The sequence below is a fragment of the Muntiacus reevesi genome, chromosome 1 (assembly GCF_963930625.1).
Source record: "Muntiacus reevesi chromosome 1, mMunRee1.1, whole genome shotgun sequence".
Classification (NCBI taxonomy): domain Eukaryota; kingdom Metazoa; phylum Chordata; class Mammalia; order Artiodactyla; family Cervidae; genus Muntiacus; species Muntiacus reevesi.
Genome location: NC_089249.1, coordinates 129,841,363 through 129,913,451, shown reverse-complemented (window position 1 = coordinate 129,913,451; position 72,089 = coordinate 129,841,363). Strand labels below are relative to the sequence as shown.

Below are 72,089 nucleotides of genomic sequence, written 5' to 3'. Positions count from 1 at the left end.
ATTAAAAACAATATTTTGACTATTTAAGTGTAAACGAATCAGAAACACATGGATTAAATTTCCCTTAAATTGCACATGCTCTGAACTGCAGAGAATGCGCATGAGTGAAAGCTGTTTTGGATTTCGGTGAGCTCCAAACACTCAAAAACTCATCTGAGATGTTCAGGGAACTCAAGAGCACAGCTGGATTCACCCATTCCTAATTCATCCCTATCCCATGCTTCTGGTCTTAATATAAGGAAGGGTGTAAGCACACAAATAACTTACAGGTAAAATGTCTAGACCTAAATTTAGAGGTGATTGAAAAAAAAGGGAGAGAGAGGAATAAATTTTTAAAATCTGTGTTTAAACAGAAAGTCTTTCAGGTTTAAAGAAAATCTGAAAGATTCTTTAGACTATATAATTTCCTTTTAAGTTTCTTTCTAATTAAAGATTAATTCATACAACTCCAGGATGGAGATTAAAGTAAACTAATGTTTTTTTTCTGAGCTTCCACAATGTGCCAGGCACTGTGCCTGATACTTTTACATGCATTATTTCTTTATTCGGTCCCACCAAAAACCAGCTTATGATCCCCCTATGCACAAAAGACACAAGGCATTCATATTTCACTCAATTTTACTCTCGCCTTGAGCTATCAGCCTCTTTAGAATAAACGGCCTGAGACAAATATGTCAACTGAAAAAAAAGTTACATTTTCCTCATCCAGTTAAGCTGATAATACTAAGTATTGAAGTCCTTAGCTACTAATAGTACTACAAGGAATGGGAGGACAGAATAAAAAATTATTCAGAGCATATGTTTGGGGATAGCAAACTAGTTAGGTCTTTTTCTCTGTCTTTTGTACGTCCTCTATGTAACTGGGGAAATAATACTCGACCAAGTCATTGTTGAGTACAGAGTGAAAAGTTGTATGTAATGTGCCTGGAGTAAATGCTCAATAAGTGATAACTATTACATAAGAAATAAGTATATTCATATGCTCAATACTTATTTTCTCCAACAAACCAGTCAGAGCCAGACTGTGTCACCATCTATAACCCTTCCCAAAAGGAGTCCTTCTGATCTCTCTCCAGATTATGTGATAAATGCTTCCCCAAGCACACGGTAGAGATAATAAATGGTCCTCACACACCTGGCAGAGGTTACCTGGAACCACTTCCACCACAAGTTACAACTCTCCACCTCATGGTATGTGCCTTGTGCAATGTCATGCTGGTTACTTGATGATTGGAGCTATTCTAGCACATGTCAAGTTAGAAGGTGCCTGTGTCTAACAGCAGGGAATGCCATGACTCAGCTCTTGCTAACTGAGGTTTAGCAACACTTTACAGGAGCCTCCCTTTTCCCATCAAAATCCAGTTGGCTCCTCTCCCACCAGTGTAGGGAGTTTTCAGCCTTCCAAAAAGTCATAGCTCTTTCTCAGGTACCTCTCAGCTCTAGCACCTCACTCATCCATGCTGCCATGGCTGGAGGCAGCACAGCCCATAGAGCAGACATTCAGAACAGCTATTCAGGATAGCTCCAACACTCAGATCCATCATCTCTGAGAAAGGAGAAAGGACATCGACAGCCCCTTCCCACCAACCACTCATGCTCTCTCATCTGGGGGGCATGCCTCTGCCTCTCTATGATCTCCAGCTTTTGTATAAGGAGGGAGATGGAAAAGGGTGGTGGGAGAGTTCCCAGAAACATATCACAATTCCATACAGAAAAGTGATCAACTTTCTCTAAGTTTTCTTTTCTCAAGTTTTCCCTTTTTGCCCCTCCCACCTCAAATACCTCCTCACATGCCCGTTTTCTTGGGAAAGGCCTGATGCTCCAGCATTTCAGCCCATGTGGTTTTCATAAAATTCCTGTGCAGGTTTAAACTTCTGAGTTATAGCAAACCTTGTCAAATTTGCTGGTTAGTCAACAACCTGTCAGCAGTGCAAACCCGACTAGGAGAGGTGTTCTGGCCAGCAGGGATCTGTGAGTCACTCATCTCCATGAGGTTTTAATGAGCCGCATTAACTCAAGCACTCTGACAAACCCATACATGAGGTAATTGGTTATAAATGCCTAGTGAGAGGCAACACACAGAGCGAAGGTGTTGAATGTTGTGTACTCACCACAGGTAAGAGTTTTAAGAGGCAACCTAATTGCTTGAGGACTTTCTAATTCTCATTAGGTCTCTCTTTGGTTGGTTGCTCTTTGTTTTAAGTTTGCAGGACCAGAACCAGCTTCAGACCATAGCTAAGATGAAAGTGACTGATATTTTACAGGGGGCCCACCCTCCAACCTATGTGCTCTCTGGAAGAAATAATGCAAAAGTATGCCCTCCCTGCAGCTCCACTGATATTCAACTTTAGTCCGCCCGTCAAAGGCAGATGTGCTGGCAAAATAGAATTTTGGGTGCTGTTTAAGCTTCCATACTGCATTATCCACAGTGTTACCACAGGCCAGTTTGGCACAAGGCTGCAGGCTCACCTGCAGGATTGCATCACCATGGAAAAAGAAAAAAAGTCATTATTGGAGTTGCTGGCCTTGTAACAGAAGGTCTACTGTTAGTACCAGGGGCACATGTATAAGACTCAGCACTGCAGAGGGAGATCTAGGCAGGAATTGACACTCATGCCTGGTATATTATCACTGTGATCCAATGAATTTTGTCCACATCTGAGAGGTCTCCAGCCAATGGAACTGGTGACTGTGGGGTTATCTCTAAGGACACAGTTCTAGCTTTCAAGGAGATAAATTAGATTATTAGGACCTTACCATAGCCCAGGTTCAGGTGAGGGCTAGATGCCTAGGAGACCTGACTGGAGTACTAAGAAGAGTAACCAAACAGGCTACCATGTAGAAACTGAAGCCCCCCAAACTCCTGTCTTTCCCCTATTTCACCCTCTTGTCACTAATCCCCAAATTCCACTCAAGTGCCCAAGTTAGAAACCGAGGCACCATATATGATGCCTCCCTCTCTCACCCCCTTATATTCAAATCAAACACCAATGCTTTTGTTCTATATCCTTAATGTCTTTTGAATTTGTCACTTCTTTCCATCCTCACTGTCATTACCTTAGTTCAGGACATCATTACCCTAACTAATCTGCATTTCTTACCACTACATCCACTGTAGTCTGTGTTCTAGCGCTCCTCCAATTACTTGTACTCCCTCAATTATAGCTCCCTATATGAGCCATGGTCCCTCGTGCTTCTGGGGTCAGAACATCTTTACCTGGCTAAACACTACTGCTTCACTTCCTCAAAGCGGGCTTCCCAACTCCCTAAGACTGGGCTTGGTACCCCACTCCTATACTACTGCAGACACTATAATAAGAGCAACAAATACCTACTGCAGCTTCCTCTTTGCTTGTTTTGGTCTTTTTGATGAATTCTGTACTTCCAGCTCTGAGCATACTGCCTAGAAGAGAGAATGCAAGCAACGAATATTTAACTGCTGGGCTGGATTGTGTGACTTGGGGACTACACACCTGACAAATTCTGGACAGATTATGCTTTTCTGATTAGACAAAAATTTAAAATGGAACTCTCATTTGATCCAGCGATCAAGCTTCTAGGTATATAACTGAAAGAAACGAAATCAATACATTGAAGAGATATTTGCACCTCCTCATTCATTGCAGCATTATTCACAACAGCCAAGGCATGGAAACAACCTAGGTGACCATCACAGATGAGCAGGTAAAGAAAATATAGTGCACACCCACTTGAATATGATTCAGTCATAAGAAAAGGAAAATCTGTCATTTGTGACACCCACATGGACAGACCCCGAGGACACGGTTGTCATGGGGTGGTAGTAAGGGGAAATGGGGAGTTGTTGATCAAAGGGTACAGATTTCCAGTAACAAGATAAATTCTGCCAGTCTAATGTATGGTATCAGTGAACCAGCAGTAAACAACTGAAGGAGGCAAAGAAAAAAATACAAAAACAAAATACCAGGTAGAGGTAATAATAACTCTTCATCTGAAGAGAACATCTTCAAATTTCTATGGTGACAAGAAACAGTAAAGATATTTGAAACTGAGCATTACATACTATAATCTGTTAGATACTCCTTTTGGAGATTTCTATTTTTCACAAACTCCTCCAGCCACTTATCCTAATACTGAGTCAACATAAATATTTGCTCCAAGTTGACCATAAATTCAACTTGTCCTCCCACTCCCACACATAAATTCTCCTTGTCTTCCCATCTACCCCAAATTAAGACTGTCCAGGCATAAGAAAAACCAAAACCTAGCTTTATAACAAGTATTAAGATATTAGTTTGTAAAAATGAAATTAAAACTTTCTTGCATACCCCTTATATAAAGAAACCTGAATAAGTTGAAATAAAACAAGAACAATTTGAAATAAAATATCAGTTTTACATAGTAATAGGAGGAAAAAAGCAATGCTCACCAGGACAGTAATGTTGCATCTAAAATTGGTAAATACTAAAGAAAATAAAGAATCTGTAAAGAATCTGCCTGCAATGCAGGAGACCCAGGCTTGATCCCTAGGTTGGGAAGATCCTCTGGAGAAGGGAATGGCAACTTACTCCAGTCTTCTTGCCTGGAGAATTCCATGGACAGAGGGGCTTAGCGGGCTACAGTTCATGAGGTTGCAAAGAGTCGAACACAACTGAGCCACTAACACTTTCACTTCAAAGAAAATAAAGATTCCAAAAATAGGTCTGTTTTCATTAATGTAACTAATCAAAACACTTTCTGTTGATAAGCTTGGTACTCCTTCATGCACTGAGATTTGTCAAAATTCGTGTCCTGTCTCTAAATGCCAGGCAGTTATCCTATATGATTCTGCAGGTTGCCCACTACACAAAGATGCCCACCCAAGCTGACTGTGGGCTGAAATCCAGCCTGAACTCTGCTCAACAAGCTTTGTGCCCTAGCATGGGGCTTGCCTCACTCAGTAGTTCAGACACATTTTTCTAATCCACACAAAGGTTTCTTAGCCATAGTAAATATCCTGCTTGAAAGGATTAAGACTCAGACACTATCACGGCTCTCAAGTAAGTCAAGAAAATTAAACCTCTGAATTATATATTCCAGAGATCCCAGAGGCCCTAATCAATCTGAGAATATACCATTTTGCTCTCTAATCATCATGACTTTGAGCCTGAATAAATCCATAAACTACTGAATGAATCCACTCAACCTCTGCCCATCAGAAACTTTGCTTATAGTGGAAATTGCCAGAACTTTAAACCATACAGAATGAAAAACAAAGGCTATAAAAGTCAGTTTGAGGCTTTCTTCTGTCTTCAAGTCAGTGAAGGTAGATCAAGCCCTTCTCACATTATCATTCTAACTTTTGTTCCATCCTCATATCTCCTTCTTTAACTCTTTGCTGCCTCCTCTTCCACTCCGGAGATTCTGATGATTACACTAAACTCATGCAAAAAACACAACATAATCTCACTAATCAGGGTCAGCTGATTAGCAACCTTAATTTCCCTTTGCATTATAACATAACATTTCACAGGTTTGGGGAAATAGTTCACAGACACTTTGAGGGAGCCATTATACTGTCTTCCACAGCCATTCTAGTTTCTGGACTTATAGTCATCTGGTACAATAAATTTCCCTATAGTTAAAGCCTACATAATTTGAATTTGGGTCTGATTTACTCATCATATCCTCCCTCTCACCACTCAGCACAGTGCCACTAACATAGCTTTTGAATGATAAATATTATTGAAAATATATTTATTGATAATCTAGTACCCAGATTGGAGAAGGAAATGGCAACCCACTCCAGTATTCTTCCCTAGAGAATTCCATGGACAGAGGAGTCTGGCAGGCTACAGTCCATAGGGTCGCAAAGAGTTGGACACGACTGAGCAACTATCACTTTTTAGTACCCAAATAATTTAGGTCAGTGGTTTTCAAATTAGATCTCAAAGAATCCTAAAGTGCCACTGCTGTGCCAGAGGGACCATCTGAGGTGGGGAGGGGAGACTAATGAAAATTATTTTGTAATTCCACATAAAAATTTATTCATAAGAAGAAATTCTACTGCTACAGGAAGTTTAAACAACACTGGAATTAGGTCATTGACAACATAGCACAATTCAAAATGCTTGCTTCATGAAGATGTTGATTTCATAACATAAACTGAACCAGCTGTCTAGGTGAGTTACCTTTGTAACAAAACGGACGTGTTTCATGCAGTGCCCAGCTAAAGCTGGGTTGAGTAGAACTGTAGCATGAGACAGTCTCTTTGGAACTCAGCATTCATTCTAAATATAGTTTCCTACTCAATCTCCCATATATTCTCTTCTAATTAAGCAAATTCCCTTGGCCCTGTAAATTTCAAAGCTCTCTGGAATTCAATTAGAAATGAAGAATTGCCTTTTCCAAGCTACTGAGAAAGAAAAACAATGGTGAGCATTATTAAGTGCTTATTTACTCTGGGCCATGGACTGTGCTAAGTAATTGACACATATTATCCCTTGTGTGTATACAATTTTTGCCATAAACCTGCAAAGTATACCTTTTATCTCCATTTTACTAAAGAGAAAAACTGGGACTAATTAATACTAAATATTCTGCCCAAGACCACAAAACTTAAGATATCCTTTAATATTCCCCCACACATTGGCCTTAAAGACACCACTAACAATAGATGACCGTTTGTCTTGCTGTCCTAAAACAACCCTTTCATTTACATGATGTCCAGAAGCACTCACAGAGATTTCAAATTTATAGTTATGTTTAAGTGGAAAGTAAACTTTATAAAGTGGGAAATCTTCATAAAGACCATGCCTCACTAAATATAAAATTCCTGGTTTAGAATAATCAATTTTGCTGAAATTTCCACAGAGAATCTAATATTTGTCCTGAGTAAACCATAGTAAGTAACTGATCAGAAGCATTTTAGAAGAGATTAGCAACCTACTCTGAGGGTAGTCAAACCTGGGCTTAGGCTTGAACCTTGACTGTGTGACTGTGGGGAAATTCTTAACTCTGCTAAACTGGTTTTCATTTGTTAAATGGAGATGATTATAGTGGCACTAAGAGGAATAAACAAGAAAATGACAACTGGAATGTTTGAAAGAGTCTCAGTCATACAGCAAACAACAAATATCTGTTATCAGTATAATTGAGACATCTATAGAGCTTTTGAGTATGAATTTTAAATATCAGTTCCCATTGTACAGTAGCAATAATAATTAGTAGCAATAATGATAAATCAGTAAAATAGTAATAACTGCTCCCTCTCTTTCCTGATCGTCTATTACTCCCTCTACAGAAGTGATACCATAAACATCAAGTCTGTTCTATACATTTCATTTATAAAAATAACTCTCCTGTGAATTACATTTACCACTTAACTATCACTCAATCTTTATGCTCCCCATTAGAACAAAAATCTTCAAAATCCTGTTTAGAGGGACTTCCCTGGTGGTCCAGTGATTAAGAATTCACCTTCCAATGCAGGGAATGTGAGTTCAATCCCTGGGCAGGGAACTGAGATCCCACCACCGGGCAACTAAACCTTTGCACTACAACTAGAGAGCCCGTGTGATGCAAGAAGAGAAGTCTGCACCACAATGAAAATCCAATGCAAATCTTCCCCCCAAAAGAAAATCCTGTTTTACCCATTGTCCATACTTTCTCTCCCCCCATTCTCTCCTGAAGCCACACTACTGAGCTGGTTTGCTTCCAGGCCCTGTTTGAAAGTCACTTCTGTCAAGATCACCAAGGACCTCCTTGCCATCAAATCCAATGCTCATCTTACTTGTCCTTTAAGCAGCATTTGACACCGTTGACCATTTTTTCCTTTTTGAATCATTTTCTCACTTGGCGACCACAACAGCACTCTCTCAGTTTTCCTTCTACTCTTAATTCTTTCAGCTCTCTTTTTCGATCTTGTCTACTGGTTCTGATTAATCTTCCAGAACTTTAGGAGTGCCCTAGGGCTCAGATCTCTCTGTCTTTTAGCTAACCCCCTTCTCTAGTGATACTTTAAGTAATATGTACAGACTAACAGTTCTTAAATGTATTATCTTGAACGCCAACCTCTTCCTTGAATTTCAGATTTGTATAACCCATTGAACACCTCTGTTTGACTGCCTAAGAGGCATCTCACAAATAACAGTTCCCAACCTGAATTCCTATTTTCTTATTTCTACCCTCTGCCTCCACCCTTCCATTAACTCTGTAAGTAGCAACTCCATTTTTTCAGCTGTTCAGATCAAAAACTTTGACATTCTCTCACACCACTCTTGGCCACATCTAATCCATAAGCAAGTCTTATTATCACTTTCAATCTGCCTTCAATTTAATAATTTACTCTACAATCCAATAAGCAGTCTTTCTTTAAAATTTACACCAGACAGTATCACTCCTTTGCTTAAAATTCCTATAATTGCTTTCCATTTCATTCAGAATCAAGTCCAAGGTTCTTACTATAGTCTACAAAGCCTTTCATAATATTGCCTCTATTTCTGACTTCATCTCCTAGTGTGTTTCTTCTAGCTCACTCCACTCTAGCCAGACAGAACTCTGCAGTGTTTCTTGACTACTTCAAGGCTTTATACTAGCTTTACTCTCTGCTTGAAACATTCTTCCCAGTTAATTTTATATATCTCACTCCCTCATTTTATTCAAGTGTCTGTTCAAATGTCACCTTAGCAGAGAAATTGTGAAATAATCATCCCATCTTCATCACTCTCCATTTCTTACCTTCTCTCACTTTTCTTCATAAGAGTCATCACTACCAGGAATATTATTTTTTTATTATCTGTTTTCCTCATAGTAATGTAAGTTTCATAAGTCCATGGACTTTGTCTTCATAATTAATTGCTATAACCTAAACGCATAGAATAGTACATGACAAAAAATAGAAGCATTCATAAACCTCTGTTGAATTAATAAATCATTTGTTAATCCCTATTATGTAGCCATTATCTTAGTATATCATTACAACCATTTGGGGTTAAATGCTTGGGCACTGGAATCAGAATGTCGTGAGTCTGATACTATTAATAACTCTTCTACTAGTTATATCAAATTGGATAAGGTATTTTACCTCTCTAAACCTTGATTTCTTCATCTGTATAATAGGGAATAATTTCTCTTTCATGGTATTACTGTCAAGATTAAAACGAATAATGTATGAAGAACTTTACACAATGACTAGAGATCAAACCAGTCAATCCTAAAGGAAATCAACCCTGAATATTCATTGGAAGGACTGATGCTCAAGCTGAATCTCCAATACTCTGGCCACCTGAAGTGAAGAACCAGCTCATTGAAAAAGACCCTGATGCTGGGAAAGATTGAGGGCAAAAGAAGAACAGGGTTACAGAGAACGAAATGTCTGGATGGCATCACTGACTCAAAGGACATGAGTTTGAGCAAACTCCAGGAGACACTGAAGGACAGGGAAGCCTGGTGTGCTGCAGTCCATGGGGCCAAAAAGAGTTGGACATGACTGAGTGACTGAACAACAAATAACAACAAACATTGCATTGCATTAATCTAGGTAAGAATCTAAGAATCAGAAAGTTAAAAACCCAAAGTCAAACAGACAGGTTATAAAATAGAAGGAGAGCAGGCTAGAATACAGAATCTAGAGCCTGATGTTTGACAATTTGTTTATTTGTGTTATACTGGTTGTTCTTGAAACTAACTCTAGACAAGCAGTTTTCCTCCTTCGTTTGTTCCTACATCTAAAAAAGCAAAATGAAACTTCTCTTTAGAGCTTTATGAGATCCTACTAAGGTGTCCTATTTTCTGGAATGGATACTATCAACTTTCTATTTTCATTTATTCACACTACAAACAAATGACTAGTAATTTATCATCTCTTTGAAATATAAACTATGTGTTTCGATGATAAGAAAACCAGGGGAACTGAGAGAGTGCTAAGGAAATTCAGAGACAAGAGTCATCCCTTTGCCTCCTGGTAGATGAGAACACTCTCCTAGTCCTTCCCTCATTCCCAGTCCATGTGGTAGTTTCTTTGTAAAGCCCTCACTATGGAAACACAAACACATGAGAATGACTGACTACAAACTTGCTTTTCTCCTAAGTGTTAAGGATTCTTGTTTAAGTTCATAACACCAATTTCTCAAAACAAAAATGCATAGAAAATCTTTTGGTGAATAAATCAGAATGCTTACTATTCATCTCATCTGGTTTGCACACTCTTAAGTGGTGCCTCTGGGTACACTATGAAAAGAGCTTTAATTAAGAGCAAACACACTTGGGTTTTGCTTATCTTGGGTATAATAATCAGACCAAAGATTTCATGAAGGGGGAAGAAAACAGATACTTTTATCCCAAAGCTTTTTGTCTATTTATGCAGTTACTAAAAAAAGAAAGAGAAGGGGAAAAGTCACATATATTGTATAATGTTATTTACAATCTCTGGAGAGAATGAACATGCAGTGTTAGTGTACATGGATACTGTCGTGTGTTAAAAGAAACACTCCTGTAGTGGGCCTGTAACTATATAATTTTGAGGTTGGATTTCAGGGTTTATTGGGATAAGATAGTGATTCAAAGAGATGGTGATATTTTAGCATTTTCTATTCAACATGGGAATTCAGAGATTTATCCTCGGAGGAATGAAGGGGAAAGCTATATGTCTCAACTTCTATTTTTAATGAGGGTGAATTTGCAGGGATGTCAAGAACTGGGCAGTTCATTTGCCAAATCTCTGTTTTACATATGCATGCATTCTTTTTGTTTTTTTGCCACCTTATTCTTCTGAAAAAGGTGTTGTTGAGAAAGAACTGGCTTAAGAGGCACATGTGCTATATTAGTGTTGGAGGCATTCCTATGTGGAAGCCTCTATACTTCACACTGAATAAAACTACACGATATTTACTACCACTTAATCCAAAGACCCCTTCCTCCTTCTATTTATGGTAACTGAACTGTGTTTAGTGTGTGTTTTTCTTTAACTACATCTGGACTGCAAATATGTTTTTTTTTAAATACATTAGTTAAAAGTATGATAGTTCTTGTCATTCTTCTTTCACTTGAAAGCCTGACATTCTTGCTTATGATCCTATCTCCGAAAGTGAAACCTTTAGGCAAATCTCTCTAAGCCTCAGAATTCACATTGGAAAATTAGGAAGTATAATATCTACCGCGCACTCAAAAAATGTTACCAAGATTAAAGGCTATAACTTTCATATACCATTTAGCATATACACAATAAATGTTATTTGGGAATATAAACAATAAATGCTACTTGGAAGGTAAATAGAGTACAGAGGTTTGTAAGCAAATAGACCTGATTTCTTTCTACTACTTATAAACTGTGCAACCTTGACCAGTTTAATATCTCTGAGATTCAATTTCTTTTACTTTAAATTGAAATGACATATTACCTAACTCATAATATGTGATACTTAAATGTGATAATATATCTAAAGTGCTTACCACAGTGACTAACACATTGTAAATGCTCTATATATTAACCATTATTATTAATTTATTACTTTTTGAATGCTTGTATAGACAGAATATTTTAGTGCACTTTCAGGAAAATCTGTGAAAAGATTCATTTATTTTCTTATAAGAAGGAAGATTGACATGAGACCCTCTATGTATTATATAAATTGAGAATTATAGAGTACTAAAAACTGGTAAATTACAGAGCATCTCTGAACTGATTAGATCATTTGAGATCTCTCAGTCTGGATACATCTATCCTGGCATGGATGTGTATAGGCATTCTTGGTCTAAGTTTGATTAAGAATCACATAAGCTCTTTGAGCTTCCAGCTGTGTCTCTCCTGAAACAAGCTAGACATCTAAGGAAGTGGTTCTTACCTCGCCCTCTCTGAGCTCTCAGGCCCAGCTAGGCCAAGCTTGTGTTCCTTTAATTTCTTGCTCAACAGCTCTCTGCAACCCAACTTTTACTAATCCATGTCTCCTTCCATTGGAGCTATACTTCTGATCTCTAGTTCTTCTGGAATCCAGAGTCATTAATTTTGTATAACATGCTTGTTTTCCCACTTCTAGTTAACCCCGAATAAAAACTATAGACACACAAAAACCATCATTCAAGGCAAATATACAATGACACACCCACCAAAGAGACCCAAGACATGTAGTCAGAGTGACTGTGCAGAAGTCATTGAAAATGCAGTTAGAATCACAATCTTCCAGCACCAAAAGGGTTTTATGGTAGTTACTATGGTTGGTGAAGTATAACACATTCTGAACTGGAAAAAAAAAAAAATCTGCCTTGGGAAAAAAAATGCTGTTTTGTGGACTGCCATGTGGAAATCATTCAGAAATATTTGTTTTTCAAAAGGCATTTGATTCATTCATTCTGTTTTTCAACAAATGTGTGGAAAAAGTAAGAATAATTGCTAACATTTATTGAGCATTTTCTATGTGTCAGATACTGTTCTAAGCACTGAAAAATGATGACATAATAAGAAGTGGATAATGCATAAGATCTCCACCTAAGTGGACTTCCCAGGTGGCTCAGTGGTAAAGAATCCACCTGCCAAGCAGGAGATATGAGTTCAATCCCTGTGTTGGAAAGATCCCCTGGAGGAGGAAACAGCAACCCACTCCAGAATTCTTTCATGGGAAATCCCACGGACAGAAGAGCCTGGTGGGTTAAAGTTTATGGGGTCGCAAAAAAGTCGGACACGACTTAGCAACTAAACCACCACCACTTCCACCTCCACCTAAGTAAACTGAAGCACAAAGGGGTTAAATTATTTGCCCAAAGTTACAAGGTAAGTGATGAAACCAGCTACTTACCAGGTGCAAGGCATTTTTGCCAGAGACTGAGGATACAAAAGTAATAGTATCTAATCCTGTCTTTACAATTATATTCAAATGAAAAAGTCAGTCAAAAAGAGTAAACAAATACAATAATTTCAAATAAGCCCACAAAAGGAATAAAAATGGGGGAAGTACTTTTGATAAGGTGGTTGTTATGGGCTAAACTGTGTCTTCCTCAAAATTCGTATGTTGTAATTCTAATCCCCAATACTTCCAAATGTGACTGGATTTGGACACAGGGCCTTTAAAGAGGCCACTAAGGTAAAATTAGGTCATATGAGTGGGGAACTAATCCAGTATGATTGGTGTCCTTGTAAGAAGAAAGATTAGAACACAATCAGTCAAAGAGAGATGAGGTTGTGAAGATATCTGAAGAAGATAGCCTTCTGTAAGCCAAGGAAAGAGGACTCCAAAGAAACCAACTCTGCTCATCCCATGATCTCAGACTTCCAGCTATTAGAACTATGAGACAATAAATTTCTATTAAGTCATCCAACCTGGGGTACTTTGTTTTAGCAGTCCTAGATAAGTAAGTAAGTAAGTGTTAATTGCTCAGTCATGTCTGACTCTTTGTGACCCCATGGACCATAGCCTGTCAGGCTCCTCTGGAGTGCCAATGTTCTTTGTAGCACTATTTAAAAAGCTAGGACATGGAAGCAACCCAGATGTCCATCAATAGATGAATGGATAAAGATATATGTATAATATATATACATATATTCCATGTATATACAATGGAATACTACTCAGCCATAAAAAGGAATGCATTTGAGTCAGTTCTAATGAGGTGGATAAACTAGAGCCTATTATAAAGAGTAAGGCCAGAAAAAGAAAAACAAACATTGCATATTTACACATATATATGGAATCTAGAAAGATGCTACTAATGAGCCTATTTGCAGGGCAGCAATGGAGATGCAGACATAGAGAACAGATTAATGGATGCACTGTGGGGAGGAAGGAGAAGGTGAGATGAATGGAGAGAGTAGCATAGAAGCATATACACTACCATACGTAAAATAGGTAGCCAATGGAAATTTGCTGCAAGATTCAGGGAACTCAAACTGGGGCCCTATAACAACCTAGATGGGTGGCAAAGGGTGGGAGGGAGGCTCAAGAGGGAGGGGCCATATGTACACCTATGGCTAATTCATATTGATGTATGGCAAAAATCAAAGCAATATTGTACAGCAATTATCTTTCAATTAAAAAAAAAAATTACAAAAAAAAAAGAAAAAAAGATGGCTGGAGTGGGTAGCCATTCCTTTCTCCAGGGGATCTTCCTGACTCAGGGATCAAACCTGGGTCTCCTGTATAACAGGCAGATTCTTTACTATCTGAGCCACCAGGGAAGCCTGTAGCAGTCCTAGAAAACTAATTAAAAAAGAAAGAAAGAAAACTAACACAGTGATCAAAGAAAGCCTCTCTTTGAAATGAGTATATTTAAAGTAAGGGCTTGCAGAATGACAAAAATATAAGAGAGCTCCAAATAAAGGAACTCTTTATTGACTTTTGCAGTCAATAAGAAATTTACTTGTTTTAAAAAAAATTCCAAATGCTGGCATTTTTCAGAAAAATTTAACAGGTGTAATTGTTATAAGGTTGAACTGCTGAAACTTATTCACTAAAGCATCTTGACTTTCATTAATCTTTATGTCTCTGAATTTATATTAAAAATTCACACACAAATGAAAATGGAAAAACTACCAATACCTTATTTTTGTCCCATATTTTTCCACTTGTAATCAAATACTTAGGTACTTTCAAACCCATGGGAAAAAAATTCTCACCTTCAGGTGAGAACTAAAAGCTTCAAACATTGTTCTGGTTTCAGGAGTAAGTCAACATAGCTCCTTCATTGAGTGATTATTCACAAAACACTGTATAATTTGGAAGCTTTTATCATATTACAATATTATTCTCAAGCCTCATCACAATTACAGGAAGCAGGTACTAACAGCTTCACCTTACAGACAGAAACTAAGGCACCAGAGATGTGAAGTGAGATCACACAGTAATACCGGAGCCAGAACTTGCACCTAGTTTCTCTGATGCCAAAGCCAACATTGTTTGCACTATACCAAAGTCTCATCCTAACCTCAAACACACCAATTTTGTAAAAGGGCTCTGGGACCCAAGGCCAGATATACCCAGGGAAAGGGAGATTAAGAGCTGAGAAACAAGAGTAGAGAGTTCTTCTGGAAGAGCGTTTTTTTTGTTTGTTTGTTTTTGTTGTTTTTTTTTTATCTCTTCAGGTTTCACGTCCCCGCCTCCACACCCTCCTCTTCTTGTCTTTAATAGTGATAGTGCTATATTACAGGTTGTATTGGTTGTTAAAATTTGTTTTCATGAATAAGATATGTTACTTGTTTTGATTTCCCCTTTACTTTGGGTAGATCCAAATTTTGAATTCTCTACAAAATGGCTTTGAGTTTAACTATGACTTTTGCAAAAAGGAACCTCAACAACTACACTGCTTGCCAGCAAGGCATGGGGAAGTAGGACAGGCAAGGGAGATTTCCATATAACACATGTGTTCTAAGTCCAAAATTACAATAATTAGAGATGGCAAAGACTGAGGATTCTATCTCCAGGAAGGTCAATGAAAGATTATGAAAATGTTTAGTCTAGGCCTGTTCCCATTCTCCTAATACCACATAAAGTGAACAAACCATATATGCTTTTGCTATCAGGCTACTGCATAATCTAATCAAATATAGTTTTAGCATACTTGTGCAATGTCATGACCCATGACTCTATCATATTTCACAATCAGCTCTTCCCACTGAAGCATCTGGGAATCTGAATGTACAAACAAAGCATACTGATGATCTATCAAAAGTTATTCAAAAAATATTTTGAGGGTCTGTTATGGAGAAGGCCCTCTATTATCACTGTGAATGTTATAAAAAACAGTTAAAAATAAGACTAACCCTCATGATGAATGTAAAATTCTAGCAGAAAAATGTCATCTTTACCTATAATTCAAGGTATATAATTCAAGACAGAATTTGTAAATTGTGGGAAAAGGGTTGAGAATGAAAAGAGGAGTTGACATATAAATGTGAGCATTAGGGAGCCTTTTGTGGAAGAGAATGTACTTATCCTGGGTTAGGATTTTAACTGGTATAAATTATAAGGGGCCAACTTTCAAATGAAAAAATATATAAGCAAAAGTTTAAAAAAGTGGAGTATTTTCAGCAGATACTTTGATAAGAGTTTACATGTCAGGCTGAGAAGCACTAGCTCTATTTCTTAATTAATACAGAGCCATAGCAGTGTTTAAACAAGGGGAAAGTCCAACAAAGAATGCCTTCCATAAATCAGGTGCCAAGTTTGGCCCATTTCATATGAGTGTATACTTTCATCACCACAATCCAGAGACTCATAACACACTCAGATGAGATAACTAAAGCTTAGGCAGGTTAAATACAGAATTAGCAATGGGAATGACATAATCATAACTACACTCTAGGAGAAGAGTCTCAAAAAAAGGAGGAAGAACTCTCATTATCAGAAATAAGAAAGTGAGGAAAAGATGATTTAGGATCAGGATAAAGATGTGCTGAGTTTGAATTGAGTAAAATACAGCAAAGTGAAGACTTCCAAATAGCAATTTTAAAGATAAGGATGGAATTGGCTTGAGAGATCAGAGCTGGATGTAGATTTGAAAGTCTTGGCTTTGGAGATGATAGTTTAAGTCATGGGACACACAGGATCACAAAAGAGCAAGTCAGGAGGAAACAATGGAACTTATGACAAACCAACAGCCAACAAGGGGGGAGGGACAAATTAGGGTATAGGATTAACAGATGCAAATTACTACATATAAAGTAGGTAAGTAACAAGTAAAAGAGAGAGAGAGAGGACAATGGAAGACAGAGCCTTGGGAAATGTCACTTTTCAGAAGAGAAGAGGAAGAAGGTAAGCCAGTGACTAGTGACATAGAGTTAAAAAATGGAAAAGTGAAAGATTAAGCTGAAGAATAGCAAAGCTCGAATTTCCAGTATGTGCTGTTGTTTAGCTGGTCAGTTGTGTATGACTCTTTGTGACCCCATGGACTGTAGCATGCCAGGTCCTTCACTATCTCCTGGAGTGTGCTCAATGTTCATTGATTCAGTGATGCGATCCAATCATCTCATCCTCTGTCATCCCATTATATAATAATTGCAAATCTAAATCAACGAAATTGAAGATAAAGGGATGAAGGAAAATGAAAGTGGAATAATGAAGATAGAAAAAGTACAAAAAATTTGCAATAGGTGTTGTAGGGAATGCAATGAGGAATCAATGTGACAGGAATGAAAGTATCATCAAAAGCATCAATGAGATCCAGCAAGGATTATTTTGATTTTCTCTGAGAATGCTGATAGCCTATGAACTTAACAAAACAGGTAGTGACATAATAAGTGGAAGTGAAAGGAGAATAGAGGATGTGGAATCTATTGTGGAGCAGAGACTGAGAAGAGAAGCAAGTGGATCCTGCTTTCCCCTTGGTCTCCAACAACCCCAACTATGGCTAAATCGATTTTTTTCTTAAATGCAAAGATCAGTAGTACCCAAACTTTAAAAATACAAAATAAGCATCCAAGCCAACCCTGTTTACTTAGGGAAAACAGGTACATCAGCCATACAGAAAGACAAAAGAAATATGTACGTTGTTCAACAATGTGAAATTTGACCAGATTATCCTCTCCAAGCTGTGAACCAAATTCTGTTCTACCGGCCTTCTCCTTACTCTGCATGGAAGGCAGCTTGATCAAGCAGAAAGGACTCACATTTGGAGTCAGAGAGGTTCAAAGTAGAATCTTTGCTTTATCATTTATTAGCAGCATGACATTTATGTTTTGACTTTGAGCTCATTTTCATAGAGATGGGGTTATATTATGTAGGTTTAGTGAGATAGCGTATATAAGACAGTGAATATTTATTCCAAAGATTTTTATTACTAAGTGCCTTTAATATGTGAGGGTTTGTGTGAGAAATAGTGAATAAAAGATGAGTAAGACACTGAAACACAGTTCTATATCAAAGGAAGTAACAATCTGTAGCAATAACAGGCATAAGTGATAATGTGATAATAATAGAAGCAAGCAGAAGATGCAGATGAAACAAAAAGGTGGGAATGAATATCCATTTTAAAAGGTGTGCAGGAGGGTGGGTATTTAGGAAAAACTTCCTGGTGAAAGTGACATCTAACATTTACAAGTGCTCAATAGATGTTCCCTCCTCCTTACACATATAAGACCTTGAAAAACTAAAGATCACTACTTCCAAAATGGATATTTCAGGGGAGGGGTTTTGAAGAGTTGCTCAAAGGCCAATTATAGTCCCTATGTGTTTTTCTCTTCTTTTCTATTTTCTGGAACCCTAGAATTTTAAAGCTGGAAAAGGCTTTAGACTTCCAATCTTAATCTCAAAATTTTATAGATAAAAAAATCAAAGTCTAGAGAGCTCCAATGATATATTGTCTATGACCACACAGCTGGCAGAGCTGACTGAAACTCTTTAATTCCAATTTTATAAACCCAGAAACAAGCAACAAAAACAAAAGCTCCTCTAGAAAAGTTTTTGGCACAGAATGATAATTATCTTCAGAGCAGCAACAGCACTGCTCCTCTTCCTCATTTGGTTTGTTAGACCTTTAACAACGATCTTGTTACAGTCCACTCACAATGACAACTCTTTCCTCTGTCACTTATCACTAGGTTTTCCGAGCATTTAGGTTAAATAATACTGGTAAGAAATGATCATCAATCTTTATTAATGCTGATGACAACTACTGTCTTCAGGTTATTTTACATTTTGTATAGATCCTGAACATGTTTCTTCCAATGAATATTCAGGGTTGAGCTCCTTTAGGATTCATTGGAAGGACTGACGCTAAAGCTAAAGCTCCAATACTTTGGCCACCTGATGCAAACAGCCAACACATTGGAAAAGACCATGATGCTGGGAAAGATAAAAGGCAGAAGGAGAAAGAGATGACAGAGGATAAGATGTTTGGATAGCATCACCGACTCAACGGACATGAGTTTGAGCAAACTACAGGAGATACCGAAGGACAGGGAAGTCTGGTGTGCTTCAGCCCATGAGGTCACAAAGAGTTAGACACAACTTAGCGAGTGAACAACAATAAGCATGTTCCAGATGGTATAATTAAAGGTACAAATAACGCCTTGACTTAAAATTGACATGACACAATGGGCAGTAAAAGCAGTTTTCAAGCAATGCTTGTACCTTTTTAAAAGTACAGAAAAGTACAGGAGCCATTGGACTTTGAAGGCTGATACATAAGGAAAAGAGTGTGCTTCTGTCAATCATTTGATCTCTGAGATACCTATCTTATTAAACCCAGACTACAATGGTTTTACTAACTGACTGAATGAAAACATAACCACGCTATTCCTACAAAATTATTATGAGCCAATAATGTTTTTTATTTTGTCTTTAAACTTTCCTTTCTGAATATGCAAAATATTTTTCTTAAAATCTTTCTTTCATCATCATTTTTAACCAAAGCCTTTAATATAAACAGGAAGAGGCTTACTTTGATCCCACAAAGGTTACTAAGGAAATCAGGTAAAAGTACTCCAGAATTTTAAGTTAGTTAAGGCTAAATCAGGTATGTACTCTTTTGCTTATTTAAATAGCTAAGTGCTTTTAGTTTTGTTTCTGACCTTGGCCTACAATGATTTTGGTTGTCTGCAAAGCCCAAATTTACTAGATAATTGTTAACTCTATAATCCACCCTATGAAAAATATTTAGCTAAACACACACAGATAAGTCTTCTGATTTTGTATGATATGAGCAGTATAAATTCATAATTAAAAAAAAAGAAAGGAAAAACTTGTGCTGAAACTGGTCAACAACTCTTTCTCCATCTTTTTCGATAACGTAGGCCTGAACATTCAAATACCTGTGCTTTACTTATCTTTAGGAGTTATTTTAGAATAAGTATTTACAAGTTCCCTTATACAAGGAATATGAAAATCAGTATAATTCCAAAAGGGCTGCAAAGAGCTCAAAAAAATTTTCCTTTTCCTCTTGCATGTTTATAAATATGCTTTCATAATTGCATATGTCAAACAGAATTCAAGCTTAAAATAAGGTGCTCATTATCTATTTTATAGGGAACGATAGCTGCTTACCATATCTCAGTGGTCTCCAAACATCCTACCAATTTGGTAATAATCCGTCTATAAAAAGGAATTGAGGGGGGAAATCTGGTATTTAATTACTTAAAATATAGGTCACATTATTCAGAATGATGAAAGATGGCTTAGCGAAAGTAAGGTACACAAACATCCTCTCTTAGCACAGAAGAATAAGAATGCATATTTCCTCAAAATAAGGGGGCTACTCAGCTATACCCAGTAACATCTAATTGAGGGCTATCTTAAGTTTTGGTTCCTTTCCTACTGCCATCCCACTTCTGGAAAAGGATCTATTCATAGTGAAGGATAAAGGTTACTGAATAAGACTATTACAGAAAGTATATAATTTAGAGTCATTATATCCTACATCTATATAATTTCTATAACTGTTTAGTATAAATAATAGAAAACACTTCAGTATGTTGGTTCTGTGTGTTTCCCCATTATACCATTTGTAAGTTACAGTCATTCATTTTTAGCCTAAACTTTTCTTTGTACATGGTATTAAAAGCCACAGTCAAGTTAGATTAACTTGGGATATACTTTATGCAAGGGTCATCTAGAAGCTTAAGTACACAAAAACAACCAACCCTCAGAAACTAACTCATGTAATTGTTAGTTTTCTAACAATTCCATAACTTGTTACTAGAATTTTTTTTTTTTTTAATCTTAAAATGCTCACTGAACAATGCTTGTTTGGGGATAAGAAAATCTAACAGATGTTTTGCATTTTGCATTGTATTGTTCACATTCCCCTTTCTCAAAGACAGATCTATAGCCAATAAAGCTTAAGTATATTGTAAAAAACCTAGCAACGTGGAATGTGATTTGTCACTATTATATTCCACATGGCAGGCAAATTAACTCCATTGTGAATTTTGCATCAGCCAAGCAAAAGACTGATTAAGTGAATTATTATTATCTAGGCATTACAAGATAAGAATCTGTGGTTGCATACATACTACAGACAATTCAATAATTTGCCCAATTTGAGGTTTGAGGTATAAAATCATATGGATAACTGCAAACCTTTTCTCTTCCAAGACCAGTCTATACAGCACAAAACAGTGTAGAGCATTTGTACGTGGAAATCTCTAGATGGCCACACTCAAACCAGGCTAGAAAATCTCACTGTCAGTTAACAACTTCTTTAAAAGTCTGATGTTTTCTGACCATTGCTTCAAGTTTTCTGATCATAGTTTAAGAAACTCAACCATCATTGCTGGGACTTCCCAAGTGACTCAGTGGTAAAGAATCCACCTGCCAATGCAGGAGATGCAGGAGAGGCGGGTTCAATCCCTGAGTCAGAAAGATCCCATGGAGGAGGAAATGGCAATCCACTCCAGTATTCTAACCTAGATAATCCCATGGACAGGAGAGCCTGGCCAGCAACAGTGCATGGAGTCACAAAGAGTTGGACACGTCTAAGCACTTTTGCACAGCCATCATTATTCCAGTAAATCTCCCCTGGTTCATTCATTACTGAAAACTTGGCTGTTGCATTAGTCCTTTTGAGGTACTATAACAAAATAGCACAGATTGGGTAGCTTACAAACAACAGAAATCTCTTACAATTCTGGAGGATTGATGTCTAAGATCAAGGTGCCTGTGTGGTCACGTTCTGGTGAAAGCCCTCTTCTGGGTTACAAACTACTGTATTCTCTCTGTGCCCTCATCTAATAGAAGGGACCAGAGAGCTTGTGGGTTCTCTTTTTTAAGCACACTAACCCAATTCATAACCTCTTGAGGTTGTGGTTAGCAGATGTAAGCTTTTATAAACAGAATGGATAAACAACAAGGTCCTACTGTATAGCAGAGGGAACTATATTCAGTATTGTATGATAAATCATAATGGAAAAGAATATTTTCAAAAAGAATGTATGTATGTATATATGTATAACTGAGTCACTGTGCTACAAAGCAGTAAGTAACACAACATTGTAAATCAACTATACTTCAGTTTAAAGAAAGACTCCACATCCTAATATCACAATGGGCATTAGGATTTCAATGTATAAATTTGGTAGGGGGGACATAAACATTTAAGCCATAGCACTTCCAACTAAACTGTAGTTATAACAAAATGAAAAAACTGAAAGTCAGCATTTATAAAAGTTGAGCACTTTCTCAGAAAAGAGGCAAATCTGAAGATATTGTTCCTTCTTCTTTCTAGTGTCACACACTAACCATTTTTTTAAAAAATTCATTGTCTGGTCATATTCCATTATCCAATCCATTATTGGATAATGGATTATCCAATAATTATTCCATTATTTCATTATTCAGCTATGCCTTTAGAAATATGAGAGGAGGGAAAATTAATAAATTGTAACTATCCAGAATATCACATTAGAAACAGGAAATATTTTGATATCCTAGAAGGTACTCTAGTGCTCTTCCATAAAGAATAAGCCATAGTGATAGACCCATATTTTAGATATTATAAGATGAATGGCAGACCTCCAGTGGAAGTTTTATATATAACTATAACTCCAAGAGAAGTATAATGCCTTAAGTTCAGTGTAATATCAAAGCACTGCTCCAAATTTCAAGACCAAGAGAATGCTAAGAAGTAAGCTAACTGACTTTTCACACAAAGCTAAAAAGAGACTAAAATCTCTTCTAGTACAAGTCATCTTCTGCTTCTTTTGTGTGTCTACTAACACCTAAGCTAGAGATACATTACAAATTTACCAAACAGTTGTGGCCATGATCTGAATGTTTATTTCCCCCTAAAATTCACATGGTAGAATCCTAATGCCCAGTGTGGATGGTGTTAGGAGATGAACCTTTGGGAAGTGATTAGGTATTGAGGATGGAGCCCACATAAACAGAGTTAGTGCTCTTACAAAACAGACCTCACAGAGCTCTCAAGCCCCTTTCACCACGTGAGAATATAAGATGTCTGTGATGCAGAAGGACCCTCACTTGATCATGCTGCCACCCGTATCTCAGACTTTCAGCCTCCAGAACTCTAAGAGACACATTTCTGGTATTTATGAGCTACCCTGACTATGATATTTTGTTATAACAGTCCAAATGGACTAGGATAGTTATTGCTTGAACAAATGATACAATAAACAAAATTTCAAAACTGGAATTTATTTATATTAGAATTAATGTCATCAGGAATGAAGCATTCTGATTAATCATCAGGTTTGATAAAATGTTATGTGTTATCCCAAACAGTATTGTTTCTCAAGTCACTAGAACATGTTAGAACTTTCCAGAACAAAGTGGATTTTCATTTGCCAGATAATATGTTAAACTCTTTCTCTGTATCAACTAGCTAAAACCTTTTTACAACCTATGAAAAAGATATTATCCCACTTTACAAAAGAGAAAACTGGGCATAGAGCTTGAAGGTGCTGAAGCCAAGATTCAAATTCAGTCTGGTCTAACTCCACAGCAGATACTCCTGACTATTACACAAAACCTCCCCGTGTATGGACCCATGTCCCTGAATACCAATTGTTATGGCTTGAAACACAGAGCAGAAAAACACCTGCAATTGACAGGCTGCAGAAGAAGTAAGCTATATTGTTCCAAAGTCCATATCCCCAGAGTTTAACAGCCTGTATAACACCCAAAAGAAAAAAAATCTCTGGTTAAATCTGGCTAAATGAAGCAAAGTTTGAAGCACCTGGCAAGGCTGCAAGCCAGGAAATGTTGATCCAATAACCTGCCTGTCTCTAACAGCTAATCTTGCGGGATTAGCTAACTGCGGTTCCGATGGGAGGCAGCGGTGCAAGGTTGCTTCCTGGTAGCCAGATTTCTACTATCTCCCTTTTATGGAGGGACACACTACACTGCCGCCATGCTCTGAGGTCAGCAGCAGGTCTCACAGGCCTTTCCAGCCACTTCCAGGCCAAATGGCTGGGGACACACGACAAGGAGAGCAACTAAGCAACTTGAACCTAAGCTTACGAGCTGGAATGTATTGCTTACAAAAATGCACACCCACCAGACTTCCAAACGGATGTAGCAACACACAGTCAGACGCTAAGGATTGCTTTCCTCTGCTCTGCACAGTATGCCAACCACAAACCAGCTACCACAGGTGGAATGTCCAGTGACTCTAATCTGAAAAAATATATCAGAACATTTCTTTCACTCTTTGGTCCTTTTCCATTAGCTATTGAGAAGCTTATTAAACAAATGAAAACAGATGCCTTAAAGAAAATATTATTAATATCTTCATCTCTGGAAAACTGAAACTCTCTATAAAATGAATGTGATTTTTCCTTCAAGTGAAAAGAAAAATAAGAACATCAATAGGAAAAAAATTTCAATTCAGAATTCCACTCTTTGAAACATTAAATACCAATATATGGTATCAATACACCTGTTAATAAAGAAAATATATTTGTTGGTATGTTTAAATATATATAATTCATATTATATAGTTATAAATGAAATTTGCATGATTGCCTTTTACTTTCTTGAGCTTGGACAATAGATTTCAATTTATGTCTTCTCAGCTACATAAATTAGCTTTATTTAGTTGAAATGAATGAAAAGAATATCATTTGTACAAAATTTTTATATGGTTCCCACAATGCAGCATTTTTCCTCAAAAATTTAAATACAGTTGCATTTAGCACTGTAACTCCAAGCTGAGAAATGTATGTGTAAGCATCACTAAGAAAATAATAAATTTCTTAGAGAAAAATAAACTGCCTTTTTATGAACATTATGTCACAAAATCAAGAAAATATAATTACCTTGATTTTTTAATTAAATATTTAAAATATTCTCTATAAAATCCCTATAAAACATTCCTCACTCATTTATTAGCATATTATCCATTATGTAAAAGGTATATACTTGGCATTTTAATTCTCTTTATCCAAAAGTCACTGTTACTATTCTATCCAATAGAAATATTCTAAGTCTACAAATTCCTCACCCTTCCATCTTTACATTTAAATCTCTAAAATAACTTCATGTGATAATTTAGTCCATATGCCCAGAATGTCTATGTTTCTCTCTATAACTGGTCAGATTAATTAACAAAGCAGCTCCAAAAATTTCTCACAGCAGTACTGAGGAAAGATCTGCAAAAGTGAAAAAGAATATAGATTTACAGGGCCCCAAAGTCTCTGTCAAATGTCTACCTTCACATTCCAGACCCTCCTATTTCTTCACACTTCTTTGAGGTAAAGAAAGTGAAAGTGTTAGTCGCTTAGCCGTATTTGACTCTTTGTGACCCCATGGACTGTAGTCCACCAGGTTCCTCTGTCCATGAGATTTCCCAGGTAAGAATACTGGAGTGAGTTACCATTTCCTTCTCCAAGGGATCTTCCTGACCCAGGATCAAACCCAGGTCTCTGCATTGCAAGAAGATTCTTTACTGTCTGAGCCACCAGGGAAGCCCTCTTTGAGGTAAAAGTCAGCACAATGCAGTCACTGCATATGATCTCTACAATGAGACTTCCTGAGTTTGAGGACCAGCTTTATTACTTACTACCTCGATAACCTTAGAAAAGTTGCTTGACCTTTTCAACTTCAGTTTCCTCTGCTGTAAACTGGCCAAAAGAAACTACTGACCATAAAAAGTTATTGTGAACATCAAATAAGATAATGCAAGTAAAGCAGTTACTTAATAAAACTGCTGATAAGTAATAATCCATCTAGTTAAAGCTATGTTTCTTCTAACAGTCTGGTATGGATGTGAGAGTTGGACTATAAAGAAAGCTGAGCACTGAAAAATTGATGCTTTTGAAATGTGGTGTTGGAGAAAACTCTTGAGAGTTCCTTGGACTGCAAGGAGATCAAACCAGTCATTCCTAAAGGAAATTAGTCCTGAATATTCATTGGAAGGAATGATGTTGAAGCTGAAACTCCAATAGTTTGACTACCTGATGCAAAGAACTGACTCATTAGAAAAGACCCTGATGCTGAGAAAGATCGAAGGCAGGAGGAAAAGGATACGACAGAGGATGAGATGGTTGGATGGTATCACCAACTTGATGGACATGAGTGTGAGCAAGCTCTGGGAGTTGGTGATGGACAGGGAAGCCTGGCATGCTGCAGTCCATGGGGTCGCAAAGACTGAGTCAGACACGACTGAATTACTGAACTGAATAGTAACTACATTTAGATTCTATTATTACCTTTGTAAGATGACCTAGGGGGCTTCCAAGGTGGCACTGGTGGTAAAGAACCTGTCTGCCAATGCAGGAGACATAAGAGACACAGGTTCAATCCCTGGGTCAGGAAGATCTTCTGGAGGAGAGCATGGCAACCCACTCTAGTATTCTAGCCTGAAGAATCCCATGGACAGAGAAGCCTGGTGGGCTACAGTCCATAGGGTCACACGGAGCTAGACATGACTAATGCAACTTAGTATGCACACACAAGATGACCCAGGAGACTTGAGGAGACATATTTATATTAGTGAGAAGAACAGATGAGAGGAATAAAATTTAGTCACTGGGTCTGATGTTGCTTTTAATGATATACAGTTAGTACCCTTGAAGAATGTCATACAAAAATGAATTAAAAATAAAATTCTCTGTTTATAAGAAGACAATCTGATGGTCAGCTACACAGATTTCAAGAGCATTGCTGAAAAAATGACGTGAGACAAGTAGAGCTAGGCATCCTCATGGGGCTACATTTTCCCATCAGCTTCGGTAAAAGTGAAAAAGGAATAATGCAAAGGGAGCATTTCTGGAATTATGAAGTAAAGACCTTCAATAATCTACTCTTCTATGAAAATCATGCAAACACTGAAAATACCTGCCAAAATCAACTTTTTCAGAACTCTGAAAATTAACCAAAGGCTTGCAACAATTCAGGGAGACTTTATTTAAAAAACAAACAAAAAACCACAGTGACTTCCATTGACCACTAAGCCAGGTCAACAGAAACTTGAGTGGCAACATATAATAAGAAATACAAATTTTAGGGAATTCATCCCCAAAAGTCAGTTAACAAAGAAACAACAACTAATAACAACAACAACAAATCCTAGAGAGAAGAGGATCCAATTTCAAGAGTTATCACATTATTTTAAAAGTCTAGTTTTGAACAAAATGAGAGTCATGCAAGAAACAGGAAAACATGGACCATACATAGGGGTAGAAAAGCAATAAACAGTAATTATACCTGAAGAAGTTCAGAAGTTGGACTTACTAAACAAAGTTCAGAAGTTGGACTTACTATAAATAAGCTACCAAATTTGCTCAAAGAACTAAAGAAATTATGTCTAAAGAACTAAAGAAATTAAAATTATGGGAATAATCTTTCACCAAAAAGAAAATATCAATAAAGATATAGGAATTATTTAAAAGAAGCTAATAGAAATTCTGGAGTTGAAAATTATAACTGAAATAAAAAATCTACTGAAAGGTCTCAATACAAAACTGGGAAGACTAGTAAAAGGAAGAATCAACAAATTTGAAGACAGGTCAATCGAATTATCCAATCTGAAGAGCCAGGAAAACAAATATGAGAAAAAAAATTAACAAAGCCTCAGAGGCCTACAGGACATTATCAAGCAAACCAAGATGTGTACAATGGGAGGATAAAGAGAAAACAACAAAAAAATGTTTGAAGAAAAAAATGCCTAAAAGTTTCTAATTTTATGAAAAACATTAATCTATACATCCAAGAAGCTCAATGAACTCCAATAAGATAAATTCAAAGAGATCTATCCTTACGTACATCATAGTCAAAATGCTGAAACCAAAGACACAACAGCAAGAGAAAGACACTCATCACATTCAAAGAATCTTCAATAAAATTAACAGCTGACTTTTTATCAGCAACTATGGAACCTAGCAGGCAGAAGGAGTACACATCCAAAATGCTGAAAGAAAACGAATGCCAACCAAAAACTCTATAAACACCTAACTATTGTTCAAAAATACAGGAGAAATTAAAACACTCTAGATTTTTTTAAAACCACAGATATTTTGTTACTAGTCCTATAAGAAATATTAAAAGGAGTCCTTCGGGCAAAAATAAATGGATACCAAAGAGTAATATAGATCCACATAAAGAAATAAGTGTTTCAGTAAAAGTAACTACATATGCAAGCATAAAAGACCATTAAGTGTATTTTTGTTTGTAACTATTTCTCTCTATTATTTAAAAGACAACTACATGAAGTAGTTATGTGTTGAAGAGCTTATAATGTATAAACATGCAATGTGTTTGATAATAACACAAAGGAGCAGGAGGGAATGAAGCATTATTAGAGCAGTTTCTATATAACATCAAAATTAAGTTGGTATTAATCTGTACTATATTGCTTTAATACAAAATGAGAAATGTGATGCCCACGGCAACAATTTTTTAAATATATATATAGTAAAAGAAACAGGTTATTTAAATTGGCATAGAAATATTTAGGCATAGAAAATATCTGTTTAACACAAAATAAGGCACAAATAGAAAAATAAAGGAATAAAAAAGTCACAAAACATAGAACACAAATAGAAAAATGTCACACAGAAATCATATCTCATTATCAGTTCAGTTCAGTTCAGTTCAGTCACTCACGTGTTCGACTTTTTGCAACCCCATGAATCGCAGCATGCCAGGCCTCCCTGTCCATCACAAACACCCGGAGTTTACTCAAACTCATGTCCATCGAGTCGGTGGTGCCATCCAACCATCTCATCCTCTGTCATCCCCTTCTCCTCCTGCCCCCAATCCTTCCCAGCATCAGGTCTTTTCCAATGAGTTAACTCTGCATGAGGTGGCCAAAGTATTGGAGTTTCAGCTTCAACATCAGTCCTTCCAATGAACACCCAGGACTGATCTCCTTTAGGATGGACTGGTTGGATCTTCTTGCAGTCCAAGGGACTCTCAAGAGTCTTCTCCAACACCACAGTTCAAAAGCATCAATTCTTCGGCGCTCAGCTTTCTTCACAGTTCAACTCTCACATCCATACATGACCACTGGAAAAACCATAGCTTTGATTAGATGGACCTTTGTTGGCAAAGTAATGTCTCTGCTTTTTAATATGCTATCTAAGTTGGTCATAATTTTCCTTCCAAGGAGTAAGTGTCTTTTAATTTCACGGCTGCAATCACCATCTGCAGTGATTTTGGAGCCCAAAAAAGTAAAGTCTGACACTGCTTCCACTGTTTCTCCATCTATTTGCCATGAAGTGATGGGACCAGATGCCATGATCTTAGTTTTCTGAATGTTGAGCTTTAACCCAACTTTTTCACTCTCCTCTTTCACTTTCATCAAGAGGCTTTTTAGTTCACCTTCACTTTCTGCCACAAGGGTGGTGTCATCTGCATATCTGAGGTTATTGATATTTCTCCCGGCAATCTTGATTCCAGCTTGTGCTTCTTCTAGCCCAGCATTTCTCATGATGTAGTCTGCATATAAGTTAAATAAGCAGGGTGACAATATACAGCCTTGACATACTCCTTTTCCTATATCTCATTACAAATTACATTAAATATAATTGGATTAAGCACTCTATCAAAAGGTAGACATTGGCATAATAGTTTAAAATAATCCAAATATCCGCTGTTTAGAAAGGACTTTCATAATTTACAGATACAAAAAAGTTGCATCTAAAAGAACTGAATATACTATGCAAACAATAACCAAAAGAGAGCTGGAGTGACTAAGCTAATATCAGACAAAGCAGAGTTTAAGATAAAATGTCTGCTAATTCAAAGAAGTAGATTTTATGTGGTAAATGGGTCAGTCCACCAGGAAGACATAATTACTACAAACCCATATGTACTTAGCAGCAGAACCTCAAAATATATGAAGTAAAAACACAGGATCGATGGGAAAAACAGACATAGCAACAATAACAGACTTCAGTATTTCACTTTCAATAACAAATAGGATCAATAGAAGATCAGCAAGGAAATGGAAGACCTGAACAATACTATAAACCAACTAGACCTAAAAGATATCTATAGAAAAAGAGAACATGCTACTCAACAGCACAATATATATTTTTATTAGGTGCATATGGAAAATTCTCCACATTAGACCATATTCTTCAACCACAAGAAGATGAAATAAAAAATCAATAACCAAAGGAAATTTGGGGAAATTTACAAATAAGTGGAACTTAAACACACATTCTTAAATATCCATTGGGTCAAAGAGGAAATCAGAAGGGTAAATTTAATTTTGAAATGAATGAAAACAAAACCCCAATATGCCAAAACTTATGTGGTGCAACTAAAGCATCACATAAAGCAACTAAACCAGAGGAAGATTTAAAACTGTAAATGCCAGTATTTTTTTTTAAGATGAAAGATCTAAAATCAATAACCTAAACTTCATCTTTAAGAAACGAGAAAAAGAAGAGAAAATTCAACCCAAAGCAAGGAGACAGAAGGAAATAATAAAGATTAGAGCAAAACAAATGAAACGGAGAGTAGAAAAACAATGAAAAGATCAACATGACCAAAATTTGGTTTTATTAAAGATCAAAAAATGGACAAAACTTTAGCTAGAATAATCAAATAAAAAAGAAGGTTCAGATTATAAAAGTTATAGATGAAAGAGGGGTTGTTATACTAACTTTAGAGAAATAAAAAGAATTAAAGGGAAAAAAAGAATAAAAATAATTATATAGGAAAAATAACAGTATACCTCAAAATTAGATAACTTAGAGAAAATGGAAGATTTCCTAGAAAGACACCGAGTAAATATACAGCAAATAAAAGACTGAATTTATAATTTTTAAATTTCCCATAAAAGAAACCCCAGGTCCAGATGATTTTACTGGTAAATTCTATAAATGTTTCCAAAAAATTAATATCAATCCTCCAAAAATTATTCAAACAAAGAATCAGAGGGAATATTTTCCAAGTTACTTTATGAAATCAGCATTACTCTGATACCAAAATCAGACAAAAGACATCACAAGTAAAAATATATATAGGCCAGTACCCTTTATGAATAAAGAGGTAAAACACTTCAACAAAATACTAGCAAACTAAATCCAGCCACATATAAAAAGGACTATACACCATGATCAAGTCAGATTTACTTCAGAAATACATACTGCTTTAACATCGAAAAAGTAACCAAAGTTTTAGTTGCTCAGTCGTGTCCAACTCTGCAACACCATGGACTGAAGCCCACTAAGTTCCTCTGCCCATGGAATTCTCTCGGTGAGAATACTAGAATGGGTAGCCATTCCCTTTTCCAGGGGATCCTCCCACATTCTTTACCATCTGAACCACCAGGGAAGCCCCAAAATCAATCAAGGTAATTATCAAATTTAACACTTTTTGTGTGTGTGTGTAAAAATACTCAGCAAACAAGGAGTAGATGAGAAATTCCTCAATGTAACAAAGGTATAAACTTCCCATTAAAAATAAATAAATCATGAAGATATTATGTACAGCATGGTTACTATAGCTAATTATGCTGTATTGCATATTTGAAAGTTGCTAAGAAGTACCTTAAGAGTTCTCATCATAAGGAAGTAGCATTTTTATAACTCAGTATGGGGAGAGATGTTAACTAGATTTATTGTTGTGATCATTTCATAATATGTACAAATATTGAATCATTATGTTATACTCCTGAAACTAATATAAGGTCCTATGTCAATTATATTTCATTCCTTTTTTAAAAAAATTTATTTTACTTTACAATATTGTATTGGTTTTACCATACATCTACTTGAATCTGCCAAGGGTGTACATGTGTTCCCCAATCTGAAACCCCTCCCACCTCCTTCCCCAACCTATCCTTCTGGGTCATCCCAGTGCACCAGCCTCGAGCACTTTGTATCATGCATTGAACCTGGACTGGCGATTCGTTTCACAGATGATAATTTACATGTTTCAATGCCATTCTCCCATATCATACTGCCCTCGCCCTCTCCCACAGAGTCCAAAAGACTGTTCAATACACCTGTGTCTCTTTTGCTGTCTTGCATATAGGGTTATTGTTACCATCTTTCTAAATTCCATATATATGCATTAGTATACTGTACCAGTGTTTTTCTTTCTGGCTTACTTCACTCTGTATAATAGGCTCCAGTTTCATCCACCTCATTAAAACTGATTCAAATGTATTCTTTTTAATGGCTGAGTAATATTCCATGTATATATAACCACAGCTTTCTTATCCATTCATCTGCTGATGGACATCTAGGTAGCTTCCATGTCCTGGCTATTATAAACAGTGCCAAAATAAACATTGGGTTACATGTGTCTCCTTCAATTCTGGCTTCCTCAGTGTGTATGCCCAGCAGTGGGATTGCTAGGTCATATGGCAGTTCTATTTCCAGTTTTTTAAGGAATCTCCACACTGTTCTCCATAGTGGCTGTACTACTTTGCATTATCACCAAAAGTGTAGGAGGGTTCCCTTTTCTCCACACCGTCTCCAGCATTTATTGCTTGTAGACTTTTGGATAGCAGTCATTCTGACCAGCGTGAAGTGGTACCTCATTGTGGTTTTGATTTGCATTTCTCTGATAATCAGTGATGTTAAGCATCTTTTTCATGTGTTTGTTAGCCATCTGTATGTCTTCTTTGGAGAAATGTCTTGTTTAGTTCTTTGGCCCACTTTTTGATTGGGTCCTTTATTTTCCTGAAACTGAGCTGCAGGAGTTGCCGAAGAGGAAAACTTGGAAGAAATGGAAAAATTCTTAGAAAAGTACAACTTTCCAAAATTGAACCAGGAAGAAATAGAAAATCTTAACAGACCCATCACAAGCACAGAAATTGAAACTGTAATCAGAAATCTTCCAGCAAACAAAAGTCCAGGACCAGACGGCTTCACAGCTGAATTCTACCAAAAATTTAGAGAACTAACACCTATCCTACTCAAACTCTTCCAGAAAATTGCAGAGGAAGGTAAACTTCCAAACTCATTCTATGAGGCCACCAACATACTAATACCAAAACCTGACAAAGATGCCACAAAAAAAGAAAACTACAGACCAACATCACTGATGAACATAGATGCAAAAATCCTTAACAAAATTCTAGCAAACAGAATCCAACAACATACTAAAAAGATCATACATCATGACCAAGTGGGCTTTATACCAGGGATGCAAGAATTATTCAATATCTGCAAATCAATCAATGTAATACACCACATTAACAAATTGAAAAATAAAAACCAAATGATTATCTCAATAGATGCAGAGAAAGCCTTTGACACAATTCAACATCCATTCATGATAAAAACCCTCCAGAAAGCAGGAATAGAAGGAACATACCTCAACATAATAAAAGCTATATATGACAAACCCACAGCAAGCATCACCCTCAATGGTGAAAAATTGAAAGCATTTCCCTAAAGTCAGGAACAAGACAAGGGTGCCCATTCTCATCACTACTATTCAACATAGTTTTGGAAGTTTTGACCACAGCAGTCAGAGCAGAAAAAGAAATAAAAGGAATCCATATTGGAAAAGAAGTAAAACTCTCACTGTTTGCAGATGACATGATCCTCTACATTGAAAACCCTAAAGACTCCACCAGAAAATTACTAAAGCTAATCAATGAGCATAGTAAAGTTGCAGGATATAAAATTAACACACAGAAATCCCTTGCATTCCTATACACTAACAATGAGAAAATAGAAAGAGAAATTAAGGAAACAATACCATTCACCATTGCAACAAAAAGAATAAAATACTTAGGAATATATCTACCTAAAGAAACAAAAAACCTATATATAGAAAACTATAAAACACTGGTGAAAGAAATCAAAGAGGACACAAATAGATGAAGAAATATACCATGCTCATGGATTGGAAGAAGCAATATAGTGAAAATGAGTATACTATCCAAAGCAATCTATAGATTCAATGCAATCCCCGTCAAGCTACCAATGGTATTTTTCAGAGAACTAGAACAAATAATTTCACAATTTGTACAGAAATACAAAAATCCTCGAATAGCCAAAGCAACCTTGAGAAAGAAGAATGGAACTAGAGGAATCAACCTGCCTGACTTCAGGCTCTAATACAAAGACACAGTCATCAAGACAGTATGGTACCAGCACAAAGACAGAAATATAGATCAATGGAACAAAATAGAAAGCCCAGAGATAAATGCACACACCTATGGACACCTTATCTTTGACAAAGGAGGCAAGAATATACAACGGAGAAAAGACAACCTCTTTAACAAGTGGTGCTGGGAAAACTGGCCAACCACTAGTAAAAGAATGAAACTAGAACACTTTCTAACACCATATACAAAAATAAACTCAAAATGGATTAAAGATCTAAATGTAAGACCAGAAACTATTAAACTCCTAGAGGAAAACATAGGCAAAACACTCTCTGACATAAACCACAGTAGGATCCTCTATGACCCACCTCCCAGAATATTAGAAATAAAAGCAAAAATAAACAAATGGGACCTAATTAAAATTAAAAGCTTCTGCACAACAAAGGAAACTATAAGCAAGGTGAAAAGACAGCCTTCAGAATCGGAGAAAATAATAGCAAATGAAGCAGCGGGCAAAGAATTTATCTCAATCCTTTTTAAAAGTAAAAAGGGTGTGGTTTACTTTTGAAAGTGTGAATAGATGCCATGTGTTTGCTTCCACACTTGACCTTCTTTAACAATAGTCAGACTTATGTTAGTTAGGCCCTAACTCGACAAAAACAAGCAGAGGGAGGGAAAATAAGAAGGTTGCACTTGAATAAACTGCCAAAAGTGTCTCCAGCCAAGATCCCAATCATAGGTAGCTCTTGACAGATTCAGAAATCACATCCTCTGAGTCCTGAAGTTAATTCATAATTTTCAAAAACTAGCTCTAGGCAGATTTTACCAGAGGAATCTCCAAAGATGAAACAAGTTTGACATCTGGATCTGGAATCTGTCTAAATTTTTTCCTTTTTCTTTCATTTATCTAATTTTAAAGTTAGTCACCTAAAACCCTTCTGTCTTTTTAAAAATATTTCTATTAAACTTTACATAAAAGTGGTTAATGATTCATGGCAGGTAAACAGATCTAGCATAAATATAATGAGATGCATACAGACTTTTTTTTTTTTTTAATTGGGGTATAGTTGCTTTACATTTTTTAAATTTTTGCAGTACAACCAAGTGAATCAGCTATAAGAATATGTATATCCCCTCCCTTCTGTCTTTTTAAAGAATTGCACATGTGATACATGTGATGCATGAGACACGTCCCTGTGAATAGCTTCCCTCAGTGCCCTCTAAGATGACATCTGTAGTACTCAGCTCCTGAAGGGCATGAGGCTCGCACTCCCTGAAGCCAGCAGCATCTGGTACCACCCACAAATGGTAAGGTGATCAAACCAGTCAATCTTAAAGAAAATCAATCCTGAATATTCACTCGAAGGACTGATGCTGAAGCTGAAGCTCCAATATTTTGGCCACCTAAAGACAGAGTTGACTCACTGGAAAAGACCATGATGGCTGGGAAAGATTGAAGGAGGAGAAGGGGATGCAGAGGATGAGATGGTTGGATGGCATCACTGACTCGATGGACATGAGTGAGCAAATTCTAGAAGATGGTGAAGGATAGGGAAGCCTGGTGTGGTGCAGTCAATGCAGTTGCAAAGAGTCGGATATGACTGAGCAACTGAGCAATATGTGAGACAAACACCACACCCACCTGTCTTTTTGAAACAGCCCTTTCTCTAATGTGAGCTGAGGCTCAGAGTGTCAGGGGAGAGCACTCTTAAGATTCTTAGAGCTCTTTTGTCTAGCTGTGAAGGTCTCTGAGGCATCATTTTTATTCTTTCTCAGGTTTAAACAAGTGTCCTGTAGCTACACTCCTGATCTGGTTTTTACCCTGAAATTTACTGGTAGTTGCCTGAATCTGACCTGTGTCCTAAGATCATTTCTTTTCTTTTCTTTTTTATGGTAAAGATTGCTTTATTGGTGGCAGTTAGTACAAGTCAATAAATACTGATCCCCAAGAACCTAGCTATTTATCAGTCCACAGAGAGCTGAATGAAGCTGAACCAACTGATTGCTGGAAGGATAAACTGAAGCCAACCCTGCTTCTTGAGAAATGAAGCCACAACCAGCTGATACATGGCATTTGCCATTCCACTAACTGTAGGAATCATGGTGGCTCTATACAGGAGGGCGTCAGCTATCCCACCCTTCAGATGCGCTGGAATTCCATTATCCTCCTGAAACATCTTTTGTTTCTCTGGAACCTTATCTTCAAACTTCCTAAGTGAAGCACTAATTATGGCCCTCTGGATAATCTGATGAAGAGCCAGCAGATTCCACAGCATCTTTGCTCAGTTACTGCACTAACAGCAAAAATTCACTTACTTTCAGAGCTTTTAGTCAGGAGAGATTAAGTGAGAAATACGTTCATCTGCAAATTCAAAAACTCCTGGCTCTTATATATTTATTTCCTCTAAATTGTGCTTAAAAATAACTAAAATAGTCAGGAGTGAGAAATGTATATCCAATATCACCATACCATTTTCAGTTCAGTTCAGTTCAGTCGCTCAGTCATGTCCGACTCTTTGCGACCCCATGAACCACAGCACACCAGGCCCCCCTGTCCATCACCAACTCCTGGAGTCCACCCAAACAAATGTCCGTTGAGTCGGTGATGCCATCCAACCATCTCATCCTGTCGTCCCCTTCTCCTTCTGCCTTCAATCTTTCCCAGCATCAGGGTATCTCCAAATGAGTCAGCTCTTCGCATCAGATGGACAAAGTATTGGAGTTCCAGCTTCAACATCAATCCTACCAATGAACACCCAGGACTGATCTCCTTTAGGATGGAGCATTTTAACATCTGCATTATAGACTGTAACTTGTGCAATGTGGTAAGGAAAAGAGACTAGAGGCAAAAAGAATTAGTATGGAATAAACAAAAAATGTCATTATTGCAGATAATATGATTTATACCCAAAGAACACATGAGAAATTATAAAACCTAGTAAGAGTGTGCAGGAGAAATGTTGGCATAAGATGAACATAGAAAAATCAATAGCAACAAAAACATTAAAATGCCTAGAAATAAAAGATGTGTGGGCCCTTAATGGGAAATCAAAATGTTGTTTGTGTACATCAAAAACGTTCTTAGAAAGGACTAGATGTTTTCCCATTAAGATCAAGAACTAGGCAAGGATGTCTCTCCCTACTACTCTTATTTTACATTTACTGGACAGCCTAACTAATGAAATAAGGCAAGATAAGGAAATAAAAGGTATACAAATTAGAAAGGAAGAAATAACATTCTCATTGTTCACAGATGACACAACTATCTACATAGAAAATCTTTTTAAAAAATTTAAAAAACAACTTTTGAAACTAAAATGCAATTATAGCAAAATTGTAGGATATAAGGTTAATATACTTGTGTAAATGATAAGTTGCTTTAGTAGTGTCCAACTCTTTGCGACCCTATGGACTATAGCCCCCAGGCTCCTCTGTCCATGCAATTTTCCAGGCAAGAATACCAGAGTGGCTTAGCTAGAACATGGTAGCAACCTAGATGTCCATCGACAGATGAGTGGATAAGGAAGTTTTGCTACATATACACAATGGAATATTACTCAGCCATAAACGGAATGCATTTGAGTCAGTTCTGATGAGGTGGATAAACCTAGAACCTATTATACTGAGTGAAGTGAGTCAGAAAGAGAAAGATAAATATCATATTCTAAAGCACATATACGGAATCTAGAAAAATGATTCCGAAGAATTTATTTACAGGGCAGCAATGGAGAAACAGACATAGAGAATAGACTTATGGAGATGGGGAGAGGAGAGGAGAGGGTGAGATGTATGGAAAGAGTAACATGGAGACTTACATTACCTTATGCAAAATAGATAGCCAACAGGAATTTGCTGTATGGCTCAGGAAACTCAAACAGGGGCTCTGCATCAACCGAGAGGGGTGGGATGGGGAGCGAGATGGGAGGGAGGTTCTAAAGGGAGGGGACATATGTATACCTATGGCCAATTCATGTTGAGGTTTGACAGAAAACAACAAAATTCTGTAAAGTGATTATCCTTCAGTAAATAAAAATTTTTTAAAGTCAATTGCATTCTTAAATACCAGCAAGGAACAATTGGATCTTGATATTAAAAACAATACCATTAACTTTAGTGCCAAAAAAAGAAGAAATATTTAGATGTAAATCTGAAAAAATTATATAAAAGATCTATATGAGGAAAACTACAAAATTCTCATGAAAGAAACCACACATCTGAATAAATGGAGACCTTCCATGTACAAGGATAGAAAGACATAATACTGTCAAGATGTCAGTTTTTCTCAATGTGATCTATAAACTCAACACAATCCCAATAAAAATTATAGCAAGTTATTTTGTAAATACTGACAACTAATTTTAAAATTTATATGGAGTGGTAAAAGACCCAAAATAAACAAAATATTGCAAGAGAAGAACAAAGTCAGAGGACTGATAATACCCAACTTTAACACTTACTAGAAAGCTACAGTCATCAAGACAGTAGAGTAATTGGTAAAAGAACAGACAAGTAAATCAGAAGGGCAAAATAGAAAGCCTAGAAATGACCAAAAGAGGAGCAAAGGCAATTCAATGAAAAAGGATAATCTTTTCAACAAATGGTCCTGGAACAATTGAATATCAACATGCAAAAAATAAATAAATGTAGGTACAAACTGTACATCTTCCACAAAAGTTTACTCAAAATGGATCATAGATATAAATACAAAATGTAAAACTACAAAACTCTTAGAAGATAACACAGGAGAAAATTCAGATGACTTTAGATTGATTGATGACTTTTTAAGTACAACATCAAAAGTGTGACTGATGAGAAAACTAATTGACAAGCGTGACTTCATTAAAATTAAAAACTTGACTGTATAAAAGACACTAAGAGAATGAGGACAAGCACTAGACTGGTAGGAAGTCTTTGCAAAACACCTAATAAAGAACTGGTATTCAGAATATACAAGAACTCTTAAAACTCAATGGTAAGAAAACAAACAACCAAATTAAAATACGAGCAAAAGATATGAACAGACACTTCACCAAAGATATACAGATGGCAAATGAATACACACAAAAAAATTCAGACCGTATATCACCAGGGAATTGCAAATTAACTAATAAGATACCACTGTACATATATTCAGTTCAGTTCAGTTCAGTCACTCAGTTGTGTCCGATTCTTTGTGACCCCATGGACTGCAGCACTCCAGGCTTCCCTGTCCATCACCAACTCCTGGAGCTTACTTAAACTCACGTCCATTGAGTAGGTGATGCCATCCAACCATCTCATCCTCTGTCATCCCCTTTTCCTCCTGTCTTCAATCTTCCCCGGCATCAGGGTCTTTTCCAATGAGTCAGTTCTTCACATCAGGTGGCCAAAGGATTGCCGTTTCAGCTTCAGCATCAGTCCTTCCAATGAATATTCAGGACTATTTCCTTTAGGATGGACTGGTTGGATCTCCTTGCAGTCCAAGAGGCTCTCAAGAGTCCTCTCCAACACCACAGTTCAAAAGAATCCATTCTTCGGCGCTCAGCTTTCTTTATAGTCTAACTCTCACATCCATACATGACTATGGGAAAAACCATAGCTTTGACTAGACGGACTTTTGTTGGCAAAGTAATGTCTCTGCTTTTCAATATGCTGTCTCAGTTGGTCATAGCTTTTCTTCCAATGAGCAAGTGTCTTTTAATTTCATGGCGGCGGTCACCATCTGCAGTGATTTTGGAGACCAAAAAAATAAAGTCTCTCACTGTTTCCATTCTTTCCCCATCTATTTGCCATGAAGTGATGGGACCAGATACCAACTGGCTAAAATCCAAAACACAGCTCCAAGTGAGTGTGTGTGTATGCTCAACTGCACAGTCAAGTCCAACTCTTTGCAACCCCATAGACTACAGCCTGCCAGGCTCTTCTGTCTTTGGGGTTTTCCAGGCAAGAATATTGGGGTGGATTGTTATTTCTTCCTCCATGGGATCTTCCCGACCCAGGGATTGAACAGGCATCTCCTGCACTGGCAGGCAGTTTCTTTACCACTGAGCCACCTCAGAGTCTGTGGAGCAATAGGAATTCTCATTCATTGCTGGTAGGAATGCAAAACTGTACAGTCACAGTAGAAGGCCATATGACAGTTTCTTATGAAACTAAACATATTCTTACCATACAATTCAGTAATCATGCTCCTTAGTATTTAAACAAATGAGTTGAAAACTTACACCTACACAAAAACCTAAACATGTAGGTTTACAGCGGCTTTATTCATAATCGCCACAACCAGAAGCAGTTAAGATATTGCTCAACAGTGAATGGATAAACAAACTCTGGTACATGCATGTAACAGAATATTATCCGTAATAAAAAAAAATTAACTTTTAAGCCATGAAAATACATGGAGGATACTGAAATGCATATTGCTAAGTGAAAGATGCCAATCTCAAAAGACTATACAGTATGATTTCAAATATATGACACTGTGGAAAAGACAAAGCTGTAGAGACATAAAAACCTCAGTGGTTGCCAGGGTTTGGGAGGGAGGGATGAAAAAGTGGAATGCAGAAAATCTTTAAAGCAGTGAAACTACCCTGCGTGATACTGTAATGGTGAATTCATGTCATTATATACAGGTCAAACCCCACTGAAAACACAACACAGAGTGAACCTTAAGTAATCTACAGACTTTAGTTAATATTATGTAAGTACTGGCACACAAACTGTAACAAATTCATTATTTTCTGCTCAATTTTTCTATAAACCTAAAACTACTCTAAAAATAAAGACTATTGACTTTAAGTGCAGGGAGAGCAATATATCATGTCCTTAGATGGGAGGTCTTGAACATAAAGCAATTCTCCCTAATTTGATCTATATAGCAAGGGTTACTAGAGACAAAATTCCTTTTTTTTTTTTTTTTCATGAAACTTGGCAAGTTTCTACTAAAATTCCTATGTTAGTATAGAGAGCCAAAATAACCAACATGATTTTGAAAGAAAGAATCAAATAAAGGCTTATCTAATACTAACTGTAAGGCAACAGTAATTGTGATAGTATGCCATCTACATGTAAGTGGACTAAAGAAACAGAATAAATTAAAAGGTTGATGTGGACATATAGATATTTTATTTGTGACAGAGAAATTGCTGGAATAAGGATAAACAGCTATCTACTTAAAAAAAAAAAGATTGTTTTAGTCTGTGTATAACACACCACACAAAAAGGTAAACTCTAGATGCACTAAATGCCTAAATGGGAAAAATATAGCTATTTCAGAAAGCTATAGAAGGCTTTCTTTATGTCATAAACATACTGTATCAGTCAGAGTTTCAATCATATGGACACACATGGTTTGTGATTTGTCATGTGAATTTGACTTTATGTGACTGTGGAAGCTGGTTACCCAGTTTCTGTAAGCTTCTGTGTCTTCCCATGTGATGCTGGAGCTTTAAGTCCATGGGGCAGAAAGTTGGGAAGGTAAGATAAACATGAAGTGAAAAACATGTAGGTATCCTATAGAAACCAGGGCTCCTCTTCATGGAGCTTATAAAACACACACATCCATTAGAGCAACTAACCCAGGCGTTAGAGCAACTAAAGAAAGATTCAGGAAAAGGCAGAGCAGTTACAGCCTGACAGCTGCTTCATGTCAATGAGGCGATCTGTCAGATATTCAATAAAAGTGTCTGAGCTACAAAATGCCTGTTGCTTCACTTCACTCTCCAAATCTCACAAGAATCTCTTTACGTGGCCTACCTTAACTGAAAACACAGAAGGAAAATCTGAGGAATGCAGTTCAGCCTACTGAAACTGATACATTATAATGCCACCACTTAGGAAAGGATTTATTATGATCACCCCAAAAGGGGGCACACACCATAGAAGAAAAGACAAATCAACATTAAAATGATAAGTTTCTATATGTCAAAAGGTGTGATAAACAAAATTAAAAGATAAGTTTCATACTATTAAAAGAAATTTGAAATTTTTGTAATCACAAAAATATTCACACCCTAATATTTTAGAAGTTTCTTCAAATCAATAAGAAAAAGCCAAGCAACCCAACAGATGAATAGGCAATTCAGAGAAGGAAAGTCTATAACGGACAAGGAAAACATAATCAACCTTATTAGTAAACCAGAAAACAAAAATCAAATAACAATACCCTCCAGCCTGGTAAAAAAACAAAAACAAAAACAAAAAACAGTAAACCTGAAAACAAGCATTAGTGATAGATTGCTGTTAAAGTGTGTGATGGTACAACCTCTCTGAAGGGGCAATTTCAGTTTATGTGAACTTGCATATACTATAGAACAGAGCGATTTTTCACTGGGTTCCTGGCAGAATTCCTAAAACTTTTGCAAAAGGTGACACGAATACTAGGAGAGTCTCTTGTTCTATTATGTGTGGCACAGATGGTAAAGAATCTGCCTGCAATGTAGGAGACCGGGTTTGATCCCTGGGTTGGGAAGACCCCCTAGAGAAGGGAATGGCTACTCATTCCAGCACTCTTGCCTGGAGAATCCCGTGGACAGAGAAGCCTGGCAGGATACGGTCCAAAGAGTTCAAAGAGTCTCACATGACTGAGCAACTAACTTTCTCTGACACAGGGATCTGAAAAACCTTGTACATTTCTGATAAGAGCACTAGGACCATCTTTTGTTCAATGAGATGACTCTAGATGGGCTCCTGGGTGACTCCTGGATAGGGCTGGTCACCAGAAAGATCAAGTCAAGATAAGATGTTAAGAATTTTCAGCTCTCCCCTCGATCCTCTAGAAAGGGGAGAGGGACTGGAAATGGAGTTTATGACTGATCATGTGTATGTGAGGAAGCCTCCATAAAATCCCAGCATTTCTGGGGATGGGGGTTTCCTGACTAGCAAACATACACATTCAGTTCAGTTCATTTCAGTCGCTCAGTCGTGTTCGACTCTTTGTGACCCCATGGACTGCAGCACTCCAGGCTTCCCTGTCCATCACCAACTCCTGGAGCTTACTCAAACTCATGTCTATCAAGTCAGTAATGCCATCCAACCATCTCATCCTCTGTCGTCCTCTTTTATTCCCACTTTCAATCTATCCCAGCATCAGGGTCTTTTCAAATGAATCAGTTCTTCGCATCAGGTGGCCAAAGGATTGCTGTTTCAGCTTCAGCATTAGTTCTTCCAATGAATAGTCAGGACTGATTTCCTTTAGGATGGACTGGTTGGATCTCCTTGCAGTCCAAGAGACTCTCAGAGTCTTCTCCAACACCATAGCTCAAAATCATCAATTTTTCGGTCCTCAGCTTTCTTTAGAGTCCAACTCTCACATCCATACATGACTATGGGAAAAACCATAGCTTTGACTAGATGGACCTTGTTGGCAAAGTAACGTCTCTGCTTTTTAATATGCTATCTAGGTTGGTCATAAGTTTTCTTCCAAGGAGCAAGTGTCTTTTAATTTCATGGCTGCAGTCATCATCTGCAGTGATTTTGGAGCACAAAAAAATAAAGTCTGTCACTGTTTCCATTGTTCACCCATCTATTTGCCATGAAGTGATGGGACCGAATGCCATGATCTTAGTTTTTTGAATGTTGAGTTTTAAGCCTACTTCACTCTCCTCTTTCACTTTCATCAAGAGGCTCTTTAGTTCTTCCTCACTTTCTGCCACAAGGGTGGTATCATCTGCATATCTGAGGTTATTGATATTACTCCCAGCAATCTTGACTCCAGCTTGTGCTTCATCCAGTCCAGTATTTCTCATGTTGTACTCTGCATATAAGTTAAATAAGTAGGGCGACAATATAAAGCCTTTGATGTACTCCTTTTCCTATTTGAAACCAGTCTGTTGTTCCATGCACTGGAAAAGGTCAGTTTTCATTCCAGCCCCAAAGAAAGGCAATGCCAAAGAACGCTCAAACTACCACACAATTGCACTCTTCTCACACGCTAGTAAAGTAATACTCAAAATTCTCCAAGCCAGGCTTCAGCAATATGTGAACCATGAACTTCCAGATGTTCAAGCTGGTTTTAGAAAAGGCAGAGGAACAAGAATTCAAATTGCCAACATCCACTGGGTCTTTGAAAAAGCAAGAGAGTTCCAGAAAAACATTGACATGACTTAGCGACTGAACTGAACTGAACTGAACTGACTGAGCAGGATAATGTAAAATCCTGCACAAGTATAATAGCATATAGCATGTGTGTGTGTTAATACATATGTGTGTGTATATATGCATATATGTATATATACATATATATATGCCTCTGAGCTCATACACACTCAGGCATAGTATAGGCATTTATGCACATGTATCCTACATATATACATATGTAGGAAAAATAAGCATAGAAATGATCAATGTTAACCTGAGAATACTATCGTAGTTTCCTCTGGTGCAAGAAAGAAAAGGAAATGCTAGAAGAGTTGAACTTTACTTCAATAACATTTATCTATTCTTCAGAGGATCTGGCAATATTTCTAAATCTATAATCTGTGAAGGGTGCATGGATGTCTGTTACTTTCTGAACTTCTATACGCTTATAATATTTCATAATTCAAAGCAAAACATGTTAAGAAAAAAAATAAAGGCACATAAGAAATTTCACACTTTTGGTCACATGTGTAGGGACTCCACTTAAGAGCTAAGACCTTAAAAGTAACTATGAGACATAACAAATAATTTCTACTATCATGCAATATACTTTATGTTCAGCCTTTGTGTATATCTTAAAGGTTACACAAGAAACTGGTAATCAGCAGTACTTTTGTTAAGAAAAACAGTGAAATGAACCAGTAAGCAGGTGTGGGAGACTTCATTGTGTTCCATTTTGTAATGCTTTTTTTTTTCCCATTTGAGCTTTTCCAAACTATGTAATTTCACATGTGTAACACATATGAAAAAAAATTAAATATTTTCCTTCATAGTACCTTTCTTCTTTTTATATGTAAATCCTATGGGAGGAGTAACAATGAGTCCATGATATTCTAGGGTAAATTATTTTACAGATGACTTTCTTCCATAACAGAGAATCAAATGCCTACCACAAATACCATTATTTACTACTCCATTGTTACACTGTTTCCTGCTGAACCTAAAAGCTTCTCAGAGAATGCTCCAGGCATTGTCAACTGACCAATGACTGCACTCCAATTGATACTTGCCATATTTACTTGATGCTTACTTTGTTCTATAATATTAATAAATTTATACAAGAACTGTACAAAAAATATTGGTCTTCAGTAGAAAACTACGCTTCCCAAGTGACTCAGTGGTAAAGAATCTACCTGCCAAACATGAGACATGGGTTCTATCCCTGGGTCAGGAAGATCCGCTGGAGAAGAAAATGTCAACCCACTCCAGTATTCTTACCTGGGAAATTCTAGGGACAGTGGAGCCTGGTGGGCTACAGTTCATGGGGTCACAAAAAATAATGGACACAACTCAGCAACTAAACAACAACAAGAAAACTATGCATTGTCTAAAATAAACCATTTAAGGTTATCTGACTTTAGTCCTCATCATCCTTGAGTTATTTTACAACTTTATAAAATGTACATAACTGATAAAGATGCAAATTCTGTCCTGTTAGATTTAATGGACTTCCCAACTCTGGGGAAACAAACAAACAAACAAAAAAAACAGCTTTGCCTTGACTTGCCTGTTTGTTTCAGTAAATTTATATAAATCCTTCTGTTTTACAGATTCTCTTTTGACCAGTTATAACATCTGCCTGGTTCCCTCGCTGAATGTGTTAAATTAAATCTTTAACACATGTTCATTTTTATATCATGTACAAGAGTCATGATCTTACTCTTTTTTAATTATCTTTTAGAACTCAGTAGGGTAAAAAAGTGAAAGGGGATATGTCAAAAAAGCAGGAGAGACCTCTCCCTTAGGACACACTCCACTTACTGTAATATTTTGCTCAACAGGAAGATTTCCTGCCCTGCTATTCAAAGGAATATTCTAGCAGTGAAGAAACCTCAAATGTCTGAATTCAAGGGCTTTTTTTTTCTTAAAATATATCAACATGAATGAAGGGGTGATAGCTGAGCAGCAATATGGAGAACAACCAAAATTAAAATTCAACAGCTCTTTTCTTACCCACAGAGGCACTGACTAGTTCATCCAAATACTAGTGATCCACCAGGAAAGCCATAGAATTCACAGGCACAACCTGAAAGCATGTTTTCTTTTAAGATTTCTAAAACCTTCAAACCATTTGCTTTCTTTTAAGATTTCTTAAACACTGGCTTATTTCTAGCAGGCTTCTTCCAGATCAACTATAGTAGTGAAGCTTTAAGTCTATGTATAGGATTCTATTTATAGGATTCTATTATAGGTACAGAGTGAGAATACCAGCTTTCCAACTGGAAAATTTATATATGCCATCAACTACCTTCCGCCCCCACACTCCCACCCAAGCTGTCTTCATACCCCAATTCATGAGCCTTGTTTCTATACAAAGGGATGAAGAAAGGCACATGGTATTTCTCTGGTTTTATACCAGTATGGCAATATGACAAAGAACTCCCATTTCTACAAACAACATTAACTAAGCGACACCCTTACTTAACACTGACTTAGCTGCTTAAGACAGCAAAAGATACCTCATATAATTTAAATATATATATGAACAATTCTAGTCCCTAGTTTTCACAAAAAGTGAAAGCAGTTCAGTTGTGTCCAACTCTTTGCAACCTCATGGACTATATACTATAGTGGGTAGCCGTTGCCTTCTCCAGGGGATCTTCCCAATCCAGGGATTGAACCCAGGTCTCCCACACTGTAGGTGGACTCTTTACCAGCTGAGTCACAAGGAAGGAGATACCTAATTAAAGCTTTTCGAGGCTGTTCCACACCCCTATACCAAACCTACTTCCTAGAGTTACTTTTAACTGCAGAGCTTTCACACAGTATAGAAGAGAAAGGAAGAGAAGATTTGTAAGTACACAGCCACAAAGGTCTGAGCTCATCCTCAGTGTCTCTGGGCACACTCTTGGAGAGCACCTGGGCCAATTAAGGTGATTGTGGAGGTCATAATCGCTGTGAACTTCCTAGGAAGTTCATATGAATATTTGAATATCAATGCATGTAATATATGCGGAATGAATTTTCAGAAGCCAGACTACATTGTTTACCTAGCATTGGAAATCTCCCTGCCTAGCCTGTGTGTCCACTTCTGAATACAGGAACAGAAGGAGCCAGTTAAGACTATGTTTAATGGGATCCTAAAAGCCAGTTTTCCATATGGAGCACCGAAAGAAAGGTAGCAATCTCACTTCTGGTAAAAATGATACAGTTTTTCCTCAGGATGCTCTTCTTCTCTCCCTTTTTCAGCTATCCGTTCTCAAGGATCATTTGGTTGTTGCTGAAGTTATTTATTGCTCATTTTAGAACTAAACAAAATTCACTTGGAAGCAGGAGTGTTGGATTATTTCATATTTTATTAACTTCATATTTTATATAAGAAAATTAACCAAGAGAAGGTACATCACTGATTGACCCAAAGTCACAAATGACTGGGTTGAAGTCTGAACTCACATATCTTGGATCGGTTTTGTCTGTCAGATCCGTGAAGAAATTCTGTGGAAATTTCTTTAGTATTTTCCATGTAAAAGGTATTTGTATTTGGAGAATCTCATCCATTGCAGTTAGTCATCTTTTCATGCCAATGCACAGGCAGCTAGGCATTGGTCCAAAATATAACCTCAAATTTATATACTAATCTCCATTTCCATTACTAAAATGAAATCATCTTACTTGAACTACTGCAACAGATTGCTAACTAGTTTCTCCCTATTTCTACTCTTCTCTACATTTTTTTTCCTTAACATAAATCAGATTATATGATACTACTGTTAAATTTTTTCAATGATTTCCCATGGTATTGAGAATAAAATTCGAATTCCTGGCCACGATCGATATGACTTGGTTCCTATCCTTTTTCTCCAAAGTCACATCCTATTTTGTACTACTCTCCCACCAACTATTTATATTGCAGTTACAATGACCTTCTTTCGATTCAGCAAATACATCAAATCAATTCTGTCTCAGAGTCTTTCACTAGCTATTTCAGTTTCTAGTCAATTCAAGTTTTAGCTCAACTGTCATTTCCTCAGAGAAACCTTCCTCTCTAACATCTCTTATTTTAGTTTCTTTATAGTGCTTATTACTATGAAATCTCATTCATTTGTTGCTTATTTCCTGTCCTCCCCTTTAAAAGTCTGTCATCTCTTATTCACCACTGTATCCCTTGTTTACAAAAAATTCAATAAATATTTGTTAAATATATGAATGTGTGAATGAGTGAATGAAGTTGCCAAGGTCCAATTGCTAACATATCACAAACAGTTATGTGCTGGTGAAGAAAGGACAGCAAGGAAGAAATTTTTGTTCTTAACAAGAATGACTTGTTGGAACCCTTCGAGAATATATTTATGCAAAAAATTTCCTCAAGCAATTCCCTGAAGCTCATCCATACCTCCCCACAAAGTCATGGGGACAAGTTTAGAACCTTTTAGTATATGGTCCTAATGTATTATCTTGGCTTATACTAATCTGAATAATTTTGCTTTTTAGTTTTCCCTCCCCCTCTTCCATCCTTGTAATCTAAGCTGAAACCATACCAGATTATCTTCAGTTATAGACTCTTACTAGAATTTCACTTGCTTCTAGACTTTTCTCCTCTCTCTACCTCGAATCCTCTCCAAACTCCCAACCCCAATTTTCATCTCCTTAGACATCATTTCCTCTGGGAAATCCTCTCTGATAATTAGGTACAAGTTTAGAGCCATAAAAGAGATTCACAGTTTATTCTGTTTCTCCTATAAAGACACTTCCACAAAGTACTGTGATTGTCAGTTTACATTATGCACACTCATAAGGTCAAGGAACATATCTGTTTTATTCACCAGAGTATCAACAGTGCCTAAGTATAGTGCTCATGCAATGAGGACTCAATTAATTTTAGTAAATTAAAATAGCCATTTTATTGGTTTATTAATTTCTTTCTTATCGATGGGGGTTATTCATATCAGAAGATACATAAGTTTTATAAATCATATTTTACAGGACCATCAAATTAGAAGTTCCAAACTTGTTATAAATTTTATTTCTGACTTTAAGGAAAAGCTTTACAGAGGCTAATACAAACTGCATCAATGTTTAAATTGTATCTTTCAAATATTTTGAAATAGTAAAATAAGTAATATGCATAGCTGCAGTAAAATAGGGGTCTCCCTACCATCACATTCATATCATTACTGAATCTGCCTGTCCGTAAGTCACTTATTGCTATCCAACAAAAACCCGAGGCTGTATAAATCACTCAGTCTGCTTCTGAACTAAGTCAGCTTAATGAATTTCCTCAACAAGGTAAAACAGAGCAATAAGATGGCATGAATTTATATTGGTGGAGACCAATAAACCTGATAAACTAAGTATGATCGGGAGGCAGAACTAGCAAGAAATTTAGGGTAATAATAAATGTTGATACTAATCTTCTCTACATGACTTCCTCTGTTTTCCTAGTAGTAAAAACACTTTCAAAGGCAAAAATTTTTAATACTGTATTAAGAAAAGCTCCTAATAATACTACAGGCTTCTAGTCCCATTCATCTCTAGAGAGCTTTAAACATACTCTACTTTTCTCATTTCATAAACACATGGAACCCCAACCAAGGAGTTGCTTTGTACTCAGAATTCCCAATGTAGTGGTTTCAATACTATAGATGAGAACCATCATTTTGTAAAAACATGTGTGATTCTTAACACAACTTATTTTTAGTTTATATGAGAACCAGAGATGAAATACAAATATGAGCAAAATAAGTTGAATAACAATTCAAAGATATGGCTTAGAAAAACAAAATAAAAGGATGTGTTTACATAAATTATAAGGACTCCAGGCCTGAGCTATTATTCTTTCTCCAGCACTGTCAACCACTTATATAACATTTTTCACACTTGTGGCAATATAGAATGAATAATAATAATTAATACAGTATGTTCTGAATCCCACAGACTTCTCCTTATCGGATTCTAGCAGCCTACTTTTCAAGTCAGTTCATAATTGACCATATGTATTTTCCAACACTTGTCTGTTAGGCTTCTTTCTCTCTTATAAACCAACTAGTGATTATTTTGGACAAATATCTGCTATATCATTACTAGTAAGGCACTGACTTCAAAGAGTTCAACTTGGATAGTGTTGAAATGATTGGAATGTTGGCCAAGAGCTTTAACCTCAAAGGGGTATGATTTCAGTAATTTCTGTTTTCAGATGGCTCAGAAATGGAAAAAAAGAAAATTGGAAATGAGGTAGGGGAGTAAAGATAAAGAGAGGGCAGAGAAATTAATTATGAAGCCATACCAGTAAAATACGAAGACATGAAAACTCAAAGGTATCTTTTTTTAATCTTCTTATGCATTAACTTGTTGAAGGAATCAACAAATGAAGTGTGGAGAGTCCCTACTGAAATAGCTTTCTCACTGGCTTCCTGATTCAAATGTTTTCCCTCACCAATCTGTCTCACACTTCTGCCAGAACAAGATTCCAAAAACATCATTCCAGCAATAATTTTCCTTTAATTTTAAAAGAAAATCAAGCTAGTCACTGCCTGCACAGTAACTCCTTAATATGGCTCCCAAGGTAGCATGGCTCCCAAGGCAGCATATCTCTCAAGATACCAGGCCTACCTTTCTAGCCTGATTTCCTTCCTCACCCCTCCACACATCCTATGTGCACACAATATTAATCCTCCCTAAATTCCCTCAAACATCCCTGGATCTTCAATATTTTAGTGACTTTGTGTTCATTACTCCCTCTATAACACTCTTTCTCACTTTGAGAACCTAGAAAACTTAGCACTCAAGATGCAGAAAAACTATCACTACCTCCATGATATCTTTTCTGACTGCCCTCTTCTTAAGGAATCTGTTTCCTCCTTTATCAATTCTTAGTTCATATTACAAGCCACTAACCACAACTGCATGTTAGTTGCTGTATGTATGTTGCTGTATGTGATAGTCTCCTTCATTAGACCAATTGGGCAGAGATAATCTTCAGTTCTGATTAGAAATTATCTTATTTAGCCCTGGGTCAAGCATAGTGTCTCACACATAGTAGGTACTCAGTAAATATTTGTTTAATAAAAACACTGAAATAAAAATTATATATGCACGTATTTTAAAGGAGGCAATCCAGTTAAACTCCTGGCAATGCAAATCATCTACTGTTCTTAGCATTTGCCTCCAAACAGAATAATGAACAATAAATGGCTGGTAGAAACAATTAGCCTGTAAAGCAGGTGCTGGCTCAATCCCTCAACACATTTTACACAGAGGTTCCATTCTGGGTTTCCTTTAGTTTGTGAAGCCCAGAAAGGGATTCTCACCCCCACTTGAGCATAAACAATACCAAGAGCAAAATTCAGCAGCCTCTAAGTGCACTTAAGTCTCATTCAAAGTCAAGGGAAATTATGCATACATGAGAAGTAGAACGGGAGGGGAGACAAGAAACATGGCTTGCTGCTTTTTGGAAAACAATCAGGAAAAAGATCACAAAGGTTCAGTTCCAGAAAAAACTGTCACCTATTTGCTGTCACTTTTTCATCTTCATAGGAATTTATTGGATTAGGAAAGACCTTTGCTACTCCACATTATCCAAAGCTCCCAGTGGCCTTTGCATTAGTTAATGCCAGAGCTTCCTGGTTAATTGTGGCAGGCAAGCAGCCGGCTGCACAGATGTCAGATGTCATACTCTATCAGATGAAGAGGTTCCTGCCTCAGGCTGTTTATATATGACCTACCAGGATTTCCTGCTGCATGATGAAATAATTATGGGGCCGCCATGCAGGGAAGAACATTGCAAGTAAGTTGTAACAGCATTACATTGAAAAATGAAAATTAAACATTTGGCCTTATCTGCCTCAGAATCTTCCTAAGGTTTACTGTGAACATTCTGTTCCTTATTTTTATAATATTCACATCGGTGCTAATTTAATGTTCCCTGGAGAACACAGTAAGTTTAGCAAGACTTTCTTTAATGCTTGTGCTGCAATTTGAGTCGAGTAAACAAGGTGGAGATATGTCTTTTTTTGTGTTTAATTTTCTAAATAATGTTTGTCTTTTGCCACTTATAACAAACTAATTCTGCAGACTCAACAAAGTCTGGACGGTCATTAAAAAAAAATAGTAATATGTTCTAAATTGATTAATTCTTAAGTCTTACTAATTTTTTTTTAATCTTACTAAATTCTGACTTTCTGATCCAGAAAAAAAGCATACACCCTGTTTATAATGTAATACTCCTTAATGGTTTTATCCATAGGAGCATAAGAGTCTCTTATCCACATACAGTTTCCATGATTCAAGGAAATATTCTTATACAAACAGGATTCAAGATTAAGAAAAATTCTAAGTGAATTGGATCATTAAAATTAAAAGGTTAGTAAATGATCTAACAGCAATGGCTGGATAAATGGAACAATGCAGACCAAGTCATATTAGCATGTTTTCCACTGAAATGAAGTGAAGTGAAAGTCATTCAGTCGTGTCCAACTCTTTGTGACCCCATGGACTATATAGTCCATGGAACGCTCCAGGCCGGAATACTGAAGTGGGTAGCCATTCCCTTCTCCAGGGGATGTTTCCAACCCAGGGATCAAACCCAGGTCTCCCACATTGGAGGAGGGTTCTTCCCCAGCTGAGCCACCAGGGAAGCCCCCACCCCCATCCTATATATCCCTGTTTTACTTCTTAACACCTTCCCTAATGAGAGTGTAAACTCCCTGACAAGTTGATTTGTCCTATGCAATTTTGTATCTCCTATTCCTAGAACATATTTAGCATTCTTAGCACAAGTTATTCGTTGTTCAGTCACTCAGTCATGTCTGACTCTTTTTGACCCCATTGACTGTAGCACGCCATGTCTCCCTGCCCCTCACTGTCTCCTGAAGTTTGCCCAAGTTCATGTCCATTGCATTGGTGATGCCATCCTTACTCAGCAAATTTTTTTTTAAACTACATTATAGGGTGTGGAGTAAGGAATGGAGAAAAGGGGATGAAGAAAAAGGTAAAAATCACAATGAATTCCTCACCTTTTCATATTTTTTTCCTGTGCAAATATGACACAATCTTTCCATATAGATAGACATCACCTTTCTCCCCTCATCCTCCCTACTATAATTTTAAAAATGTTAATGATTCCCAGCTCCTTCATCTGAAAAGTGGGCTTAACACTGTTTATTTATAGGAGTATAATTCCTATAATAAATTACTAAGGAAAATGAAAATCCATCTGAGCTTTATTCCCAGAAGGTCACATATACATGCACTGGTCAGCTAGATTCCTGGAGAAACCAGAGGGACACAGTTTTAGAGCAGGAGGAGTTTTTATATTACATTTCTAGGAAAGGTCTTGCCAGAACTGTAAAGAGTTCTGACAAAACATGGTCCACTGGAAATGAAATGGCAACCCACTCCATTATTCTTGCCTGAAGAACCCCATGGACAATATGAAAAGACAAAAAGCTATGACAACAGAAGATGAGCCCCCAACTCAGAAAGTGTCCAGTATGCTACTGTGGAATACTGGAGGATAATTACTAATAGCTCCAGAAAGAATGAAGCATCTTGGCCAAAGCATAAATGATGTTCAGTGATGGATGTGTCTGGTGGTGAAAGTACTCTGATGCTGTAAAGAAAACACTGCATAGGAACCTGGAATGTTAGGTCCATGAATTAGAGTAAGTTGGATGTGGTCAAGCAGGAGATATCAAGAATATATGTTGACATCTTAGGAATCAGTGAATTAAAATGGATGGGAATGGATGAATTTAATTCAGATGACCATTATATCTACTACTGTGGGCAAGAATTCCTTAGAAGAAATGGAGTAGCCCTCATCATCAACAAAAGAGTCCAAAATGCAAAACTTGGGTAAACTTTCAAAAATGACATAATAATCTCCGTCCATTTTCACGGCAAATCATTCAACATCACAGTAATCCAAGTTGTGCCCCACCACTGATGTCAGAAAGCTGAGTTGACCAGTTATTTGAAGACCTACAAGACCTTCTAGAACTAACAACAAAAAAAAATGTCCTTTTCATCGTGGGGTATTAAAATGCAAAAGTAGGAAATCAAGAGATATCTGAAAAAAAGGGCAATTTTGGGCCTTGGTGTACAAAAGAAGCAGGGCAAAGGCTTATAGATCTTTGTCAAAAGAAAACACCAGTCACAGCAAACACTCAAGAGATGGCTCCACACATGGACATCACCAGATGTCAATAGCAAAATCAGATTGATTTTGTTCTTTATGAGGAGGGCATGGTAACCCACTCCAGTATTCTTGCCTGGAGAATCTCCACTGACAGAGGTGTCTGGCAGGCTACAGTCCATGGGGTTGCAGAGTCAGACAAGACTAAGTGACTAAGCACATATTCTTTACAGCCAAAAATAGAGAACCTCTATACAGTCCATAAAAATAAGTCCTGGAGATGATTGTGGCTCAGATCATAAGATCCCTATTACAAAATTCAGGCTGAAGTTGAAGAAAGTAGGGAAAACCATTAGACCATTCAAGTATGGCCTAAATGAAATTGCTTATGATTATATAGTGGAGGTGATGAAAAGATTCAAGGGATTAGATCCAGTAGACAGAGTGCCTGAAGAACTATGGACAGAGGTTCTAACACTGTACAGGAGGCAGTGACCAAAACCATCCCAAAGAAAAAGAGATGCAAGAAAGCAAAGTGGTTATCTGAAAGGCTTTACAAATAGCTGAGGAAAGAAGAGAAGTGAAAGGCAAGAGAGAAAGGGAAAGATATATACCTAACTGAATGCAGAGTTCCAGAGAATAGCAAGGAGAGATAAGAAGGCCTTCTTAAAAGAACAATGCAAAGAAACAGGAAAACAGTAGAATGGGAAAGGCTAGAGATCGCTTCAATAATCTTAGAGATTTCAAGGGAACATTTCATGCAAGGATGAGCACAATAAAGGATAGAAAAGGTAAGGATCTAATGGAAGCAGAAGAGATTAAGAAGAGGTGACAAGAAAACACAGAAGAACTGCACGAAAAGGTCTTAATGACCCAGATAACCATGATGGTGTGATCACTCACCAGACATTTTGGAGTGTGAAGTCAAGTGGGCCTTAGGAAGCATTATTATGAACAAAGCTAATGAAGGTGACAGAATTCTAGCAGAGCTATTTAAAATCCTAAAAGATGATGCTGTTAAAGGGCTGCACTCAATATGCCAGCAAATTTAGAAAACTCAGCAGTGGCCACAGGATTGTAAAAGGTCAGTTTTCATTCCAATTCCAAAGAAGGGCAATACCAAAGAACTACCATACCATAATGCTCATTTCACATGTTAGCAAGGTTATGCTTAAAATCCTTCAAGTTGGGCCTCAGCAGTACATGAATCAAGAACTTCCAGATGCACAAGCTGGGTTTAAAAAAGGCAGAGGAATCAGAGACCAAACTGCCAAACATTAAGTGGATCATGGAGAAGGAAAGAGATTTCCAGAAAAAAAAATTACTTCTGTTTCATTGACTACACTGAAGCGTTAGACTGTGTGGATCACAGCAGTGTGAATAGTTCTTTAAAAGATCATACAACCAGACCACTTTACCTGTCTCCTGAGAAACCTGTACACAGGTCAAGAAGCAACAGTTAGAACTGGATGTGGAACAACTGACTTATTCCAAATTGGGAAAGGAGTATGATGAGGCTGTATATTGTCATTCTGCTTATTTAACTTAAACGCAGAGTACGTCACATGAAACACTAGGCTGGATGAATCACAAACTGGAATCAAGATTCCAAGGAGAAATATCAACAACCTCAGATATGCAGATGACACCACTCTAATAGTAGAAAGTGAGGCAGAACTAAAGAGCCTCTTGATGAAGGTGAAAGAGAAGAACAAATAAGCTGGCTTAAAACTCAACATTAAAATAACTCTGATCAAATGGTATCTGGTCCTGTCACTTCATGGCAAAAAGAAGAGGAAAAAGAGGAAGCAGTGACAGATCTTATTATCTTGGTCTCCAAAATCACTGTGGATGGTGACTACAGCCATGAAATTAAGACACTTGCTCCTTGAAAGAAAAACTATGACAAACCTAGAAAGCATAATAATAAAAAAAGAGCAGAGACATCATTTTGCCCACAAAGGTTCTTATTGTCAAAGTTACAGATTTTCCAGTAGTCATGTACAGATGTGAGAGCTGCACCACAGAGAGGGCTGAGCACCAAACAACTCATACTTTCGTATTGTGGTGCTGGAGAATACTCTTGAGAGTCCCTTGAAATGCAAGGAGATCAAACCAGTCGATCCTAAAGGAAATCAGTCCTGAATATTCATGCTGAAGGTGAAGTTCTAACACCTTGGCCACCTGATGTGAAGAGCCAACTTATTGGAAAAGACCATGCTATTGGGAAAGACTGAAGGCAAATAAGAAGGGGATGTCAAAGGATGAGGTGGTTAGATGGCATCACCAACTTAATGAACATGAATTTGAGCAGACTCTGGCAGACAATGGAGGAGAGGAGCCTGGTATGCTATAGTCTATAGCATCTTAAAGAGTAGGACATGACTTAGCAACCAAATAACAAGAACAAAGAAAAGATTTAAAAAAAACAAGAGACTGCAAAACAGCAAATAAGTTTTGCCCCAAGTGTCAACACTGATCCATTACCATGTGAAGAGGCAACATTCAAGCTGTGTGAGCAAGTATAGTAACTGATTAATGGAGTCTGTCCTGGCCTTAGAACAGGTGGCAATATGACTACTAACTATCTGCCTTACTAGTAGTTCCTTCTCACAATCAAGAAAGCTACAATTATTTTAGAGTAGAACTGGGGAACAAAGAGACATTCAATCAAAAATCTTTGAAACACAGCAGAGTTCATTTTGACACCGTGATTCTCAAGTGTCGCCCTCCTTGCCTTGTTTAATAAACATTTATTGGGCACTTACTTCTCAAGTAGTGCTGTCTGACCTTCAGAAATTCTTGGCCATCTACAGGAAGCAGACAAATTTGAAAAACTTAATATTATGTGATTAATAACATAAAAGTCTACAAAGAATTTTAAAGGAATTCCAACTGAAGTGACTAACCCTGGCTAAGGTGAGGGTGGAAGACAAAGATGACAGGAAATGTTTCCTAGAGAAAGGGATCATCTGAACAAAGCTTTTAAGGATAAGTGAAAATTAGCCCGAAATCAAGGTTGCCAGGAGAAATATCAATAACCTCAGATATGCAGATGACACCACCCTTATGGCTGAAAGTGAAGGACTAAAGAGCCTCTTCACAAAAGTGAAAGAGGAGAGTGAAAATGTTGGCTTAAAACTCAACATTCAAAAAACTAAGATCATAGCATCTGGTCCCATCACTTTATGGCAAATAGATGGGGAAGCAATGAAAAGTGACAGACTTTATTATCTTGGGCTCCACAATCACTGCAGATGGTGACTGCAGCCATGAAATTAAAAGATGCTTGCACCTTGGAAGAAAAGCTATGACCAACCAACCTAGACAGCTATTAAAAAGCAGAGACATTACTTTGCTGATAAAGTTTGTATAGAAAAAGCTATGGCTTTTCCAGTAGTCATGTTTGGATGTGAGAGTTGGACCATAAAGAAAGCTGAATACTGAAGAATTGATGTTTTTGAACTGTGGCATTGGGGAAGACTCTTGAGAGTCCCTTGGACAGCAAGGAGATCCAACCAGTCCATCCTAAAGGAAATTAGTCCTGAATATTCATTGGAAGGACTGATGCTGAAGATGAAACTCCAATACTTTAGCCACTTGATGTGAAGAACTGACTCATTAGAAAAGACCCTGATGCTGGGAAAAATTGAAGGCAGGAGGAGAAGGGGACAACAGAGGATAAGATGATTGGAGGGCATCACCAACTCAATGGATGTGAGTTTGATCAAGCTCTGGGAGTCGGCGATAGACAGGGAAGCCTAATGTGCTATAGTCCATGGGGTCGCAAAGAGTCGGACATGACTGAGTGACTGGATTGAACTGAACTGAAAATTAGCCAGGCCAAAAAAGAAGAAGAAAAAGAAGGAGGAGAAAAAGGAAAGTCATTTTGACTAGCATCTGCAATGATATAAAGGAAGCATCATACTTTGTTCAGTTGCACTCCTCAGTTCAAGCCCATGCAGAGGATGAGTAGAGATAAAGCCAGCAAGGTAAGAACAGTCAGAAATCAAAGGACTGTATATGTCAGTCCCAAGAGACCAGAGAATTTAAGCAGGGCTTTGGCTGGCATCTTTCTTGACCTGCATCTACTATCCCTTCACTATTGTCTTTATTCCCTTAATATATAAATATATCAATATCTCTCCTTCTTTAAAAAGAAAATAACTTTTGACCCTATGTTTCTATATCTATTCCAGTATTTCTCCTTCTTTTCCCAACCAGATAGCCAAGCTTCTTTATAGTTCTTTATTATTATGCAAATAATAATCTATACTTTGTCTCCACACTTACTATTAAACCCAACACAATATTCTGCCCCATTATTCCAACCAACTTCATGAAAAAAGTCTCCAACATTATATGTTCTAATAGACATGAGCCTTAAGTGGGTCCTTAGTAACATCTGGGGGCTTCCCTCATAGCTCAGTTGGTAAAGGATACATCTGCAACGCAGGAGACCCCAGCTCAAGCTTCCATTCCTGGGTTGGGAAGATCCTCTGGAGAAGGGATAGACTACCCACTCCAGTATTCCTGGTCTTCCTTTGTGGCTCAACTGGTAAAGAATCCACCTGCAATGCAGGAGACCTGGGTTCGATCTCTGGGTTGGGAAGATCCCCTGGAGAAGAAAAAGTCGATGCACTCCATTATTCTGGCCTGGAGAATTCCATATATATATAGTCCATGAGGCCCACAATGAGTTGGACCTGACTGAGTGATCTTCACTTTCACCTTAGTGACATCTGGCATGACCTCCTCCTTGCCTCCAGGACTCTGTTCTCCGGCTTTTCCTGTTACCTCTTCAGCCTCCCTGAGGCTCCATTGTAAGTGCTGCTTCCTCTATATAGTTTTGCTTCCTCTATATAGTCCAGAGCTCCAATCTCTCCTCTTTGGCCTATTCATATTATAGTATGGACTATTCATTACTGAATTCCTTTCCATTCTAGACCAACTGAGATACCACTTCCACTATAAAGCCTGCTCCCAAAATACTTTGTTTTTACAGAAAGGAAAGAAGAGTCTGTCAGTGTTATCTATTGCATAGAGTTTTCATCCCTCAGAGCTCTAAATGGTGGCAATCCCTCAAGTTACAAATGGGGAAACTGAGGCTCAGTATGGCAAAGCAGTTGACCTAAAATCAGAACTGAAGAACAGGTTTTCAAAATTCTAGTTTCCTGCTCTTTCACACCTTGCTTGCTTCATTTTAAGCAAAACACTCAAGTAAACAGTATGAAAATTAGGAAAGAGTATGCACTCATCCCTTCTGAATTTATAAATAACTGAATCACTGCGGAAATGAAACAATTACTTTGTGCAAATTCAGGTGCCTTGTGCTTCTCAGGAGTGTGAAGGCTGAGCAACACCCTACCCTGCTAGAGATGAAGTAAATTTCTAGAAGGAGCATTCCCCCAGTTGCAGAAGCCTCTGGGAAATGTGTTTAATCCAGTCAGGAGATCCTCAGAAATGCAAATTACCCACTTGAAATAAGAAGGCACCTATTGTTCAGTCTTGATTGCCTCTGCAGGCCTATAGGCAAGGGTGAAAAAAAATCCTTGAAGGAGAAGAGAATCTAAGTAAACTGCACACAGACAGAAAAAATAAAAATGAAGCCAACCACAACAGGGCTTCCATTTATCATCTGCTAAGCGAGTAGGGATTATAAAGCAAAACCATTTACGATTCTGAACCCTTTATAACCTCACTATCTGTGTTCCTTTTTCTTGTCCCCTATTTCCTCATAGATGTGACAAATCTGAAATGTTTCATTTATTCTGTGGAGCCCTACCTCACCATCAATGAATACAGAATGAGAACAATTAGAGGTTTCTGTAGTGATATAAAATACTGTATATCAGAGAATATACTTAGAGCAAAAGAAAAAATAATTTTTCTTGATTATTTATTTATATACTTTATTATTTATTACTTTATTTATTATAATAATAAATATAATTTATTATTATATACTTTATTATTATTATAATTAATAATTATTATTTCTTAACTTTCTAATAATAGTTTTCACTTTTTTCCTTTATTTAAACATGCAGCTCATTTAAATTGTCTGTTCTAATCTTGCTTCTGCAAATTCTATTCCTTTGCCTTGAAAGGAAATATGCTGATCTTTGTTTTATTTCTAAATTTCTTTTTGCAAGAAAAAACACAGTCACAAAAAGAAGTATTAAAACTTTCAAAATGTGAGTTTAGAACAAAATGAATCCTTCAGGAGAAAATAAACAAGGTGCCATTTTTTTTCTCTAAAATAATTCTCATCTAACCTGTTCACCAGCTGAAAAATAAAAGACCTTGGTATTTAAACTTGAAACTTCTTTCGTCTCTTTATCCCATCTCCTTTTCATCTTTATAAACAGAAGAAAGTCTATAATTACTATACTAACAAAGAATACAGCTGAACTACACACAGGTTAAACCACTCTAAATAAAGTAGAGAATAATAAATAGAATAGTCAAAGGAGCTAGCATAATAAACACATGAAGACTAACACCACATTCTACAACACAAAATGTCTCCCATTTCTAAGTATTTTAAACTTCCTGAGTGGAAGAAGACCTTACAACGATTAGCATAAGCTAACCATCTATTTTCAGAAAAACTAGAGAGATTATATAATCCAGTATCTTTGCTAAATTTAAAATTCTAATTAATAATAATAATGATAGTAGCAACGATGGTGGTTATGGTAGTATCAGCAATTACCATTCATGGAATATTTACAATGTGTCAAGCCCCATGCTAACTGCCATATGCATATCATCTCCTTTAATCCTTATAACAACCCTAGTGGTTATCCTCACTTTACAGAGGAACATACAGGTACATTTCTGATTAGTGGCAGGCCAGTTTCTCCTGGAACATTTTTGGTGTGAAAGCTTATTACCTACCAAGGCAGCCTTTTCTATTTTAAAACAGTTGTGGTTGAAAACTATTTCCTTATATGGAGCCCAAGTTGCTTTCATGAAAACGCCAGTCACTCACCTTACTTCCCTTATGGAAATAAACGAATCCAATATTTCTTCCAAATCATACATCTTCAGTACTTTTTTTTTTTAACTGCCATCATAATGTCATTTGTGGAGAAGGAAATGACAACCCACTCCACTGTTCTTGCCTGGAGAATCCCAGGGACAGAGGAGTCTGGTGGGCTGCCGTCTGTGGGGTTGCACAGAGTCAGACACGACTGAAGCGACTTAGCAGCAGCGGCATAATGTCATTTGGGTTAACTAACCTGGTTGGATGTCACTGCAGCTAGACCTAGCACCAAAGCTTGACCAACCAACTTTAGTCCTCATTTGAAAACTCAGTCTTGAGTTCAATTCTGAGACAAAACTAGCCCTTTTCAGGAGAGCTATACAGAGTGCTGCAACCCATACCCTTTATCACAGACAATTAAATATAACACTGGCCTTTTTCCAATTTATGGCCCTTGTCCCTGTAACAAATATGTCTTAATTTTGTTCTACTCTGAGTGATTTCTAATACAAAATGCAAAGCATTAGGAAACTCTACTGGGCAGATAATTTGAGGTATCACTCTATACCCTTCAAATATTAATAGTATCTTGCTGGCAATGCTCACTGTATTTTTAAAGAATTAAACTGCTTACTATTCTGAGCACTTTATATTAGCTCAATTCTGACAATAACCCTATAAGATGGGTATTGTTATTATCACTACTTTATAATGAGGAAAATGAGGCACAGAGAGGAGTTAGCTAACTAGTCTGAAGCCCTGTAGTCTTGTAGGAGCTAAAATGCAAATCCAGGAAATCTGACTTTAGTATCTTTAATCACTACATTATGCTGCCTTCCAGTAGATACTAAACTCTTCCTAAGTTGGGTTCTGGGAATTGTTTCTGATAGTTTGTCATGTTTCAGAAATTTCCCAGAGAAAAAAGAGCTCTCTAGAGCAGCAAAATGCTTTCCCTGGGTCTTACCACTTCCTCTTTTGCGAACTAACACATCTTTCTATTTATAAGGATGCCCATTGGGTGGGCTGGGAGCAAGGAGACTGTGAGTCAGCATTCAGGAAACAGAAATGCAGGCTGACCATCAAAAGACTCAGTCAGAACCAGGCCTTCATGAGAAGTCAAGAAAGAAGGATGTCACTGCTTCTGTGGTATGGAAGATACAGTTTATAATGTATATTACTGAAGCCACAACTGACACATGCAGCTATTCTCTCAAATGAAAACTCACTGGTCAAATATATCTGTGTTTGGTTCGATCAGTGTCTTTTCAGATCTATCTGCTGTTAATTATAGTCAGGAGATTAGGTCTGATTTGCAAACTTATTGTCCTGTACCTGAAAACAAAAAAAGTCAGTTTTGCATAGGATGGAACCCACTTGAGTTTTATAGCCATGTTCCAAGTCCACAACTAGAGTTATATAAATGAGAGACATTTAACCTTATGGCCTTTTTTATCTAACCTGTGAGGATACTGTATAAAAAGATACACTCTGCTTTTGATGTTCAATACAATTATGGAAATTGAAGGAAAGAAGAATTACTCTTTACAGGGATTTTTCTGTTCCTTGCCCATTAAAAAAGTAAGTAAAAAAAATCAGGCTACTTTTAAGATACCTCACTTTCTAGTCAAGTGCAATTTTAAATCACACTCAATTGTATAAATGTGGTAACAACCTATTTGAATAGTTAAAACTCAAAGAAAGAACTTTATATATTTTGACCAACTTAATTATAACTGAATGAGTAGTTCAGTCATCTTAAGAAAGCATTTATAGTAAGCTATCCCACATATAGGCAATTTTAACATAAACCATTCTCTCAGCTTAACTAAGCAGTGGAGATACTTACTTTAGAATGGAATGAATCTTCCAGATCTTGGCTCTGTCTTTCTTTCTTGGCTCTGTCCTAACTATCTGCAGCCTGCTGTTGGTTACTTTTTCCCCCTTCACATCTTTTCTTCCACTCCCACTCAGCCCCAGTCCCTAAAATACAAATCTTTCTATACATCAGACTTCATTTGGCAAGCTAGATTACTGATTCAGGCTTTTTTTTTTTTTCTTTTTTGTTAAATAAGGATCACTTATCAGTTATTTTTCTGTCCCTAAATCCCTATGCTATGACAGAGAAAGATGAAGAAACTTTATTCTCCCATTATCTTTTTAAAGCAAAACATCTCCCATTATCTCTTTAAAGCAAAAGACACCTAATTACCATGTACACATGTGCACGTGCACACGCACACACACACACACTTTCCCCCTAACACACACACACCTTAAATCCCACAGTATTCTCAAGTTTCCTAATGCTTAATAATTTCTTCTTTTGAACAATGCAAATATTACCTTTACTTATGGAAAACACATGAACCATTTATCCACATGTACCTTTGCTGCTGTTAAAAGAAGACAGACTATACTGAGAATTCAAGAGGTTTCTTTATCCTTGTCATGCGATAATTTTGTGCGGTTCAAAAAGAGCAGCGTTTTCTCCATATACATCTATGGTGTAGCTCTGGCCACTTCTGTTGTTGTAATATTTTTTCATTCAATATATGATCCTCCCAAATAGTTTCTCATAGCCTATTAGCACCTCTCCACAAATTTTAGCAGTCCAGAGCCCACAGAATAATCCTCAGCATCATAGGAGTAGGTTTCTTCTCTAATTCATCAACATTTTACCTTCTAGAAAACACAGAACATAACAAATTCTCTGACCTGTGGGACAGAATTAAGTTCATGAAAACCTGTCAAGATAAATCTACCAGCTTCTATGGGAGAAAGCATGCAGGAGCAGAAACTAGCAATATTCACCTTCTCAGTTTTTTCCTTTCATAGATATATGCAACCTTATTTGGAAATGGAGCCTGCTCTATTCAGTCACCCAGAAACTTTTTAATCTCTTTTTCAAAGTAAAAAGAAGTGCTGGAGGTACTGAGAAAACCATCTGCTATGACTACATACCAACTTCTTGAGACAAAGCCAGGGTTCTGCTGATAGCAGTACAGGTTGGGCACAAAAGTACCCAGCCAAGGGGGCAAGTGAGGCTAAACCCCAGCTTTATTTGGCTGGACAAATCCTGTACCCTCGCAGCTGTGACTACTGAACGGCCCTTTTACTAATTTGTGCAAAAGCATTAATGGGCTAGAAGTAACTCTAAGAGACAAGGGTCCTCTGTGACGCATCTACCACCATGTCCTCAGCATTCTGAGTCACCTGGCACCCAACAGAAACTTAATAAATATTCAGAGAATGAAGGAAAAAGGAAACAGAGGCTCTATGTGACATGTCTGTAAGTACAAAAACTCAAGCAGAGACCCTATTAATAGATAAGGGCTCCTTTCGTTGACATAAGAATATGCATTGTTGAACATAGGACGTCAAAGAGCAAAGAAAACGAAGCATCATGTGCTGTCATTGTTTTTATTAACATATCAACAAATCATGACAAACAAATTGTGTTGAGGTAGACTACAACCTAATGTTTATCATTCTGATAAACAGGTTTATCAGTCTAGCCAAATGTTTTTTTAAGCCAAGAATATGTATATATTCCTTATTTTAAAATGAAGGAAAATACTTTAACGTAGCAAAATATCATATAAACATGTAAGAAGACCACAATGCATTTCATCAAAGGTACAACTAACTGTTTGCTTTCTACCTGTATCTCACCACCAAAGAAGCAGTATGATTTTTAAGTTAGGGAGGGAAACAAAACTTCTGCAAACCTACACCTACTGTATTAGGTTCCCCTGACTGTTATACCAATTTGCCACAAATTTGCTAACCTAAAACAACAGAAATTTATTCCCTTCGAGTTCTGGAGGTCAGAAGTCCAAAATCAAGGTTTCATAAAGCCCCACTATCTCTGGAGACAGAGTTCATTCTTTGCCTCTTCCAACTTGTTTTGCTGATCCTGTTCATCAGTTGTCTTGCTGTATCTCACTGTGCACACTGCTCGCTGAACCCAGGGTAGGCAAGGCATGAGCTAAGAGGCGGGAGAAGACTCAAGGAGTCATAAGAGCTGCAACCCATTTATTCTCTCCTGGCTGACACTGCAGCCATAGCAGCAGACACACTATATTCTCTCCTCTTGTGGCTGACCCAACGGATACAGCCGTAACACCAGCAGTAATGCCGCTGCACTTTTAGGTGGAGCTCATACATGCATAAAGTACAAAGTAGAAAGTACCAAGCCAGTACCTCCTGAAGCCCATGTGCAGTGCCATAAGTGATCTCAACTGTTACACCGTAATTACTTACAAAAACAGGGGATGAGAGAGCCTGAACAGGCCATCTTGGTTAATTTGCTTTCTCTCTACACAGCTTCTAGTGGCTATTGGCATCCCTTGGCTTGCGGCCACATCTCTCTCTATTCTACCTTCATATTGCCTTGTTCTCAGTGTATCTTCTCTTCTTCTGTCTGTTTAATCTCCCTCTGCCTCTCTAAGAATATGTGATTGCATTTAGGGCCCACTGGATAATTCAGGATAAGTTCTTCCTCTCAGATCATTAATTTAATTGCATCTTTTTATATTTAAATATTTATATCTAATACCTTTTGCTATATAAGGTAACATTCAAGGATCCAGCAGTGATGAAGGGACTATATCTTTGGGGGTGCCATTTTTGCCTACCATACCCACATTATATTTTATGGCTATTATATTATCTGAATAAATATTTATATTCTTAGTTTTGATAGTTCCATAAATAGATTATAGTAATTCTTAGGAACTCTCTTGAAACAGAAAAAATTCCTTACTTAGGACACCAGAATTTTTCACGTAAAATCTGGTAGTCCTACTTCTATTTCAATGCTTACATTTCATGTTTCACTCATAGAAAGTGAATCTCTTATACACATTCTGAGTTAGATAATTTTTTACAGTTCTGAAATATTCTTTACAGACATTATGATAACTATGCTGTTACATAGTTATTGTTGGGTGGATGGTGCCAAAATACCAGGCAAACACACTATCTGACAAGTCAGCCTTTATTACTGTCAAATTCAGCTCACACCTCAGAAAACTTTAATGAGCTGAGTCAATTAGTATTTTGTATACTGCTAAAATTATTTGCTCAAATTAGAATTTTAGCAAATAATGATGATGGTGATATCTATTCACTATATTAATAGCTACAGTAGAATTCTTTAGAATATTTAAAGTGAGAAATTAGGGATAAAATAAAAGGAAAGGTGTTGGCTATCCACACAGATATAAAAAGAGCTAATACTATAATACCTGTAACTTTTTGTTGTTCTCAGTGCACCTAGAATTGAATAGGCTCCTAAATACTGATTTAGGTTAGCTAAATTCACCAGAGGCTGATTCATGAAGCGACATATTCATTTATAATGAGGAATATTCTTTTCCAGTAACCATGGATGCAGGTCTACCTATTATTATCATTATTCAGAGAAGTAGTAGACCTTCCAAATCAAAACATCTGGAAAACTGACTTACTAATCATAAAATAGCTTTGTAAGTAAGAATCTGAGCAAACTGAGTTTGGAACAGTATTTTATCTAAACCATGGACAACCTCAGGCAAACATTAACAGTTTCTACAGATACCTAATTTCATATAAAACTCAATGATTTTTGTCTTACATTTAGAAAGTAGTCTTGTTTCTAAGTTTTACGGGCACCTTACTTTGTTCCAACAAGCTAACTACACCTTGATTAGCTGGGTGGCAACTGAGTAACTGAGTTGGTGCTTTCTAGTACAAGTGTTATGGCAACGTTAACAGTAATTCTTGAATGACCAGAGCAAGTAAGTAGATTCCACTTAAGGTTGACATGAAAGCTAAAATCACCCCAGCTTATCTCAATAAACAACTTCAGTCAGGTAGAGAGGGAGGTGGGAGGGGGGATCGGGATGGGGAATACATGTAAATCCATGGCTGATTCATGTCAATGTATGACAAAAACCACTACAATATAAAAAAATAAAAAAATAAAGTAAACCTCTTAATTTTGACATTGATTCTGTCAATTACTAAAAGCTTAATAAAACCAAGCTAGGTCTATACTTAAGACAAACAGCTTCAGTAAATTCAAGAAAATGTGTAGACAATGCAAATGTGTAGATGATGAATAAGAGCTCTTCATTCTGAGCCAAATCTAGATCTAATAATTTCCAAATGCAAGAAAGTTGTGCTTTTGTTTTCCAGTTGGTTTTGTTTGTTTGTTTATTTTGGTTAGTTTCAAAAAGGCATTAGTACAAAATTCCATTGTTTAATCTTATAAGACTAAAGAGGCTATCCTTGTTATGTGATCTTATTTCAATTCACAGAATTGATATGTCCAGCTTTCCTCTCCCACTGGGCATAATGTACTTGTCCTTTTCATGGTTTAAAAAAAATGCTTTTAGGGCACAAGGGTAGTACTAGTGCAATGAAAAACAGACATAGTCCAATAATACAGGGATGGTCCACTAATTTATCCACAAGATATTTTGAAATGTTGGAATAAACTTTTAAAAAGTGCAAAGTACTATTGTTGTTGTTTAGTCACTAAGTCACGTCTGATTCTTTTGCAGCCCCACAGACTGTAGCTCACCAGTCTCCCCTGTCCATGGGATTTCACAGGCAAGAATACTGGAGAGAGTTACCATTTCCTTCTCCACAAAGTACTATCATCCACTAGTAAAGTAACCCTGAAATTTTAAGAAAGGAACAAATCTAGGATCTAGCAAAAAGACACATATGCTAAGTTGAGCCATATTCATTCACTGATTTATTCAACAAATGTTTATTATGTGCTAGACAACCTGCTAAGCGGTAGGTATTTACATGTAATGTTGAGTAAAAATATATAGTCCCTGCCTTCATGAGGTTTATACTTCTAGTAAAGTATTAAACTCAAATTCTATCAGATCAATGTATATCTGTATTTTCCAGTCACATTTTGAGACTGCTTTTACAATGGTACAGTGAGGAAAATGAAGTCCTAAAGAAGTGGACAGTGACAATAAATGCTGCCTATAAATAACCTAGATCTTGGTATATATGACATCAAAAAGCAAGATGAAGGAAGACACTTGAAGGCTGTCACGGAGAAGCAGAAAAAACTATTTCCTATTCTAAAGACAGAAATACATAGATTATAACATGTTACATTTGACTCAATATTTTAAAAATAAAATTTAAAAAATTACAATTGCCCAACAGACAGATACAAGTAAAAGACATATATCTATCAAATCTATCAAAAAGCTATAGGAAGAAATTATTGTATTAGATGGAAGACTCTCACTGATTGCCAAAGTATCTTCCAGTTATAGTCTACCAGCATATCATGAATCAGTTTTGGTTTTGTGGATAAAGCAAAAAAGGAAAATTGTTACTTAAAAACATAACAATAACTCTTTGAAAATACTTGCATTTTCCAGATTTATTACCTACATTATAAACCAATTTTATCCATCAGAAAATATCTTAACTCTATTTCACTTTATGTAGTTTCATACTATGTGCATTAACTCAGTGTTACTGCTTTTTAAAATAGTTTTAAGTTACTTTTCAGCTCAGCTTTCTGCATAACTTAATCTTCAACAAAGAATTTTTTTAACTCAATGGTAGAAGATTTTTCTTAATATATCATTTCACTAAAATACTGAAATACAACTTAGTTTCTTAATCTCTTCACTTATTAGCCTATTCTTCACCACTGATGATTCTTAATTGTAAATAAAATTTTTCTTCCAAATAGAGCATATAAACCTTGTTTTGCATAGCTACACAATCCTCAAGTCCTAAGGTTATATTTCAATAAAACTATTTTCATACTGTGGCCATTTTGGTTCAATATTCTGTCAGATTTTATTAAAGTCAGTATATTTCTAATGGTCATTTGTATTATTCTATATTTCAGCAAAGATTATACATATATTACTGAACAGGGCTGACCAGAGTGACTAAAATGATACTACAGAAGTAACAGTATGTAACTTCTGAGGCTAGCCATAAAAGGCTCTGCAGGATTTCACTTTCAGTTCTTGGGTCACATGATGTGGGGTGAGCCAGCCATCATGTCCTGAGAACACTCAACCAGCCCTATGGAGAGGGGGGAACCGAGGCTTCCAACCAACGACAGGGATAAACTTGTCAGTCCCTTCAGCAGGACATCTGGGAAGTAAATACTCCAGCCCTAGTAAAGGGCTGTGAAGACAAAAATTGTTCATTGTTATTTTAAGCAATTGAGTTTTGGGATGATGTCTTTCAAAGCAATAGCTAACTCCTTCCCCGGTGGCTCAGATGGCACAGAATCCACCTACAATGTGGGAGACCTGGGATCTCTGGGTTGGGAAGATCCCCTGGAGGAGGGCATGGCAACCCATTCTAGGATTCTTACCCGGAGAATCCCCACAGACAGAGGAGTCTGATGTGCTGGAGTTCATGGGGTCACAAAGAATTAGACACAACCGAGCCACTAAGCAGAGCACAGTAAAGGCTCAAGACGGCTGCAGACCAGCCAGAATCTGGGCTACAATCTCGTGCCAGAGCCAGACCATCAAGCCAAGACATTCTTGAATTCCTGTCTGGGAGAAACTGTGAGAGACAAAAAAATGTTTATTATTATTTTAAGTAATCAAGTTTGGGGATGATTTATTTCACAGCAATAGACAGCTAATCTGCAGATCCCACAGCCCAGATTCCACATACATTTAAAGTATCAGTAATATAGAGAAGAACATACATTGCTCATTTTCTAAAGACTTTTTAGGATATTTTTGTTTGGGTTGTTGATTTTAATTTTATGTATCTTTTATCTTTTAAATCTAAATATTTTAAAGATTTCTTAATGGCATAAGAAAATATTTATGACACAATGTTAAATTTTAAAAAGCAAATTACAAACTCTCTGCACCATATGAATTATTCCAAACTGTTCATTTCTGTCAAAGTGATGGGATTACACATAACTTTCTTATACAAAATATAAGTTAATTATTGCTGCATAACAATCTTCAGATTTAGTGCATAAAACAAGACAACAACAATTCATTTCCTAACAACTCTGCAGTAAGGACTGGATCGAGTTGGGCAGCTTATGTTTGCTCCATAAGGTATTCACTGAGCTCACTCATGCCATCTGCCAGCTTGCAGTCTGACCAGAGATGAAGGATCTAAGATGGCTTCATCCACATTTCAAGGTTATAGGCCAGTATGGCAGGAATGACTGAGGTCTGGCTAAATCTCTTTTTATAGTCTTTCTATAACAGGACCTCTTTTTCTATAAGATCTGTCATCTTCAAATAAGTTATTTCAGGATTCTATGTATGGTGTCTCAGGATAAGATAACACTGAAAGACTTTTTAAAGTCTTAACCTAGAACTTACACAACCCCATTTTCCATATTGCTACATTTCTAAATGTCATGAAAAAGACAAGTCCTTAGGGGAAACAGGAATTTATAAATCAATTAACTTTTATTTAAAAACCTTAAAAATATGCAAGGCCCTAACTTAGGCACCATGAGAAATGCAAAGCAATAAAAGACAAACTTTTATTTAATGAACATTAGGAAAACAAATTCAGACTTAAATCGAAGAAAGTAGGGAAAACCACTAGACTATTCAGGTATGACCTAAATCAAATCCGTTATGATTATACAGTGGAAGTGAGAAATAGATTTAAGGGACTAGATCTGATAGACAGAGTGCTTGATGAACTATGGACAGAGGTTTGTGACATTGTATAGGAGACATGGATCAAGACTATCCCCATGGAAAAGAAATGCAAAAAAGCAAAATGGCTGCCTAAGGAGGCCTTACAAATAGCTGTGAAAAGAAGAGAAGCAAAAAGCAAAGGAGAAAAGGAAAGATATTCCCACTTAAACGCAGAGTTCCAAAGAATAGCAAGGAGAGATATGAAAGCCTTCCTCAGCGATCAACGCAAAGACATAGAGGAAAACAATAGAATGGGAAAGACTAGAGATCTCTTCAAGAAAATTAGAGATACCAAGGAAAAATTAAATGCAAAGATGGGTTTGATAAGGGACAGAAATAGTATGGACCTAACAGAAGCAGAAGATATTAAGAAGAGGTGGCAAGAATACACAGAAGAACTGTACGAAAAAGATCTTCACGACCCAGATAATCACAATGGTGTGATCACTCACCTAGAGCCAGACATCCTGGAATGTGAAGTCAAGTGGGCCTTAGGAAGCATCACTACGAACAAAGCTAGTTGAGGTGACGGAATTCCAGTTGAACTATTTCAAATCCTGAAAGATGATGCTGTGAAAATGCTGCACTCAATATGCCAGCAAATTTGGAAAACTCAGCAGTGGCCACAGGACTGGAAAGGTCAATTTTCATTCCAATCCCTAAGAAAGGCAATGCCAAAGAATGCTCAAACTACCACACAATTGCACTCATCTCACACGCTAGTAAAGTAATGCTCAAAATGCTCCAAGCCAGGCTTCAGCAATACGTGAACCATGAACTTCCAGTTGTTCGAACTGGTTTTAGAAAAGGCAGAGGAACAAGAGATCAAATTGCCAACATCCGCTGGATCATCAAAAAGCAACAGAGTTCCAGAAAAACATCTATGTCTGCTTTATTGACTATGCCAAAGTCTTTGACTGTGTGGATCACAATAAACTGTGGAAAATTCTGAAAGAGATGGGAATACCAGACCACCTGATCTGCCTCTTGACAAACCTGTATGCAGGTCAGGAAGCAACAGTTAGAACTGGACATGGAAAAACAGACTGGTTCCAAAGGAAAAGGAGTATGTCAAGGCTGTATATTGTCACCCTGCTTATTTAACTTATATGCAGAGTACATCATGAGAAATGCTGGGCTGGAAGAAGCACAAGCTGGAGTCAAGATTGCCGGGAGAAATATCAATAACCTCAGATATGCAGATGACACAATACTTATGGCAGAAAGTGAAGAGGAACTAGAAAGCCTCTTGATGAAAGTGAAAGAGGAGAGTGAAAAAGTTGGCTTAAAGCTCAACATTCAGAAAACCAAGATCATGGCATCTGGTCCCATCACTTCATGGCAAATAGATGGGGAAACAGTGGAAACAGTG

The 72,089-nt window shown here is 37.0% G+C and overlaps 1 pseudogene; it reads right to left on the bottom strand.

The window, feature by feature from the left end:
- Positions 1-35,822: 35,822 nt before the first annotated feature.
- LOC136148385 (cytochrome c oxidase subunit 7A2, mitochondrial pseudogene) lies at positions 35,823-36,134 on the bottom strand (annotated as a pseudogene).
- Positions 36,135-72,089: the final 35,955 nt, after the last annotated feature.